Genomic DNA, 72,089 nt, shown 5'->3' with positions numbered 1-72,089 from the left:
CAGCTCAGTGTGCACATAGCCTGTCTTCTATTGAGAGCCATGTCTGCCTACGGCAGCCTTTCTCAACAGCAAGGCTATATTGCTCACTGAGTCTGTACATAGTCAAAGCTTTCCTTAAGTTTGGGTCAGTCACAGTGGTCAGGTATTCTGCCACTGTGTACTCTCTGTTTAGGGCCAAATAGCATTCTAGTTTGTTCTGTTTTTTTGTTAATTCTTTCCAATGTGTCAAGTAATTATCTTTCATGATTTGGTTGGGTCCTGGGGCTCTGTGGGGTGTGTTTGTGTTTGTGAACAGAGCCCCAGGACCAGCTTGCTTATGGGACTCTTCTACAGGTTCATCTCTCTGTAGGTGAGGCTTTGTTATGGAAGGTTTGGGAATCGCTTCCTTTTAGGTGGTTGTAGAATTTGTTGTTCTACGTTGTACACGGAGGATATTTTTGCAGAATTCTGCATGCATAGTCTCAATTTGGTGTTTGTCCCATTTTGTGAATTCTTGGTTGGTGAGTGGACCCCAGAACTCACAACCATAAAGTACAATGGGTTCTATAACTGATTCAAGTATTTTTAGCCAGATCCCAATTGGTATGTTGAATTTGATGTTCCTTTTGATGGCATAGAATGCCCTTCTTGCCTTGTCTCTCAGATCGTTCACAGCGTTGTGGAAGTTACTTGTGGTGCTGATGTTTAGGCCGAGGTCTCTCTCTCTCTCTCTCTCTCTCTCTCTCTCTCTCTCTCTCTCTCTCTCTCTCTCTCTCTCTCTCTCTCTCTCTCTCTCTCTCTCTCTCTCTCTCTCTCTCTCTCTCTCTCTCTCTCTCTCTCTCTCTTGCCAAAGTGCTGGGACTGACTGAGGACCAGGCTTTTATGACAGCCAGTAAATCCTGTGTGATTCTTCCTATAGGAGACTCCCTCCTCAGGGCGACATGGCTTTATGAAGGAGAGACGAGCAGCAGGCGCCACGGGACGTTCACACTAAATAAACATATATGTTTATACACAGCCGCTCAGAGTGGAGGAGCCAGTGGGGCGTGTAACAGTGTTTGGGGACTGCCCCTTGGGGTTTATGACCAATGGGGCTGTAAAGATGTCATGCCCAACAACCAAGTGGACATATTGCGGAGAGAGGGGTAAGAGAATCCAGCCTGTAATGTGAACATGTCATCATATGAGATGCAGCGGGGATCAGTGGAGATTGTATCTGCTCCCTGTCTTTTACTGGCTTCTGTAACAGCCTGGCCCCCTGCCGGATATCACAGCTAAACCTCTGACCCTAGCGTGTCCCTCAGTCTGCCCTGTGTCGGCCTGAGAGGAGGCGGTGGCCATGACACCTCCAGCTCTGCCCCCTTCTTCTAGCCAGCACAGTGTTTCCTTTGTTTAACCCCTGACCTGAGAAAACAAGACGTTTTCCAGAGTTCTGAGGCGGACGAGGGGAAGGGGAAGTGTTTGGTTACAAATTAAATATGTCATGAGCCATAAATCGGTGGTCCCGCTAGCAGCGGTGATACTGAAACGCCATGTGGTACTAGAGCTTTGGCCGTAAAGTTTTAAAGCCTCGCCTCCATCACCTCCTTTCAAAGGAGATCTGGCTGACGGCTGGACACAGGGCAGGATGGATCCCAGCTGTCAGTATAGAGGAGAAGAGATGAGAGGAGATAAGAGGAGAGAAGAAAAGAGGAGAAGAGATGAGAGGAGGAGGAGAGGAGAGAAGAGAAGAGGGGGAACGAGCGAGCGAGAGGAGAGGTGAGGAGAGGAGAAAAGAGGAGAGGAGATGAGAGGAGGAGGAGAGGAAAGAAGAGAAGAGAAGAGAAGCGGAAGCGAGAGAGAGGGACATGTAAGAACAATGACATGGCACAGTGTTTCAGCCTCAGCAGGCAGAGACATGACTGTCTCTCTTCAGTTTGGCTTTTTCTGACAGACAGATGTTTGTACACAGACTGTCGTTGAGTAAGTATATAATCGTCTGGGTTTGATCATGACAGTGACATTGTATTGACATCTAATATAGTCCAGAGAGCAAGGCATTGTTATTTGCCTGACCAACCACACACACAATATATACAATATTGCCTAATAAGTATACAGTATGTACGTCGTGTATGACACAGATTGTGTGTGTGTTTAGTATGTGTGCTGCTGCTGAGTGACGTGGGCCAGGTGTGAGTCGTAACCGGGAGACAGTGACAGTGTAATGTGTTAGTGTGAGTGTGGTGACCCTGAGGGAAACAAGGCCAGGCATTCCTGTGATGTGATTGTATTGCAGTGGGATTGTCCCATCTGGGACCTGGGGGCATTACATGACCAATACAGAGAGACACCACTCCATTACTCCCTGCAGCTGCAGCACAACACCAAGGAAACATACTTGTTCCTTGGACTTCTACTGTTCAAATACTAAAACCTGATTTATCTTACATTGTTTTCATGGAGGCACGTGTGTCTAACTTTCTGTCAAGGCATCTTCCCACAAAATAAATCCTGAAACTCCGGAAAAACTCTTGAATACCTACTGAGTTGCAGACATTTCATGGCTCTTATAAATCTCTTGTCAAGTTTCTTGTCCTCTTTTGTCATGTAAAATGTGTAATCTCATCCTCAGCTCTGTTTACAAATCGTGCCAATATCTTTCTAGAAAACGTCCTTTTAGAATTCCATGCTCCAGAGGTTTTCTCCTTTAAATATGTGTGCTGGATGAAAGTCCAAACAGGATTAGGCTGTAATCCCTCTTGATTGTTTGTGTCTCTTGGCCACTGGGAGAACTAACTCCTCAGGCAGACTGTTGTGGTCCTGCTCTGACTGAGAGGGAGGGAGGGAGGGAGGGAGGGAGGGAGGGAGGGAGGGAGGGAGGGAGGGAGGGGGAGGGAGGGAGGGAGGGAGGGAGGGAGGGAGGGAGGGGAGAGATAGGGGGCTCTGGAGGGGGAAGTGGGCAAGAGAGAGAAAGAGAGAGAGAGCGAGAGAGAGATTGGGCTGGCTGTGGCTGCTGGATAGTAATGAGAGCGAGTAACAAAGTGAATGCATTCATGGACAACTGAAGCTAGCAATTAAAGGAGAGAGGTAGCTACTTAGCTTCAGTCGACCATTCCGGATCTTTTAAATGTAAATACAACCGCTTCCCTCAAAGTGCTCTGTGAGATATATTCCAAATTAAACCCCCTTTGCTAATGAGAGAGCGGTGATATTTCTCCATGAAGAAGAGGTGGCTTGCCTCTCCGCAGACAGTCAGCAACACCACACCAGGGCTCCTGTTGCAGTGTTTTAATCAGGATGAAGGAACAGGGATTATGATATACCAGTGGTCGGAACACTAACCCTCTCTCTGTTTCCCATATGGACACAACCCCGTTTGATCTAGGCTGAGATCTATACTGCTGTGACTCTCTTAATTAGCTGAGTATTGTGTAGACTTCACATTCTACATAGTAATTACATGAGCCAACATGTCACTAAGCACTGTATATGGAATAATAAAAGAGCAACACCGCGACAATGAAAAGCAAGTCTCGGTTACTAAACGCACAGAGGCACTAATAAAATAAAATAAGTATATATCTTCACAGAAAGAAAATGATGGTAATTTTGAAAACAAAGCATTTGGTGTTTGCTGTAAAATCTTCTCTTATTGCCAGTAAATTGCTGTAGCCTTGATCAGATGATATGTGCAGGCTGTCACAGACTCATTGCTTCCTTCTGCTGTTGTTTCACCCCCAGCTATGTGCCTGCCTGCCTGCTTGGGTTTGAAGTCTTCTCCCCGCCTCTCAAAATCCTTACACTATCTAAGCAGAGGGTCAGGTCAGTACACAACACTGCTTCTGATAAGAGAGTCATGAAGCCAGCATCACCCTGCTGCCCACTAACAAACAACAGCTTGATTCACAATATTGTTGTGACTCACTTGGCAGCACACCAATTCAAATGAGCTGTTTATGATATGGGAGATGCAGTAAGAATATGAATAGGAATGAACATGGTATCTGTGTTTAAGGGCTGCCCAATGGCTTGGAGATGAGGCATTTTCTACCGTTTTTAATGATTTCACCATGGCCCAATGAGGAAGTTATAATTAGATTTTTATTTTCATTAGCATTTTGCATCACATCCAATTAGCACCATTTAAGGGGTCACTTCTGACATGCAATGACTAAGTAGGTGCTGCAGTTCCTATTGGATCTCCCCCTTGGTCAGGGCACTGATACATTTGGCTGGAGGGAAGTGAATACATCTCTCTTATGTCGGGGGGGCTTTACTTTGCCCAACGCGCTCTACCGACTCCTTGTGATGGGCCGGGCGCCTGGAAGCTGAATTCGGCCATCAATTGAACTGTGTTTCCTCAGACACATTGGTGCAGCTTCTGGGTTACACCCCCACCCCCCACACACAAAAAAAATCTATGTTTATTGGTCGCGTTCACAGTTTAGCAGATGTTATAGCGGAATGCTTATCTTACTAGCTCCTAACAATGCTGTAAAATGTCAAGCAAGTACACAAATAATCTATCAGTTTTTAATCTATTCGTTTAAGATAGGCAGATGTGGTGGATTTCTCTATGTCGGCCTTCTGCATCTGCAGTGGAAGGTGGCCGAGCTACAGCTGTGTTTGTCAGGCCATGAGACATCCGAAAAATCGGTCTTCTCACGGAAACATTTGTAGCCTCTGAACAGTTTGCTTACAAACTACTATGATGCACTCTAGGGGGAGAGATTCTTACAAACGCGATGGTGTTCTCCGTTTTGCTCTATGACCCCCACAAGTGTCACGGGACACGTCTGAAGGTAACCTATACAAACCAATGGAAGTATGGAGGTACTGTAGTTTTGTGCCCCACCAAAATATGGGGGTAAATATGTGTCAAAAAATATATACAGTACCAGTCATTCAAGGGTTTTTCCTTATTTTTACTATTTTCTACATTGTAGAATAATTGTGAAGACATCAAGCTATGAAATGACACATATGGAATCATGTAGTAACCAAAACAGCTTTAAACAAATCAAGTCTACGGCCGGTCTACTAGCCGCCACCGATCCCTTTTTCCTTTTCTGTTAATTTGGTCTTATTAGTTGCATCTGTTCCTTTTTGTGTTTCTTGACTATTGCCTATTTAAGCTTGTCTGGCCCGCCTAGGTTTGTGTGGGATTGCTATGCTGTTAGTTTGTGGATGTTCATTTGTACTTTATTTTTCCGGACAGTTTTGGGTCCTGTGTATGGGCCGGTCAGTTAATGTGCCTTGTGTTTTGTTTATCCAGACAGTTTTGGGTCCTGTGTATGGGCCGGTCAGTTAATGTGCCTTGTGTTTTGTTTATCCAGACAGTTTTGGGTCCTGTGTATGGGCCGGTCAGTTAATGTGCCTTGTGTTTTGTTTATCCAGACAGTTTTGGGTCCTGTGTATGGGCCGGTCAGTTAATGTGCCTTGTGTTTTGTTTCTTCAGACAGTTTTGGGTCCTGTGTATGGGCTGGTCAGTTAATGCGCCTTGTGTTTTTGGCGTGACCGTTTTTTCCGGTAATAAAAAATATACATTTATTCAAACCTTCTGCTCTCTGCGCCTGACTCCAAACCCACTGTTCTTGAAGAACTCTGACACCTATTTGGTAAAAGACCAAGTCCATATTATGACAAGAACAGCTTAAATAATGCATTTGAGCCTATCAGTTGTGTTGTGACAAGGTAGAGGGGGGTATACAGAAGATAGCCATATTTGGTAAAAGACCAAGTCCATGTGATGGCAAGAACAGTTCAAATAAGCTAAGAGAAATTACAGCCCATCATTACTTTAAGACAAGAAGGTCAGTCAATCCGGAAATTTTCAAGAACTTTCAAAGTTTCTTCAAGTGCAGTTGCAAAAGCCATCAAACGCTATGATGAAACTGTCTCTCATGAGGACGGCCACAGGAAAGGAAGATCCAGAGCTACCTCTGCTGCAGAGGATAAATTCATTAGAGTGAACTGCACCTCAGATTGCAGCCCATACAAATGCTTTACAGAGTTCAAATAACAAACACATTTCAATATCAACTGTTCAGAGGAGACTGTTCAGGCCTTCGTGGTCGAATTGCTGCAAAGAAACCACTACTAAAGTACACCAATAATAAGAAGAGACTTGCTTGGGCCAAGAAACACGAGCAGTGGACATTAGACTGGTGGAAATTTGTCCTTTGGTCTGATGAGTCCAAATTTGAAATTTGTGGTTCCAACCGCCATGTCTTTGTGAGACGCAGAGGTGAGCGGATGATCTCTGCATTTGTTGTTCCCACCGTGAAGCATGGAGAAGGAGGTGAGATGTGGGGATGGTTTGCTGGTGACACTGTCAGTGACTTATTTAGAATTCAAGGCACACTTAACCAGCATGGCTACCACAGCATTCTGCAGTGATAAGCCATCCCATCTGGTTTGACCTTAGTGGGACTATCATTTGTTTTTCAACAGGACAATGACCCAACACACCTCCAGGCTGTGTTAGGGCTATTTGACCAAGAAGGAGAGTAATGGAGAGCTGCATCAGATGACCTGGCCTCCACAATCACCTGACCTCAACCCAATTGAGATGGTTTGGGATGAGTTTGGACCGCAGAGTGAAGGAAAAGCAGCCAAAAATGGCTTAGACTCTTAGAGGTGAACAACCCGAATAGCACTGTAATGGTAATCCAAATGCAATCTTTATGTACAGTATATACACCGGATGAATTTACGGAAGATAGACTAAGAATGATGTGTATAGCAGTAGATATATTAGAGTGAGCAATATCAAGAATCCAGCACATAAATAAATATGCAGTGTCTATGAACTTCATACTTAACGCCAGCTGTTAATCACGTGAGGATAGTTTCAACCCTCCTTGGAAGAAGTAAAATCCTTAATCCCTCTGCCTTCCTGACAGAGGTTTGGTCTGTTCCAGCTCTGCTATGTGTGGAGTGATGCAAGCTCATTGTGTACCAGTGCAACAGCGTGAGGCTCCCAGAGGACTGCACGGAGGCTGAGGCTGTGTGTGTTTGTGCTGGTGCTTATTGTAACCCATGGCAGGAGGTGATGGAGGCATGGCAGTGCAGCGCTACTCTATAACATGATGCCTGCTCTGCTCCTGAGCCTCTAATATGCTATAGTTACACCCCAGTGTGTTACTGTTGACTGATGTCACAGACAAATTCTGACATCGCTAACTCTGACATTACTAACTCTGACATTACTAACTCTACACTGACACCACTAAATCTGACACCGCTAACTCTGACACCACTAATACAGACAGCACAGACAGAGACACTGCCAACGGACACCGTTAACCTTTAGAGGGGTGGTCAGATCCACGGACAGTTAGAAGACTGCTACTCTCTGTCAGTGGTACTATATTTATATTACTCATCTCATTGCTATAGCCTTTAAGAAATGGGCCTCTGTCTAATGGGAAATGTGCTTATCTTTTGCTAGGTTTGATTGATGTTCCCATGTTCATACTGGTCCATTCTGACCTCTTCCTTCAATTGAAACTGGTTATATCCATCTTGACTCCACCCACCAACTACCCCTTGTTACCAAACTTGTTTTATCTTGAGGAGATCCTGCCTTTGTTTCGTCTAGCAGGGATCCATACTGGACCAGGCCATAGGTAGTCACCCCTTCCCTGTGCAGGTCAGTGTGCCCTGGCTTGGCCCCGTAGTGTGAACGGCTTAGCCTCACTGCTGGCTGCAGTAATGCTAGCAGACAGGAAGCAGTTGTTGGCTACCACCAGGTCAGAGCTGGGTTCAGCTGATGACCCAATGCTATCGGGCCGAAGGGCTGAGCGGTGAACAGAACAGCATGCCTGTCTGCTCACAAAGGCCAGCGTGTCTCCTGGGCTTTTGTTGCATGATGGGATATGTTCAGCTGCTTCGTTCCACTGCTTTATAGGAATGCTGCTGCGGGTGTGCCGCCTCCCATTGCCTGAGCAGCCGAGCGAGTAGGGATATCAAAGCTCCGTTGGGGAGGGGGGAGAGGGAGGGATGTGATGCGGAGGGGATAGGGTAGGGCGGGTCATGTCTCAGTGGGCTGAGCAGAGGGTAGTGGGCACATCACATGGCTGATGGCTGATTTACCACTCCATTGGAGAGGTGAGGCCTTGCAGGCCACCTCGCTCTGTCTGCTGCCTGTCCACCTCCCGGCATACACACACACACACACACACACACACACACACACACACACACACACACACACACACACACACACACACACACACACACACACACACACACACACACACACGCACACATACACATACAATACACACACATACACACACACACACACGCACACATACGCACACATACAGATACACACACACACACACACACACACATACACACACACACACACACATACACACACACACACACACACACACACACACACACATACACACACATACATACACAAACATGCACACATCCACACGTACGCATGTGCATACACATCCACACACCGGTGTCTATATACAGAACAGAGACTGTCCTCAGCTACACACACACACACACACACACACACACACACACACACACACACACACACACAAAATTGTATTTTCTCTAACCTGTAACCCTAAACCTTAACCCTTATCATAAACCTAATTCTAACCCTAATTGTAACCCCTAACCTTAACCTAACTCCTAGACCTAACCACTAACCCCTTACCCTAACCCTAATTGTAACCCTGAACCCCACAAGGATAGAAGAACCAACCCCCTCAACCACCACTTACCCAAAACACTTCCTACTCCCTCGTCAGCTTCACTCTGCATGTCTTTTTTTACAGGAACTTCTCACTACCAGGACTACCTTTATAATAGTATTTAACATCATTGTTCTCACCTTTCCCTGCAGTTCAGTTGAGCCATTTACCTGACCAGGCCTCATGGGAAGTACCTGCATTGATCTCGTCAATTCAAGGATGGCTTTTCATTTTCTGCTTTCCCTCTGAATGTTCTTGCAACCAGATGGTTTTTTTGTTGTTGTTTTTTTGTACGCCACATTTTCATCCAGAGCCATTCAGTCTCAGTAAGGACACCACTCTTTACCTCTTTTTTCTTCATTCTTACTTACTGCATCCCCGAAACACACTCACATCTTTGTCTGTTACCGCAGCATTATGATGGAAAATGTGCAGTTCATAAGAGAGGCTAGAGGCTACAAAGTGCTTCCTTCCTGAGAGAGAGCAAGCCCATCAATACAGAGTTCTCTTAAGCACTCTCCCTCTCTTACAAACAGAACAGGAGACCCAAGTCAATAATATTGCATTGTGGGACATAAATGTAACCCCCTTGCCGCCCTATTTTAACCTGTTAATGTGCATTGATTTGTGCTCTTAGAGTCGGGCTTAATGGGCGACCTGCTTTAAGGCTCCTCTCCATCAGAGTAGCAGCTCTGACTGTGCAGTAGGAACCTCTTTAAAACCACCTCTCTGCTGGTTGTCTGGTTTCTCAAGTTCAGGATGAGAGCATGACTCCCCCTATAATCAAACAAAACAAGCTGTTTAGTTGAGGCATTAGTTAGTTCTCTGTGTTAATTAAACACTCACTGTTGTTTGTTTATGCAAGTTTGGAGCCTTGCCCAGTCAAACAATCCCTCATTGGGAACAAACTGGTTGAATCAACGTTGCTTCAATGTAATTTGTCAACGTATTGGTATGATGAATCTATGTTTGAAACATATTTGGATTTGTAAAAAGTCATCAACCAGTAGTGTTATCGTATCATAACTGACGGCAGGTAGCCTAGTGGTGGGGCGGTTAGAGCAGGGGTGGCAGGTAGCCTAGTGGTGGGGCGGTTAGAGCGGGGGTGGCAGGTAGCCCTAGTGGTGGGGCGGTTAGAGCAGGGGTGGCAGGTAGCCTAGTGGTTAGAGCGGGGGTGGCAGGTAGCCTAGTGGTGGGGCGGTTAGAGCAGGGGTGGCAGGTAGCCTAGTGGTTAGAGCGGGGGTGGCAGGTAGCCTAGTGGTGGGGCGGTTAGAGCAGGGGTGGCAGGTAGCCTAGTGGTGGGGCGGTTAGAGCAGGGGTGGCAGGTAGCCTAGTGGTGGGGCGGTTAGAGCGGAGGTGGCAGGTAGCCTAGTGGTTAGAGCGGGGTGGCAGGTAGCCTAGTGGTGGGGCGGTTAGAGCAGGGGTGGCAGGTAGCCTAGTGGTGGGGCGGTTAGAGCAGGGGTGGCAGGTAGCCTAGTGGTGGGGCGGTTAGAGCAGGGGTGGCAGGTAGCCTAGTGGTGGGGCGGTTAGAGCAGGGGTGGCAGGTAGCCTAGTGGTGGGGCGGTTAGAGCAGGGGTGGCAGGTAGCCTAGTGGTGGGGCGGTTAGAGCAGGGGTGGCAGGTAGCCTAGTGGTGGGGCGGTTAGAGCAGGGGTGACAGGTAGCCTAGTGGTGGGGCGGTTAGAGCGGGGTGGCAGGTAGCCTAGTGGTGGGGCGGTTAGAGTAGGGGTGGCAGGTAGCCTAGTGGTTAGAGCGGGGGTGGCAGGTAGCCTAGTGGTGGGGCGGTTAGAGCGGGGGTGGTAGGTAGCCTAGTGGTGGGGCGGTTAGAGCGGGGGTGGTAGGTAGCCTAGTGGTTAGAGCGGGGGTGGCAGGTAGCCTAGTGGTGGGGCGGTTAGAGCAGGGGTGGTAGGTAGCCTAGTGGTGGGGCCGTTAGAGCGGGGTGGCAGGTAGCCTAGTGGTGGGGCGGTTAGAGCGGGGGGTGGCAGGTAGCCTAGTGGTGGGGCGGTTAGAGCGGGGGTGGTAGGTAGCCTAGTGGTGGGGCGGTTAGAGCGGGGGTGGTGGTAGCCTAGTGGTTAGAGCGGGGGTGGCAGGTAGCCTAGTGGTGGGCCGGTTAGAGCGGGGCCGGCAGGTAGCCTAGTGGTGGGGCGGTTAGAGCAGGGGTGGCAGGTAGCCTAGTGGGGGGCCGGTTAGAGCGGGGGCGGCAGGTAGCCTAGTGGTGGGGCGGTTAGAGCGGGGGTGGCAGGTAGCCTAGTGGTGGGCCGTTAGAGCGGGGTGGCAGGTAGCCTAGTGGTGGGGCGGTTAGAGCGGGGCGGCAGGTAGCCTAGTGGTGGGGCGGTTAGAGCGGGGTGGCAGGTAGCCTAGTGGTTAGAGCGGGGTGGCAGGTAGCCTAGTGGTGGGGGCGGTTAGAGCGGGGGTGGCAGGTAGCCTAGTGGTGGGGCGGTTAGAGTAGGGGTGGCAGGTAGCCTAGTGGTTAGAGCGGGGGTGGCAGGTAGCCTAGTGGTGGGGCCGTTAGAGCGGGGGCGGCAGGTAGCCTAGTGGTTAGAGCGGGGGTGGCAGGTAGCCTAGTGGTGGGGCGGTTAGAGCGGGGGTGTCAGGTAGCCTAGTGGTGGGGCGGTTAGAGCGGGGGTGGTAGGTGGCCTAGTGGTGGGGCGGTTAGAGCGGGGGGTGGCAGGTAGCCTAGTGGTGGGGCGGTTAGAGCAGGGGTGGTAGGTAGCCTAGTGGTGGGGCCGTTAGAGCAGGGGTGGCAGGTAGCCTAGTGGTGGGGCGGTTAGAGCGGGGGTGGCAGGTAGCCTAGTGGTGGGGCGGTTAGAGCGGGGGTGGTAGGTAGCCTAGTGGTTAGAGCGGGGGTGGCAGGTAGCCTAGTGGTGGGCCGGTTAGAGCGGGGCGGCAGGTAGTTTAGTGGTGGGGCCGTTAGAGCGGGGGTGGCAGGTAGCCTAGTGGTTAGAGCGGGGTGGCAGGTAGCCTAGTGGTCAGAGCGGGGGCGGCAGGTAGCCTGTGGTCAGGCGTAGCCTAGTGGTGGGGCGTTAGAGCGGGGGTGGCAGGTAGCCTAGTGGTTAGAGCGGGGGTGGCAGGTAGCCTGGTGGTTAGAGCGGGGCGGCAGGTAGCCTAGTGGTCAGGCGGGGGCGGCAGGTAGCCTAGTGGTTAGAGCGGGGGCGGCAGGTAGCCTAGTGGTCAGAGCGGGGGTGGCAGGTAGCCTAGTGGTCAGAGCGGGGGCGGCAGGTAGCCTAGTGGTCAGAGCGGGGCGGCAGGTAGCCTAGTGGTCAGGCGGGGGCGGGGGCGGCAGGTAGCCTAGTGGTGGGGCCGTTAGAGCGGGGGCGGCAGGTAGCCTAGTGGTTAGAGCGGGGGCGGCAGGTAGCCTAGTGGTGGGGCCGTTAGAGCGGGGGCGGCAGGTAGCCTAGTGGTTAGAGCGGGGGCGGCAGGTAGCCTAGTGGTTAGAGCGGGGGTGGCAGGTAGCCTAGTGGTGGGGCCGTTAGAGCGGGGCGGCAGGTAGCCTAGTTGTTAGAGCGGGGGCGGCAGGTAGCCTCGTGGTTAGAGCGGGGGCGGCAGGTAGCCTAGTGGTTAGAGCGGGGGCGGCAGGTAGCCTAGTGGTTAGAGCGGGGGCGGCAGGTAGCCTAGTGGTTAGAGCGGGGCGGCAGGTAGCCTAGTGGTTAGAGCGGGGCGGCAGGTAGCCTAGTGGTTAGAGCGGGGGCGGCAGGTAGCCTAGTGGTTAGGCGGGGCGGCAGGTAGCCTAGTGGTTAGAGCGGGGCGGCAGGTAGCCTAGTGGTTAGAGCGGGGGCGGCAGGTAGCCTAGTGGTTAGAGCGGGGGCGGCAGGTAGCCTAGTGGTTAGAGCGTTGGGCCAGTAACCGAAAGGTTGCCAGATTGAATCCCCGAGCTGACAACGTAAAAAACAGTCGTTCTGCCCCTGAACCAGTAGGCTGTCATTGTAAATAATAATTTGTTCTGAACTGACTTGAATGGTTAAATAAATAAAATAATCAGAGTCTTACAAACATTGAAACTATCACACTTAAGGAAGTCATGAATATCATGGAACAAGTTGATATATGGAGACCTATATATGCTGACCCAGTGAGATATAGGGTACATGACGGAAGCTCAATCAAGCTAGTTGTCAACTGAATGGTTGTTTGATAGTGATGAGGTTGTCTGATAGTGTGTGAAGCAGCATATTCTCAAACTACAACAAAGGGTGTTATTTGTGTGAAGCTGGGTACAACACTAAGAAATGTGAGAGTAACTATGTATACACCCAGAGGGTACAACACTGAGAAATGTGAGGGTAACTATGTATACACCCAGAGGGTACAACACTAAGAAATGTGAGAGTAACTATGTATACACCCAGAGGGTACAACACTGTAAGATATGTGAGGGTAACTATGTATACACCCAGAGGGTACAACACTAAGAAATGTGAGGTTAACTATGTATACACCCAGAGGGGGGCACTAAGAAATGTGAGAGTAACTATGTATACACCCAGAGGGTACAACACTAAGAAATGTGAGAGTAACTATGTATACACCCAGAGGGTACAACACTAAGAAATGTGAGAGTAACTATGTATACACCCAGAGGGTACAACACTAAGAAATGTGAGAGTAACTATGTATACACCCAGAGGGTACAACACTAAGAAATGTGAGAGTAACTATGTATACACCCAGAGGGTACAACACTGAGAAATGTGAGAGTAACTATGTATACACCCAGAGGGTACAACACTGAGAAATGTGAGAGTAACTATGTATACACCCAGAGGGTACAACACTGAGAAATGTGAGAGTAACTATGTATACACCCAGAGGGTACAACACTAAGAAATGTGAGAGTAACTATGTATACACCCAGAGGGTACAACACTGAGAAATGTGGAGTAACTATGTATACACCCAGAGGGTACAACACTAAGAAATGTGAGAGTAACTATGTATACACCCAGAGGGTACAACACTTTAAGATATGTGAGGGTAACTATGTATACACCCAGAGGGTACAACACTAAGAAATGTGAGAGTAACTATGTATACACCCAGAGGGTACAACACTTTAAGATATGTGAGGGTAACTATGTATACACCCAGAGGGTACAACACTGAGAAATGTGAGAGTAACTATGTATACACCCAGAGGGTACAACACTAAGAAATGTGAGTAACTATGTATACACCCAGAGGGTACAACACTTTAAGATATGTGAGGGTAACTATGCATACACCCAGAGGGTACAACACTAAGAAATGTGAGGGTAACTATGTATACACCCAGAGGGTACAACACTAAGAAATGTGAGAGTAACTATGTATACACCCAGAGGGTACAACACTTTAAGATATGTGAGGGTAACTATGCATACAACCAGAGGGTACAACACTAAGAAATGTGAGGGTAACTATGTATACACCCAGAGGGTACAACACTGAGAAATGTGAGGGTAACTATGTATACACCCAGAGGGTACAACACTAAGAACTGTGAGAGTAACTATGCATACACCCAGATGGTACAACACTAAGAAATGTGAGGGTAACTATGTATACACCCAGAGGGTACAACACTAAGAAATGTGAGGGTAACTATGTATACACCCAGAGGGTACAACACTAAGAAATGTGAGAGTAACTATGCATACACCCAGAGTGTACAACACTGAGAAATGTGAGGGTAACTATGTATACACCCAGAGGGTACAACACTAAGAAATGTGAGGGTAACTATGTATACACCCAGAGGTACAACACTTTAAGATATGTGAGGGTAACTATGCATACACCCAGAGGGTACAACACTAAGAAATGTGAGCCTATGTATACACCCAGAGGGTACAACACTAAGAAATGTGAGAGTAACTATGTATACACCCAGAGGGTACAACACTTTAAGAAATGTGAGGGTAACTATGCATACACCCAGAGGTACAACACTAAGAAATGTGAGGGTAACTATGTATACACCCAGAGGGTACAACACTAAGAAATGTGAGGGTAACTATGTATACACCCAGAGGGTACAACACTGAGAAATGTAACTATGAGAGGTAACTATGTAGGTACACTGAGAAATGTGAGGGTAACCCCAGAGGGTACAACACTGAGAAATGTGAGGGTAACTATGTATACACCCAGAGGGTACAACACTGAGAAATGTGAGGGTAACTATGTATACACCCAGAGGTACAACACTGAGAAATGTGAGGGTAACTATGTATACACCCAGAGGGTACAACACTGAGAAATGTGAGGGTAACTATGTATACACCCAGAGGGTACAACACTGAGAAATGTGAGGGTAACTATGTATACACCCAGAGGGTACAACACTGAGAAATGTGAGGGTAACTATGTATACACCCAGAGGGTACAACACTGAGAAATGTGAGGGTAACTATGTATACACCCAGAGGGTACAACACTGAGAAATGTGAGGGTAACTATGTATACACCCAGAGGGTACAACACTGAGAAATGTGAAACTATGTATACACCCAGAGGGTACAACACTGAGAAATGTGAGGGTAACTATGTATACACCCAGAGGGTACAACACTGAGAAATGGTTACAACACTGAGAAATGTGATAACTATGTATACACCCAGAGGGTACAACACTGAGAAATGTGAGGGTAACTATGTATACACCCAGAGGGTACAACACTGAGAAATGTGAGGGTAACTATGTATACACCCAGAGGGTACAACACTGAGAAATGTGAGGGTAACTATGTATACACCCAGAGGGTACAACACTGAGAAATGTGAGGGTAACTATGCATACACCCAGAGGGTACAACACTGAGTTAAATAACACTGAGGTGAGGGTAACTATGCATACACCCAGAGGGTACAACACTGAGAAATGTGAGGGTAACTATGTATACACCCAGAGGGTACAACACTGAAAATGTGAGGTAACTATGATACACCCAGAGGTTACAACACTGAGAAATGTGGGAACTATGTATACACCCAGACCAACACTGAGAAATGTGAGGGTAACTATGTATACACCCAGAGGGTACAACACTGAGAAATGTGAGGGTAACTATGTATACACCCAGAGGGTACAACACTGAGAAATGTGAAGGTAACTATGCATACACCCAGAGGTTACAACACTGAGAAATGTGAGGGTAACTATGTATACACCCAGAGGGTACAACACTGAAGAAATGTGAGGGTAACTATGTATACACCCAGAGGGTACAACACTAAGAAATGTGAGGGTAACTATGTATACACCCAGAGGGTACAACACTGAGAAATGTGAGGGTAACTATGTATACACCCAGAGGGTACAACACTAAGAACTGTGAGAGTAACTATGCATACACCCAGATGGTACAACACTAAGAAATGTGAGGGTAACTATGCATACACCCAGAGTGTACAACACTGAGAAATGTGAGGGTAACTATGTATACACCCAGAGGGTACACCACTGAGAAATGTGAGGGTAACTATGCATACACCCAGAGGGTACAACACTAAGAAATGTGAGAGTAACTATGCATACACCCAGATGGTACAACACTAAGAAATGTGAGGGTAACTATGTATACACCCAGAGGGTACAACACTGAGAAATGTGAGGGTAACAATGCATACACCCAGAGGGTACAACACTGACAAATGTGAGGGTAACTATGTATACACCCAGAGGGTACAACACTAAGAAATGTGAAGGTAACTATGCATACACCCAGAGGGTACAACACTAAGAAATGTGAAGGTAACTATGCATACACCCAGAGGGTACAACACTAAGAAATGTGAGGTAACTATGCATACACCCAGAGGGTACAACACTAAGAAATGTGAAGGTAACTATGCATACACCCAGAGGGTACAACACTAAGAAATGTGAGGGTAACTATGTATACACCCAGAGGGTACAACACTGAGAAATGTGAGGTAAACTATGTATACACCCAGAGGGTACAACACTGAGAAATGTGAGGGTAACTATGTATACACCCAGAGGGTACAACACTAAGAAATGTGAGGGTAACTATGCATACACCCAGAGGGTACAACACTGAGAAATGTGAGGGTAACAATGCATACACCCAGAGGGTACAACACTGACAAATGTGAGGGTAACTATGTATACACCCAGAGGGTACAACACTGACAAATGTGAGGGTAACTATGTATACACCCAGAGGGTACAACACCAAGAAATGTGAGGTAAACTATGTATACACCCAGAGGGTACAACACTGAGAAATGTGAGAGTAACTATGCATACACCCAGAGGGTACAACACTAATAAATGTGAGGTTAACTATGTATACACCCAGAGTGTACAACACTGAGAAATGTGAGAGTAACTATGTATACACCCAGAGGTTATAACACTAATAAATGTGAGGTTAACTATGTATACACCCAGAGGGTACAACACTAAGAAATGTGAGGGTAACTATGTATACACCCAGAGGGTACAACACTAAGAAATGTGAGGGTAACTATGTATACACCCAGAGGGTACAACACTGACAAATGTGAGGTAAACTATGTATACACCCAGAGGGTACAACACTGAGAAATGTGAGGGTAACTATGTATACACCCAGAGGGTACAACACTGAGAAATGTGAGGTAAACTATGTATACACCCAGAGGGTACAACACTGAGAAATGTGAGGTAAACTATGTATACACCCAGAGGGTACAACACTGAGAAATGTGAGGGTAACTATGTATACACCCAGAGGGTACAACACTGAGAAATGTGAGGGTAACTATGTATACCCCCAGAGGGTACAACACTGAGAAATGTGAGGGTAACTATGTATACACCCAGAGGGTACACCACTGACAAATGTGAGGGTAACTATGCATACACCCAGAGGGTACAACACTGACAAATGTGAGGGTAACTATGTATACACCCAGAGGGTACAACACTGAGAAATGTGAGGGTAACTATGCATGACAACTTCTTCATTCTTCCAAAGATTTCAACATTGCAAATATCCACTAAATGAAATATAGAGAGGATTTTTTCAGTGGCTTAGAGCGTTGGGCCAGTAACCGGGCCAGTAACCGAAAGGTTGCTAGATTGAATCCCTGAGCTGACAATGTAAAAATCTGTTGTTCTGCCCCTGAACAAGGCAGTTAACCCACTGTTAACCCTAGGCTGTCATTGTAAATAAGAATTTGTTCTTAACTGACTTGCCTGGTAAAATTTTTAATGAATTGTTTACATTCCTGTTGGCCATAGTATCAGATCATGCTCTCATCCACTAACAGCCATTCCTGAAATGGCATGACTTGAGCTCGGAGAACCTTAAGGGATAAGTCATCATCACTGATAAAGTTGTTCCTGTCATGATCTGTTTGCATAGGTTCAGCATATGCATTCAACAGCCTGGCTGGCAAATGGCCTGTTTCCCCCTCATAGTCCATATCTGACCCATCACTATCACAATCACTGAGGACAGCATCTTTCTCGTTTTGAGGGATAACGGCAATGTTGCATGCCTTGTCTGGGCAGTCACCTCGATCCAACATATCCAGAACTTGACTCAAAGTGAAACTAAAAGAAAGAACAGAGTAGAAAGTTACGCAGGACAAGACCTATGTATGTGTATATCTATGTCTATACCTGGATGCATTGTGTTATCCCGCCGGTCACTATTGTTGCCGTCAACATGTTTATACATTCTATGACCACACTGAACAAAGTTGTGTAATTGCAAATGCATATATCAATACTAGACACCTTAAAGATGAAGTGCACCAAAACTCTTTGTCCTAACTTTATGTTAACATACTTTACTAACCTTTTGTTTGGGAGCTTTGATGCAGCCATCCTCTTCTCATGGTGCAACCAGGAAGTAAACAGCTCTGTGACAATTTACACTAAACATGTGACACTGCACATATTTCATTATGACCCTTTATTATTTCAATATTTGCTGGAAATGCATTGATACATTGTTCAGTCAAATATTTAGAGCCTAACAACTGAAAATGTTTTTTACAGTCACTATTGTGACTGATGGGGGTTAATGTGGTTGTCGGGGCTTCCAATCAGGATACTGCATGTGCTGTGTTATCATTAGATGCAGAGAAAGCCTTTGACCACTTAGAATGGGAATATTCATGGCTTGTTCTTGAACATTTTGGTTTTAGGGCTAGATTTATACATATGATCTGCACCACGTATGTGAATCCTTCTTCTGTTATATCTACAGGCACTACCCATTCTAATCCATTTACCGTACAACCAGGATGTAAACAAGGTTGTCCTGCCTTCCCTATGCTATCTGCTCTCTCTCTTGAACCACTGGCACAAAGCATACGTCAAAATTCGGCTTCCTCACATATCAAAATGAAACAAACTGAACAAGCAATTTCTCTGTATGCAGATGACATACTGCTCTACGTCACAAACGCTCAGAAATCCCTTCAGCTAATAATGTTTATTTTCACAGCATTCAGCTCATGGTCTGGTTACAAGACCAACTGGTCTACATCAGCTCTACTACCTCTTAACTCAGCTATGGGAAGTGTTCAACTACCACCCATGATCCCAGTGAAGAAACAAATCACCTACTTAATAATTACCATATCCCCTCTACTACTTGCAGGAAGAACTACTTTCAAAATATCCAAAAATACATAAAAAGATGGTCCGCTATGGCCGGTTCTTTGCATGCTAGAATCTCAATTATTAAAATGAACGTCCCCACTCGTATCAATTTTATGAGTTCCATGTTACCACTGCCTCCTCCTATAGACTATTTTTCTAAACTTGACTCTGTCATAACGAAGTTAATTTTGGGGAGAAAGAGGCAATGGATTAAATATGTAACACTACAGAGAACAAAAGCATCAGGTGGACTTGCAGTTCCAAATCAAAAATGTTCACCTGTCATTCCAAATGAATTCCCTGAAGACCTGGTTAATCCCAGAGGCTTCTGTTCCTTGGCGTGCTGTACAAGAGTCAATAGTTTAACCAATTAGATTACAAGATGTATTCTTTTCTGGATTGACTCCTAAGAAATATACTGTAGCACACTCAGCACATGTGTGGAAAACTGCAGAGAAGCATATGAGATCTAATCTTAAACGACATTCATGCTTTCCAACATGGCGCAATAAATCATTCTTACTGTGTAAGAAACCATTTATGTCAGATTCTTGGTCTAAGAAGGGTATTCATACTTTCAAAGACGTATTCAATGTGAATGGAGCCAGTGTTTTAATGTCGCAAGTTCATCATATTGTCTTTACCTTCAACTCCGCCTATCCAGGCGATCCTATGGGGTCCCTTGGGGAGCAGATTTAGCAGTACACCCATTGGTCAAACTTCTGTCGGACAGATGCTCCTCAAAAGGAGTTGTTTCTGATATCTATAGTCAATTAATTCTAGCAGCACAAAAACTATTAACTCTATCCACTGTATGGGAAAATCATTTTACACTTGCTGACAAACAAATAGAATAGAATATTCTAGGATGGACATTTTTCGTTGGCATCACCTTCATTAAAAGAATCACACACACATACATTCTAACATCAGACACATTTAAACCAGTCAGTCCATCATGTTGCAAACACTAACAACATAGAAGACATTAATACATTCACTCACAAAAATCCCAACATATACCGATACAATTGACTTTGCATTTAGTAGTCCAACAGCACAGGGAACGAATGAATGTTTGAACACGTTGTTCTTGGCCATGGGCCTTCTGAAGCGTCGGCCAGAGGGAAGCCTCTCCAACTGAGTGTGTAGAGGGTGGGAGGGGTCGCCAATGACAGCCAGTGGCTTCTTTTTGGTTGCCTTGTGGAACAGAATGCGCAAATGTGTCTGTCGTCGACCAATTACTTTCTGGCTGTGTTTACTATTCTGTCCAGTTTGCTTTTGCTCCTCACGCTCAGATTACCAGACTGTCATATTGAAGGTGAGGATGCTCTCCACCAAGCTGCTCCTCTCCAGAACATAATGGCTGACCCCAAAACCCATTTCATTTCCTGATTAAGAACCGGCGTATGCTTGCTTTACAAATAATACAGCCTGCATTCTCTGTAAAACTCAGCTTGTTATCAATTTGTGTACCTAGGTATTTAAAACACTCAACCAAATCGGGAGACAGTAAGGAAAAGTATTTTTGGATCATCCTGAAACTCCAATCACCAATTAATTTATTTTAAAAATGTTCCATAGAACTTCTCTAACATCTCAAAAAGATATCACATGGGTATTAGTCCATCGCCATTATGTGAGTTCTGCACCACAGTGTGTTGTGGAAATGCCCGGGGGGGTTGAATTCTGGGGGAAAGTCAACGATGTCATCTCTGTACTTAGATAAAATAATGGCATTAGATCCAATAGTGATGTTGCTTTGTGATGACTCTGATTGGCACTCAGAACACCAACAGAGAGTGTGTTTGGCTGGAACCACAGCTGCTAAGAAAATTATAGTGCAAAGGTGGATTCCACCTCATCAGCTACCATTGCAACAATGGCTGCTCACATTTAGAAAATGGTACTTATTGAGCTCGCCATGGCCAGGATCCACAAGGACAAGGTGTCCACTCTCCACAGCCAGGATCCACAAGGACAAGGTGTCCACTCTCCACAGCCAGGATCCACAAGGCCAAGGTGTCCACTCTCCACAGCCAGGATCCACAAGGCCAAGGTGTCCACTCTCCACAGCCAGGATCCACAAGGCCAAGGTGTCCACTCTCCACGGCCAGGATCCACAAGGCCAAGGTGTCCACTCTCCACGGCCAGGATCCACAAGGCCAAGGTGTCCACTCTCCACGGCCAGGATCCACAAGGCCAAGGTGTCCACTCTCCATGGCCAGGATCCACAAGGCCAAGGTGTCCACTCTCCATGGCCAGGATCCACAAGGCCAAGGTGTCCACTCTCCATGGTCAGGATCCACAAGGCCTAGGTGTCCACTCTCCATGGCCAGGATCCACAAGGCCAAGGTGTCCACTCTCCATGGCCAGGATCCACAAGGCCAAGGTGTCCACTCTCCATGGTCAGGATCCACAAGGCCAAGGTGTCCACTCTCCATGGTCAGGATCCACAAGGCCAAGGTGTCCACTCTCCATGGCCAGGATCCACAAGGCCAAGGTGTACACTCTCCATGGTCAGGATCCACAAGGCCAAGGTGTCCACTCTCCATGGCCAGGATCCACAAGGCCAAGGTGTCCACTCTCCATTGCCAGGATCCACAAGGCCAAGGTATACACTCTCCATGGTCAGGATCCACAAGGCCAAGGTGTCCACTCTCCATGGTCAGGATCCACAAGGCCTAGGTGTCCACTCTCCATGGCCAGGATCCACAAGGCCAAGGTGTCCACTCTCCATGGTCAGGATCCACAAGGCCAAGGTGTCCACTCTCCATGGCCAGGATCCACAAGGCCAAGGTGTCCACTCTCCATGGCCAGGATCCACAAGGCCAAGGTGTCCACTCTCCATGGTCAGGATCCACAAGGCCTAGATGTCCACTCTCCATGGCCAGGATCCACAAGGCCAAGGTGTCCACTCTCCATGGCCAGGATCCACAAGGCCAAGGTGTCCACTCTCCATGGCCAGGATCCACAAGGCCAAGGTGTCCACTCTCCATGGCCAGGATCCACAAGGCCTAGGTGTCCACTCTCCATGGCCAGGATCCACAAGGCCAAGGTGTCCACTCTCCATGGCCAGGATCCACAAGGCCAAGGTGTCCACTCTCCATGGCCAGGATCCACAAGGCCTAGGTGTCCACTCTCCATGGCCAGGATCCACAAGGCCAAGGTGTCCACTCTCCATGGCCAGGATCCACAAGGCCAAGGTGTCCACTCTCCATGGCCAGGATCCACAAGGCCAAGGTGTCCACTCTCCATGGCCAGGATCCACAAGGCCAAGGTGTCCACTCTCCATGGCCAGGATCCACAAGGCCTAGGTGTCCACTCTCCATGGCCAGGATCCACAAGGCCAAGGTGTCCACTCTCCATGGTCAGGATCCACAAGGCCAAGGTGTCCACTCTCCATGGCCAGGATCCACAAGGCCAAGGTGTCCACTCTCCATGGCCAGGATCCACAAGGCCAAGGTGTCCACACTCCATGGTCAGGATCCACAAGGCCTAGATGTCCACTCTCCATGGCCAGGATCCACAAGGCCAAGGTGTCCACTCTCCATGGCCAGGATCCACAAGGCCAAGGTGTCCACTCTCCATGGCCAGGATCCACAAGGCCAAGGTGTCCACTCTCCATGGCCAGGATCCACAAGGCCTAGGTGTCCACTCTCCATGGCCAGGATCCACAAGGCCAAGGTGTCCACTCTCCATGGCCAGGATCCACAAGGCCAAGGTGTCCACTCTCCATGGCCAGGATCCACAAGGCCTAGGTGTCCACTCTCCATGGCCAGGATCCACAAGGCCAAGGTGTCCACTCTCCATGGTCAGGATCCACAAGGCCAAGGTGTCCACTCTCCATGGCCAGGATCCACAAGGCCAAGGTGTACACTCTCCATGGTCAGGATCCACAAGGCCAAGGTGTCCACTCTCCATGGTCAGGATCCACAAGGCCTAGGTGTCCACTCTCCATGGCCAGGATCCACAAGGCCAAGGTGTCCACTCTCCATGGTCAGGATCCACAAGGCCAAGGTGTCCACTCTCCATGGCCAGGATCCACAAGGCCAAGGTGTCCACTCTCCATGGCCAGGATCCACAAGGCCAAGGTGTCCACTCTCCATGGCCAGGATCCACAAGGCGTCCACTCTCCATGGCCAGGATCCACAAGGCGTCCACTCTCCATTGCCAGGATCCACAAGGCGTCCACTCTCCATGGCCAGGATCCACAAGGCGTCCACTCTCCATGGCCAGGATCCACAAGGCGTCCACTCTCCATGGCCAGGATCCACAAGGCCAAGGTGTCCACGCTGGACACATGGAAAAAAGCAGCAGCGGACATTTCTGAACTCTTTACCAATGGGCTTTTACATCCATGAGTGTGTATCAATAAATGGTCACTATTTTTGAGACTATATGATGTATTGTTCAGTAGATTTACTAAGTAATATTAATGTATTTGTTTTTATGTCATGATCATGATTATTTTACATGCTATCAGAAAAAAATATATATAAATGTATTGTGTGAATCCTATGAATTTAAATAAAAACTTGATGTAAAAAAAATCTGAAAATAATCACTGAAGTGGAGATCTCCAAGCGAAACCGAAATAACTATATACATTTAAAAGTCGTATGTTTAAACACACATTGACAGTTTGTACATTCAATTTACTTGGCATGGTTTAATTCTGTATATTGTTGTGTGTTTAGAATCACATGAGGAATGTAATCTCCCACCCCAGCCAATACTACCTCCAAGTTATGGTAGTATGGTAGCCTCCAATGCTGATTACTAATCCCTTTGTCTCCCTTGTCCCTAAACCCTAGCCACTGATCAAGCGCCTTGCCCTTTGATTTAATGGGAGGATCTTTTACAGTATTATTGTAACTGATCTGTTCAAATCTATATGTTCACGAAGTGACACAGGGGAACCCAAGAGCAGACTCAGATGAGGAAACAGGGATAAATGAACCAACATATTTGTTTACACAGGGAGATATGTAGTGCAGATCCAGGGAAGCTCGGATGAGTTGTAGAAAAACCAGATGTGGAGACTGAGGTTGGAGTCAGTTAAGTAGAACAGGGTAAACAGGTCCTGAGGGGAATCCAAGGTAGTGGTGGTGAGTAAAATCCAGAGCAAGGTAGTTGGGTGGTGAGATGTGGAACACGAGACAGAGAGGTAAACTGCGATGAGAGGATAAATGGTGTCAGGGAGGGAAACAGGCACAGCAGAGTAACAGGATCTTGAATAATCATAAATGGCTAGAATCATGAACTGACTGAGCAGAGATTATGATCTGTGAGAGTGGAAGTGGCAGAACTGAGTATTTGTAGAGGTCTTGATTATGGAACGAGTTGCAGCTGGTAGGGATCTGCTCTGACTCCAGCACACCTGTCTCCAACCACACAATCACACAGAGAGGGAGAGGGTGAGAGAGAGAGTGTAAAGGGGGAGTAAGTTCAGGTCAAGAAGACACTGGATGAACACCAGAGGGCGGAGCAGGAGCAGATGTGACACTACAAGTGTGTGGCTAGTGGGAAGATAGCGTCAACCCAGATGGAAGAAACCACTAAGAAACAAACGGCTCAAACGCCCTGCAAGTCACCAAGTATTGGTGGTGAGGGGAAATGGCATATTAAAACACTATGCAAGTCACCAAGTGGTGAGGGGAAATGGCATATTAAAACACTACGCAAGTCACCAAGTGGTGAGGGGAAATGGCATATTAAAACACTATGCAAGTCACCAAGTGTGGGGATGGTAAAACAGCAAACTAAAATGCTGCGCTAGTGACTATAGAGAAGAGAACCCTTCTAAACATACGCAAACATTTTATTCTCATACTTGATCTATAAACAGTGCATTCAGAAAGTATTGAGACCCATTGACTTTACATAGTTGAATGTGCTGACAACAAAATCACACAAAAATTATCAATGGAAATCAAATTTGTCAACCCATGGAGGTCTGGATTTGGAGTCACACTCAAAATTAAAGTGGAAAACCACACTACAGGCTGATCCAACTTTGATGTAATGTCCTTAAAACAAGTCAAAATGAGGCTCAGTAGTGTGTGTGGCCTCCACGTGCCTGTATGACCTCCCTACAACGCCTGGGCATGCTCCTGATGAGGTGGCGGATGGTCTCCTGAGGGATCTCCTCCCAGACCTGGACTAAAGCATCCGCCAACTCCTGGACAGTCTGTGGTGCAATGTGGCGTTGGTGGATGGAGTGAGACATGATGTCCCAGATGTGCTCAATTGGATTCAGGTCTGGGGAACAGGCAGGCCAGTCCATAGCATCAAATACAATTTAGCAGATTAACACTGGAGTGATAAATGAGCAGATGATGATGTGCAAGTAGAGATACTGGTGTGCAAAAGAACAGAAAAGTAATTAAAATAAAAACAGTATGGGGATGAGGTAGGTAGATTGGGTGGCTATTTACAGATGGACTATGTACAGCTGCAGTGATCGGTTAGCTGCTCAGATAGTTGATGTTTAAAGTTGGTGAGGGAAATAAAAGTCTCCAACTTCAACGATTTTTGCAATTCGTTCCAGTCACAGGCAGCAGAGAACTGGAAGGAAAGGCGGCCAAATGAGGTGTTGGCTTTGGGGATGATCAGTGAGATATACCTGCTGGAACGTGTGCTACGGGTGGGTGTTCTTATCGTGACCAGTGAACTGAGAATAGGTACATATGATACATATGTAATACAAAATTACAGATATCTCAGATCTCAAAGCTGGGGGGAAAGACATCCTGGACGGAGTGAAGAGGGCAATGCACTGGTAAACTCACACCATATTTGTATAACTTCAAATTAGGTCTTGGTGTGTTGCAGGTCAAGTATGTTTTTTTGTGTTCTGTAAAGAACCCTGACAAACAGCCTCATGTCAACGATGAATATGAAAGTTCTAGTTCATATAGTTCTAGTCGGACTTGCATAAAGACTCTTTCCCTTCAGTTGTACTGTAGCTGTAAACCTAGTCCCCTTCATCGCTCCTCTCCGCTACTGTGAGCACTGCATATGTTTTGGGTTTAGTCTGATTCCAAACCGATTCCAAACCATTGCGAGGTAAGCGAACACTCGTCTCTTTCTCTCTGTCAACATGTAAGTGTTAAGCGAAGCAGAGCGCTAGCTGGTATTCCTGTCTGGTATCCTGTCTGACATGAAAGCTTGCTCACTGGGACTGGGGAGCTCACAGAGGAACAATTCCCGCCGGACCCTCCCTCTGGCAGATGGAAGGAGAGGAACGAGAGCACCTTGAAGGATGGGAGTGTCGCTGCCACTGCCGTGCCGAGCCTGATCAACCGCATCCCCCTTCTCCTCCAGATGAAACGAGCGTAGGGCTGTCTCAAATCTCCGGCAGTCTGGGAATCTGAGCGACGTGGAGAGAGCACCTGGCTTTTCAAGGGAAACAACCATTTTAGATGTGACAGAACAATTGTCAGAATCAGTCTAATAGTGAGATAATCCCACAGTCATCACTCATAAAGCCTCCGAAATGTCTTTAGGGCATATTGGAGGGAGGACTACATTTAGGCGGTAGATGTTGGAGAAAGAAGCTTCTGCATTTTTCATCATTGCTGAAATAAAAGTGATCAGATCATTTTTTGGAACAATCCTGGCATATAAGATTTTAAGTTAGATTTAGCACTTTAGATTTGTAAATATTTGTTGACGAATTCAAGGAGAAATGTTATGATGATAAAGCATTCATTTAATGGGTTTATAATCAACCTGTCTTACACTAAGTACAGTCCAGTCCATGGAGGGGATGTGGGGCCACACAGAGCTCTTAATCTCTCCTGCAGTCAATGAGTGATGTGTTGTTCCTGTTCGTGTCTTATCACTCAAAGGAGCTCAGTGGAGTTTTGTTGCTCAGCCAGCCACCTTCCCTGACCTGTCACTCATTTATTTGACAGCTGCTGGGAAGACCCCCTCCCCCCCTCCCCGCTCCCCAGTCCCCCGCCCATCCCTGTCCCATGATGCAGAGTAGGTTCATTTTCATGTGTCAGCCCCCCTTTGGCATGACAGCTCCCTGTCCGCCTGTCTCATTAGAACAGCTTGGCCTGGGAGCAGTAGAGCAGGGAGCCCAGCCCAGGCCTCAGACATCAGCCTTGCTCACCAAGGTGTTAACGCAGTCATCCCACTACTTCACATCATCAGGCTAGGTCCAGATCCATGTATCAATCACACCCACTATGCTATCTACACTCTTCATTCACTTCATTCTATACACATTCTGTACATTCTATACACAACTTGTCCATTCACTTTTCTTCACTGTGCTGCACAGTTTCCCTTCAACAGTTCAATAGAAGTATTTATTTTGTTACTCGGGGATCGGCATACCCACTTATTACCTCATGGGAGAGCTTGTTATGGAAAAGGCTTGGATGTTTACTATTCTATTCTACATACGTACAGTACGTATTAAATATGGCCTTGAAGGTAAAAAAATAAATAAACACCATCAGCTACCATTTCAGATTTTAAGTTCTGTATTGTTTGTCCTTGAATGTTAATTGTAAAATGTGGAAAGACATCCATTAGTGTTGGCCATGTTTGAAGTTTTTGATGTGAGACTTAGATGTGAGACGTGGATAGTTCAATTATAATTGCGAGAGGAATTAGTATCATTATAATTTGGCTGCTTTGTATTCCACCCTTAATGAATGTAACATCCCAATCTCGGAAGAGCAGTGGTTTTGTGAGTTTATAATGAACTGTGAAAAGCGTCTGAATATTTATGACGATGTAAGACCCGGGGCAAGATGTACACAAGCTCCCCTGATGAGTGTGAAGTTGATCAGATCATTTCCTTCGAAGTGCAGGCCTCATTTGGTTCATTGTCTGAGAGTGGGACATTGTAAAAACAGATAAGTGGCGGAGCATGGGGCTGAATACTGCTGTCCACGGACCAAAGCAGGATTGTTAGTTTAAGTCTGGTTTACTGTATCAGTGTTGATATTCTTTTATAGATGCAATTATGAGGCTCAATACATTTAGGGCAATTTTTGTAAATTCATTTTTTTATTCTATTGTAGAAATATAAGGTCAACAAGCTATCTTTAAATGTCTTAAAGAAATTGTGTGGTTGGATGGTATAGAAGCATTGAGAGAGGGATATGTTGACGTGGAGTCTGTCTGTCTTGGTCCCTCTTCTCCCCAACCCCTCTGACTGCCAGTGCTTGGTTAACTTGTCCTTGTGTACAGGCAGTATATAGGGCAGCAAGAGGCTCTAACTGATGCGCCCTCAAATTGAAATATGTCAATTTTTACCAACAATGGCTCCCTGGAGGAGAATGTGAATGTTATGTACATCCTACAATCCAGGGACCACATGAAAATGCAATCAGAACGCTATGATCGGGGCCAGGGAAGGGGAGGATAGATTGTTTGGTTGAGCAGCGGAGAGAGTGGTGCTGGTGGGTTGAGTCAGTCAGTGTGGCAGGCAGCTGTGCTGGCTTCATTTCCCCTGCCAGCAGGTGTCCTCCCTGGGTATAATAGGCTTTACATGTGTAATTAGCACATGGCACTGTGGCACTGCTGCCTGGCCCTGTTACTGAGCTGGAGATGTGAGAGAGCTGGAGCAGAAGGTGGACTTTTACAGGCACCTCAAACTGGTCTCTCTCTCATTTTGTATATTTCTCTCTCTTTCTCTCTCTTCCTCTCTCTCTCCCTTTCTGTCACTCTCACATCCATGGCTGGGTGACTGTAATGTTTGCTGAGCCAGCCTTGCTGTAGTGAGAGCAGGTGCAGACAAAGGACAAGTCCTCCTGGACAAAGAAAAGGGAAAATGCCCTCCTGACTCAGAGAGAGCGATCAGTACAGTATATGGAATGGGGGAATAGGACATGTATGGAGTTAACAGCTTGCTGTGTGGGCCCTCAAATGCTTTAAAAAAAACTCTCATGGAACCTGTAATTACCAGGGCTGTGTTAATCAGGAATGAAACGGAGGAGAAGCACTGAGCTAATTGGGGCCGACGTGCTCTGTAATTAGAGTAATAGTCACACATTGAGATTTTATGAATGAATGACTTTGCCAGGTTGTTACGGGGCTTCATTCAATTCCAGGAGCTACCAGCAGTTTATTTGCATGCGTTTATATAAAGGAGACAATATGTTTCTGGTCATTTTTTTTGTCCAAACAGCAGATTTTTACTCCAGGCCTCCTGACTAGCCCTGTGTTAATTAGGGATGTCCAAGGCGAGGGGAGAAGGGGCGGTGGGGGGTGTCCAGTTATTTCTCCAGTTTTTTTGCCCCAAAGCGTTTTCACCCGTCCGCTGCCTAGTGCTGCCCAGCTTGGGGGAAAAGTGGAGCTGCATTGTTGCAGTGAGAGTAAGAGAGCTTGGCTCATTGGGTTGGTATGGGGCTGTGCTCTAATTTTACCATTTGGCTTTCAGAGGCTGTTTGACCTATGATTGATGCAGGATCAGCCTTGAATTCCACAGTGAGATCACCACAGACAAATACACATATAAACAGAAATAGCCTATTTCTAAACATTAATTTACGATTGTCTTCTCTTCCTTTCGCAGATGAGATGACTATAAAATATAATCTCTAATTCTCTCTTGCTTTCTTTTATAACAGACCATGCGTGATGTTGTTTATTGTTTACAACAATAAAGACCAGACCATGTGTGATGTTGTTTATTGTTTACAACAATAAAGACCAGACCATGCGTGATGTTGTTTATTGTTTACAACAATAAAGACCAGACCATGCGTGATGTTGTTTACAACAATAAAGACCAGACCATGCGTGATGTTGTTTATTGTTTACAACAATAAAGACCAGACCATGTGTGATGTTTTTTATTGTTTACAACAATAAAGACCAGACCATGCGTGATGTTGTTTACAACAATAAAGACCAGACCATGCGTGATGTTGTTTACTGTTTACAACAATAAAGACCAGACCATGTGTGATGTTGTTTATTGTTTACAACAATAAAGACCAGACTATGCGTGATGTTGTTTACAACAATAAAGACCAGACCATGCGTGATGTTGTTTACAACAATAAAGACCAGACCATGCGTGATGTTGTTTACAACAATAAAGACCAGACCATGCGTGATGTTGTTTACAACAATAAAGACCAGACCATGCGTGATGTTGTTTACAACAATAAAGACCAGACCATGCGTGATGTTGTTTACAACAATAAAGACCAGACCATGCGTGATGTTGTTTACAACAATAAAGACCAGACCATGCGTGATGTTGTTTACAACAATAAAGACCAGACCATGCGTGATGTTGTTTACAACAATAAAGACCAGACCATGCGTGATGTTGTTTACAACAATAAAGACCAGACCATGCGTGATGTTGTTTACAACAATAAAGACCAGACCATGCGTGATGTTGTTTACAACAATAAAGACCAGACCATGCGTGATGTTGTTTACAACAATAAAGACCAGACCATGCGTGATGTTGTTTACAACAATAAAGACCAGACCATGCGTGATGTTGTTTACAACAATAAAGACCAGACCATGCGTGATGTTGTTTACAACAATAAAGACCAGACCATGCGTGATGTTGTTTACAACAATAAAGACCAGACCATGCGTGATGTTGTTTACAACAATAAACAAACGCCTTCAAAGAACTTTACGGTTTCGTCAAAGCAATTTTGTGACTTTTATTTTAAGAGGTTTTTTTAAAGAGGGATTGTTGTTGAAACATTAATTCTGAAGGTACTCTCTTAGAAAAAAGGGTTCTAAATGAGGTCTTTGGCTGTCCCCATAGGAGAACCCTTTTTTGTTCCAGGTTGAACCCTTTTTGGTTCCAGGTAGAACCTTTTGGGTTCCATGCAGAACCCTCTGTGGAAAGCGGTTTACATGGAACCCAAAACGGTTCTGCCTGGAACCAAAAAGGGCATTTCAAAGGGTTATCCTATGGGGACCACTCAAAGAACCCCTTTAGGTTCTAGATAGAACCTTGTGTGAGTGTAGCAGCTAGCTGAAGATCCCCATTAGTTGGGTGTATTAGTGGTGGTGTTAGTGGTGATGGTCAGCCTGCTCAGAGCAGAGTGTGTGGATGAGTGTGTGTACACCTCTGCTGTCTGACTGCTGTATGGGTGAGCCCCTGCTGAGAGGGGAAAGGCCACTCCAATGATTTATGAAGCATCTCCGTCTGGAAGTCCAGTAGCTGTCGCTGATGCCCGCACTCCTTCCCCTCCTCCCTTCTCTCCTCCTCCTCCTTCTCCTCTCCTCCTCCATCCCACTTCTCTCCTCCTCTTCCCCCTTCTATCCTCCTCCACCCCCTCCTCACTTCCTCCTCCCCCTCTCTTCCCCCCATCTCTCTCTCTCCCCCCCTTCTCTCTTCCTCCCCCTTCTCTCTTCCTCCTCCCCCCTTCTCTCCTCCTCCCCCCCTTCTCTCCTCCTCCTCTCCTCTCCTCTCCTCCCCTCTCATCACCTCGTTTGTCATGGCACGCTGCATTGCGCCGCTGTCCCCCATAAACCCACTTCAAAGGGCGTCAGACAGATCGAGTTCCGCCCATGTCCTCCCTGCTCCTCTGTCCAGTGATGGAGCCAGATAGGAGCTTCCGCCCTAACCCTAACCCTGTAATCAGAATCACATTGGCTCATTGATCTCTGGAGGACAGGCTGTAGGCTGGTAGGCAGGCTATGCATTGTGGTTGTGAAAGTGGACACACCAAAGGACTTCCACTGGGATGACTCAGTGTCCTTCTACAGGGGCCAAGAAGGCCCAAGGATCTGTGTGTGTGCATGTGTGTGTGTGTGTGTGTGTGTGTGCTCTAATAGGCAATCTAACTGATAGAACCAGATCAGTTATATTGAACTAGAGATCAGTTATATTGAACTGATCTGGTGCTTTACTGTAAACAGTGTAGATATTTAGATCAGAATAGACCATAAAGCAGGAATGATGTGTGACAGTAAAGAGATGGACATCATGTTTCCTGTGGCCCTGAGGAAAATCACCACCTCCTCTGGTGCTTTTATGTGTTGTCTTTCTGTCAGTGTCATCTTCAAAGTCTGCCTAATGGTCTGGTCTCCACCACCCTTCGACTCCCCACCTCTAGAACCTCTACCCCTCGACTCCCCACCTCTAGAACATCTACCCCTCGACTCCCCACCTCTAGAACCTCTACCCCTCGACTGCCCACCTCTAGAACCTCTACCCCTCGACTCCCCACCTCTAGAACCTCTACCCCTCGACTCCCCACCTCTAGAACATCTACGCCTCGACTCCCCACCTCTAGAACATCTACCCCTCGACTCCCCACCTCTAGAACCTCTACCCCTCGACCCCCACCTCTAGAACCTCTACCCCTCGACTCCCCACCTCTAGAACATCTACCCCTCGACTCCCCACCTCTAGAACCTCTACCACTCGACTCCCCACCTCTAGAACATCTACCCCTTGACTCCCCACCTCTAGAACATCTACCCCTCGACTCCCCACCTCTAGAACCTCTACCACTCGACTCCCCACCTCTAGAACATCTACCCCTTGACTCCCCACCTCTAGAACATCTACCCCTCGACTCCCCACCTCTAGAACCTCTACCCCTCGACTCCCCACCTCTAGAACCTCTACCACTCGACTCCCCACCTCTAGAACATCTACCCCTCGACTCCCCACCTCTAGAACATCTACCCCTCGACTCCCCACCTCTAGAACCTCTACCCCTCGACTCCCCACCTCTAGAACCTCTACCCCTCTACTCCCCACCTCTAGAACCCAGTGTCCACCTCCCCTCTACCCCTCTACTCCTCACCTCTACTCCCCACCTCTAGAACCCTGTCTCCACCTCCCCTCTACCCCTCTACTCCTCACCTCTACTCCCCACCTCTAGAACCCAGTGTCCACCTCCCCTCTACCCCTCTACTCCTCACCTCTACTCCCCACCTCTAGAACCCCGTCTCCACCTCCCCTCTACCCCCTCTACTCTCCCTCTTTAACCCTCTTCTCCCCTCCACCCTTCTACCCCACTTCTTCCCCCTCTTCTTCTCCTTCTAGCCCTCTTCTCCCTCTTCTCCCTCTCCTCCCCTTTACCCCTCTTCTCCCCTATCTACCCCTCTTCTCCCCCCCTCTACCCCTCTCTACTCTCTACTCCCCCCTCTCCCCCTCTCTACTCCTCTACACCCAGATCTTCCACCCGTGAACAAAACAACAGGAACCCATTCTCTCTCTTCTCTCCACATCCACAGAGAACCACACCATTCAACTCCACATACAGTAATGGACAGAGAGAGCACCCCCATTCATACCTCTCTATGTACTATATAGTGGTAATTGCGGAGCTTGTTTTTCTGTATAGGCTGTGGCTCTCAGCGGTCAACATCCTCTATCAGTCGTCTCTTTTCAGACCCCATTATGACTTTCATCTTGGCTCCGTCATTTAGCAGAGTGGCCACTGCTTTTTACACTTCCCTTATGTTATAGCTGTACTCAGGCTGGGGTCTACTCCCTCTCTGTGACATCTCTCCCCTCTGAGTGCTGTGTATCCTGCGGTATTCAGGGGAACTTTTCGCTCCGTGCGTCTCTCTCTGTTGGTTTAGCAGCGTATCTGTGCCACCTGCTCCTGAAGTAGCCCCTTAATGATCAGATCAAAGCCAGTGAAAAGGTGCTAAGTGTCTGGGAGCTGCAGCAGCCAGAGCCAACCTTTGATCCAGCAGTGTTTCAGCTACCTGACTGCCCGGCTCTAAATTAAATATAGACATCAGGGGGAGACCTCTCTTTGATTCATTTTTTGTTTGGTAAAATGTTCAATTTCTCCTTCCAATGTATTGTTTGGTTTTAGACAGAGAGCCCAGGATTATTGTTTTGATGAGAGCACTGCCAATGGGAAGCTTAGAGGGAGCTGTAGCATGCTGCTAACCGGATACCAGTGACTCCTGCTGCGGTACCTGTAAAGGTCTCTTCTGTTATTGGACCACATATATAGGCTCATTAAGTGTTACCTGTAATAAGGCCTTCGCTGTGTCCTTCACCCTGTTTGATGTTCGATTTATTTGATGATTTCTCTGATCTGAGTAAACAAGCACCCACACCCCCTTTCTGTATTCCAGCCCTCAGTCATTTCTTCCTTTCGGAAATAGAGCCTGAGTTAACACTGTCCCCATGTACTCAGACACAAGCCAGCGCTGGCCTGGCACCTCTGTCTTGCATTAGACCAGAGCCTGTTTATGAGTGAGGCTGGCTGGGCTGAAAGAGTCAAGGTCTTGTGTCACCACTCACCAGATGTTATATGGGGCAGAGGCACTGTAGAGGCAGGAGGCAGTAAGAGGGGCTTAAAGGCCTGGTCGGCGGAGGCTAAGACTCAGGCTAGAGCAGAGGTTGGAGCAGAGGATGGTGATGGGGCTGGGTCGGAGGATGGGGCTGGGGTTGGGGAAGAGAATGGGGTTGAGGAAGAGGATGGGGCTGAGGCAGAGGCTGGGGCTGGGGCTGGGTTAGAGGATTGTGCGGAGGCAGAGGCTGGGGCTGGGTTAGAGGATGGGGCTGAGGCAGAGGCTGGGGCTGGGACTGGGTTAGAGGATAGGGCTGAGGCAGAGGCTGGGGCTGGGGCTGGGTTAGAGGATGGGGCCGGGGATAGAGCAGAGGATGGTGCAGAGGATGATGCTGGGGCAGAGGATGGTGCTGGGGCAGAGGATGGTGCTGGGGCAGAGGATGGGGCTGGGGCAGAGGCTGGGGCTGGGGCTGGGGCTGGGTTAGAGGATGGGGCTGAGGCAGAGGCTGGGGCTGGGGCTGGGTTAGAGGATGGGGCTGAGGCAGAGGCTGGGGCTGGGTTAGAGGATGGGACTGAGGCAGAGGCTAGGGCTGGGGCTGGGTTAGAGGATGGGGCTGAGGCAGAGGCTGGGGTTGGGGCTGGGTTAGAGGATGGGGCTGAGGCAGAGGCGGGGGCTGGGGCTGGGTTAGAGGATGGGGCTGGGGATAGAGCAGAGGATGGTGCAGAGGATGATGCTGGGGCAGAGGATGGGGCTGGGGCTGGGTTAGAGGATGGGGCTGGGGATAGAGCAGAGGATGGTGCAGAGGATGATGCTGGGGCAGAGGATAGTGCTGGGGCAGAGGATGGGGCTGGGGCAGAGGATGAGAATTGAGGCAGAGGATGGGGAAGGGGCTGGGGATGGGGCTAGAGCAGAGGATGGGGCTGGGACAGAGGATGGGGCTGGGGATAGAGCAGAGGATAGGGCTGGGAAAGAGGATGAGAATTGGGGCAGAGGATGGGGAAGGGGCTGGGGCTAGAGCAGAGGATGGGACTGGGGCATAGGATGGGGCTGGGGCAGAGGATGGGGCTGGGGCTAGAGCAGAGGATGGGGCTGGGGATAGAGCAGAGAATGGGGCTAGGTGAGGATGGGGATGGGGCTAGGGCTAGAGCAGAGGATGGAGCAGGGGATGTGGCTGGGGAAGAGGATGGGGCTGGGGATAGAGCAGAGGATGGGGCTGGGAAAGAGGATGAGAATTGGGGCAGAGGATGGGGAAGGGGCTGGGGCTAGAGCAGAGGATGGGGCTGGGTTAGAGGATGGGGCTGAGGCTGGGGCTGGGGCTGGGTTAGAGGATGGGACTGAGGCAGAGGCTGGGGCTGGGGCTGGGTTAGAGGATGGGGCTGAGGCAGAGGCTGGGGTTGGGGCTGGGTTAGAGGATGGGGCTGAGGCAGAGGCGGGGGCTGGGGCTGGGTTAGAGGATGGGGCTGGGGATAGAGCAGAGGATAGGGCTGGGCAAGAGGATGAGAATTGGGGCAGAGGATGGGGAAGGGGCTAGAGCAGAGGATGGGACTGGGGCAGAGGATGGGGCTGGGGCAGAGGATGGGGCTGGGGCTAGAGCAGAGGATGGGGCTGGGGATAGAGCAGAGAATGGGGCTAGGTGAGGATGGGGATGGGGATAGGGCTAGAGCAGAGGATGGAGCAGGGGATGGGGCTGGGGAAGAGGATGGGGCTGGGGATAGAGCAGAGGATGGGGCTGGGAAAGAGGATGATGCTGGGGCAGAGGATAGTGCTGGGACAGAGGATGGTGCTGGGGCAGAGGATGGGGCTGGGGCAGAGGATGGGGCTGGGGCTTGGGCTGGAGCAGAGGATGGGCTGGGGATGGGGCAGAGGATTGGGCTTGGGCTTGGGCTGGAGCAGAGGATGGGGCTGGGGAAGAGGATGAGAATTGGGGCAGAGGATGGGGAAGGGGCTGGGGCTAGAGCAGAGGATGGGGCTGGGGCAGAGGATGGGGCTGGGGATAGAGCAGAGGATGGGGCTGGGAAAGAGGATGAGAATTGAGGCAGAGGATGGGGAAGGGGCTGGGGATGGGGCTAGAGCAGAGGATGGGGCTGGGACAGAGGATGGGGCTGGGGATAGAGCAGAGGATAGGGCTGGGAAAGAGGATGAGAATTGGGGCAGAGGATGGGGAAGGGGCTGGGGCTAGAGCAGAGGATGGGACTGGGGCAGAGGATGGGGCTGGGGCAGAGGATGGGGCTGGGGCTAGAGCAGAGGATGGGGCTGGGGATAGAGCAGAGAATGGGGCTAGGTGAGGATGGGGATGGGGCTAGGGCTAGAGCAGAGGATGGAGCAGGGGATGGGACTGGGGAAGAGGATGGGGCTGGGGATAGAGCAGAGGATGGGGCTGGGAAAGAGGATGAGAATTGGGGCAGAGGATGGGGAATGGGCTGGGGCTAGAGCAGAGGATGGGGCTGGGTTAGAGGATGGGGCTGAGGCAGAGGCTGGGGCTGGGGCTGGGGCTGGGTTAGAGGATGGGACTGAGGCAGAGGCTGGGGCTGGGGCTGGGTTAGAGGATGGGGCTGAGGCAGAGGCTGGGGTTGGGGCTGGGTTAGAGGATGGGGCTGGGGAGGGGCAGAGGATGGTGCAGAGGATGATGCTGGGGCAGAGGATGGGGCTGGGACTGGGTTAGAGGATGGGGCTGGGGATAGAGCAGAGGATGGTGCAGAGGATGATGCTGGGGCAGAGGATAGTGCTGGGGCAGAGGATGGTGCTGGGGCAGAGGATGGGGCTGGGGAAGAGGATGGGGCTGGGGCTTGGGCTGGAGCAGAGGATGGGGCTGGGGAAGAGGATGAGAATTGGGGCAGAGGATGGGGAAGGGGCTGGGGCTAGAGCAGAGGATGGGGCTGGGGCAGAGGATGGGGCTGGGGATAGAGCAGAGGATGGGGCTGGGAAAGAGGATGAGAATTGAGGCAGAGGATGGGGAAGGGGCTGGGGCTAGAGCAGAGGATGGGGCTGGGGCAGAGGATGGGGAAGGGGCTGGGGCTAGAGCAGAGGATGGGACTGGGGCAGAGGAAGGGGCTGGGGCAGAGGATGGGGCTGGGGATAGAGCAGAGGATGGGGCTGGGGATAGAGCAGAGAATGGGGCTAGGTGAGGATGGGGATGGGGCTGGGGCTAGAGCAGAGGATAGAGCAGGGGATGGGGCTGGGGAAGAGGATGGGGCTGGGGATAGAGCAGAGGATGGGGCTGGGAAAGAGGATGAGAATTGGGGCAGAGGATGGGGAAGGGGCTGGGGCTAGAGCAGAGGATGGGACTGGGGCAGAGGATGGGGCTGGGGAAGAGGATGGGGCTGGGACTAGAGCAGAGGATGGGGCTGGGGATAGAGCAGAGAATGGGGCTAGGTGAGGATGGGGATGGGGCTGGGGCTAGAGCAGAGGATGGAGCAGGGGATGGGGCTGGGGCAGAGGATGGGGCTGGGGATAGAGCAGAGGATGGGGCTGGGGATAGAACAGAGGATGGGGCTAGCTGAGGATGGGGATGGGGAAGAGGATGGAGATGGGGCTGGGGCAAAGGATGGGGGTGTGTTGGGGCAGAGGATGGGGCTGGAGCAGGGGCTAGTGCTGGTGCTGGGCGAGCTGCCATCAGGTGCTATGTTCTGGGTGCCCTTTTATGGGCCTGGCCACTAATGAAATTGGGGTTGTGGGATCACTATGGAACATCAGAGGCCACTCCACCCTGGAGGCCCCCCGCTCCCACCCCCCACCCCACGTCCGCCCACGCAGACACAGGAATGTCATAAAGCTTTAAGAGACTTCCCCTCTTTCATTATTCAATTCCGCCTTGCTCCACTCACCTCCTCGCCCTTCTACTTTTATCACGCGATCCTGGAATGATTTGCTTTAATTTGTTGTTATGTTGCAGGTGGGTTTTAGTGGCATTTGGGCATCTCTCTCTCTCTCTCTCTCTCTCTCCTCTCTCTCTCTCTCTCTCTCTCTCTCTCTCTCTCTCTCTCTCTCTCTCTCTCTCTGGCCAGTGAGGAAGGTGAGAGAGAGTTATTGTTTGGAGGCAGTGTTGGTCAGATGAAGTGTTTGATGTGTGTCCTGATGACCCTGTTGAAAATGGTTGCTGTCCATTAGGAGTGTGTGAGAGCCGGGGGCGGAGGCAGGTCTGAGAGGACAGACAAACAGACAGTCAGACAGACAGCCGGCCCACAGTTTGGGAGCTCGGTTGCAGTCCTCAGCTCTCTTTCACAGTCACATATGGGATAGATAAAGTAGGTGTTTCTGTGGTAAGCTGTGATGTTGACACTTCAGAGGCCTGCTGGTGTAAAGTTGCTACAGAGAGGATCCTGACACTCGCGATCCCTAAAGAACCCCCCGTCTATCCACCCCTCTGCCCCTCCACCCTCCTCTCAGCCTGTTCTTACTTTCTGCAGCCCCAAAGAGATGACCCTTCTCTCTGGGCTTCCTGTGTCCCTCTCTCCTGCCTATACCATCCTCATCCCCCCCACAGTGCCTTTGAACTCCTGCATATCTCACATGCCTCCCTGCTCCCTGACTTTTCAGCACCACGTACCACAAAAGCTTAACTTCCATGTAAATCAGCAGGCGAAAATATACTTCCTGAACCAGGTGCATACACTTAGCTGACTCGCACAATGGTGTTAAAGAACAGGCACGTGGGATTTAAAAGTATGTGTGTTTGCTGTCTGTTTCGACATGGGAGCACAGTAACAGACTCAGAGACCCCACCAGGCATCAGACAATCTGACTGGATTACTTCCTTCAGCCCTCTTGCAGTCTTATGTCGGGCGTACACTACACGACATTCAAAATCCAAACATCGCTGAGCCTCTCACATTAAACAACTGTCCTTCCTGTAGTTTTTTGTCTTGCCAATGTAATGGTGCGTTACCTAAACTATGTAGCACAGACAAGGGTTAAACAGAAAGGAAAACCCTGCAGACTGCTGCTCCTGCTCCCAGGTGATATTTATAAACAACATGTTGACCCTCAGGTCTTCATCAGGCATCCAGGCAAGGAGTCACACACTACTCTTGGTCGTGAGGACTCTCGAATACCACGTCGTCTCGCGTACTAAGAAAATGCTCATCCAGAGGCGGTGCTCCTAGTGGCCGTTGTAATCAAAACTTAAATCGTTTTTACCTCATTTCCACCAGCATTTCAAGACTGTTGGAAAAGGATTCCAAGAGTGTGTAAAGCTGTCCTCAGGCAAAGGGTTGCTACTTTGAATAATCTCAAATATAAAATACATTTCTATTTGTTAAACACTTGTTTGGTTACAACATGATTCCATATGTGTTATTTCATAGTTGTTATGTTTTCACAATTACTCTACAATGTAGAAAATAGTAAAAATGAAGAAAAACCCTTGACTGAGTAGGTGTGTCCAAACATTTGACTGGTAATGTACAGTTGAAGTTGGAAGTTAACATTCACTTATGTAGGAGTCATTAAAACTCATTTTTCAACTACTGTTCACAAACTATAGTTTTGGCAAGTCGGTTAGGACATCTACTTTGTACATGACACAAGTATTTTTTCCAAGTATTATTTACAGACAGATTATTCCACTTGTAATTCACTGTATCTCAATTCCAGTGGGTCAGAGGTTTACATACACTAAATTACAGAAAATGATGTCATGGCTTTAGAAGCTTCTGATAGGCTAATTGAAATCATTTGAGTCAATTGGAGGTGGGCCTGTGGATGTATTTCAAGGCCAACCTTCAAACTCGGTGCCTCTTCGCTTGACATGTTAAAATAAAAATAAATCAGCCAAGCCCTCAGAGAAAAATTGTAGCCTTCCACAAGTCTGGTTCATCCTTGGGAGTCATTTCCAAATGCCTGAAGGTACCACGTTCATCTGAACAAACAATAGTACGCAAGTATAAACACCATGGGACCACTCAGCCGTCATACCACTCAGGAAGGAGACGGGTTCTGTCTCCTAGAGATGAACGTACTTTGGTGCGAAATTGTGCAAATAAATCCAAGAACAACAGCAAAGGACCTTGTGAAAATGCTGGTGTCACGAGTCCGACCGAGGGTGGTTCCCCTTCGCGGGCGGGTGGCGCTCGGCGGTCGTCGTCACCGGCCTATTAGCTGCCACTGATTGTCTTTCCTCCCCCTCCTTGTATGTTTATTGGTAGCACCTGTGTATGTTTGATTAGTTTGTCTTTATTAGACAGCCGGCCCGCCTGGTTGTTGTGCGGGATTATTTCAATGTAACCTTCGGCTCTGTTGTAGAGGTACGTGTTAGTGCCTGGTCGTGATTTTTTCCGTTGTACATTTTGATTCCCTGTGTTTGGGAACGTAACTATTGTGGGCACCCTGTGTTGCGTTGGTGCTATTAAAGACGCACAGCATTGCACTCTCTGTCTCCTGCGTTTGACTCCACACCCATGACACCCGGAGCATTACAGCTGGAGGAAACTGGTATTAAAGTATCTATAAAGACAGTAAAATGAGTCCTATATCGACATAATCTGGAAGGCAGCTCAGCAAGGAAAAAGCCACTGCTCCAAAACCACCATAAAAAAGCCAGTCTAAGGATTTCAACTGCACATAGGGACAAAGATCATACTTTTTGGAGACATGTCCTCTGGTCTGATGAAACAAAAATTGAACTGTTTGGCCATAATGACCATTGTTATGTTTGGAGAAAAAAGGGGGAGGCTTGCAAGCCAAAGACACCATCCCAACCATGAAGCACAGGGGTGGTAGCATCATGTTGTGGGGGTGCTTTGCTGCAGGAGGGACTGGTGCACTTCACAAAATAAATGGCATCATGAGGAAGGAAAATTATGTGGATATGTTGAAACAACATCTCAAGACATCAGTCAGGAAGTTAAAAAGGGTGAGGCTTGCAAGCCAAAGAACACCATCAGTCAGGAAGTTAAAGCTTGGTCGCAAATGGGTCTTCCAAATGGACAATGACCTCAAGCATACTTCCAAAGTTGTGGCAAAATGGCTTAAGGACAACAAAGGCAAGGTATTGGAGTGGCCGTCACAAAGCCCTGATCTCAATCCTATAGAAAATGTGTCGGCAGAACTGAAAAATTGTGTGTGAGCAAGGAGGCCTACAAACCTGACTCAGTTACACCAGCTCTGTCAGGAGGAATGGGCCAAAATTCACCCAACTTATTGTGGGAAGCTTGTGGAAGGCTACCCAAAACATTTGAACCAAGTTAAACACTTTAAAGGCAATGCTACCAAATACTAATTGAGTGTATGTAAAATTCTAATCAACTGGGAATGTGATGAAATAAATAAAAGCTGAAATAAGTCACTCTCTACTACTATTCTGACATTTAACATTTTTAAAATAAAGTGATGATCCTAACTGACCTAGGACAGAGAGCTTTTATTAGGGTTAAATGTCAGGAATTGTGAAACACTGAGTTTGAATCTATGTGAACTTTAGACTGACTAAACTATACTAGAATACTAGAATAACTTCTAAACTTCAGACTGAACTATACAGAATGCTAGTACCCCCTGTATAACTGTTATGACTCCTAAGGGGAAAGTTATCTAAAAGTAACAATGTAATCAGATTATGTTACTGAGTTTGGGTAATCCCAACCAGAAGCCATAGATTTCAGGAAACATCCCCACTGAGCTAAAAGGTAGAGATGCCGCTCTCAAGGAGTGGGACACTAACCAGTACTCTTAATAGAAATCCCGCTACATCCTCCGACGAACCATCAAACAGGCAAAGCGTCAATACAGGATTAAGATTAAATCCTACTACACCGGCTCTGACACTCATTGGATGAGGCATGGTTTACAAACTATTACCGATGACAAAGTGAAGCCCAGATGCGAGCTGCCAGTGACACAAGCCCACCAGACTAGCTAAATTACTTATATGCACGCTTCGAGGCAAGCAACACTGAAGCTTGCATGAGAGCACCAGCTGTTCCTGGCAATTGTGTGATCACGCTCGCTGTAGCCGATGTGAGGAAGACCTTTTAACAGGTCAACATTCACAAGGCCACAGGTCTAGATGGATTAGCAGGATGTGTACTCAGAGCATGCGCTGACCAGCTGGCAAGTGTCTTCACTGACATTTTAAACTTTCTCTGACCAAGTCTGTAATACCTACATGTTTCATTTCATAGTCCCTGTGCCCAAGAATGCCAAGGTAACCTGCCTAAATGATTACCGACCCATAGCACTCATGTCTGTAGCCATGAAGTACTTTGAAAAGCTGGTCATGGCTCACATCAACACGATCATCCCAGAAACCCTAGACCCACTCCAAACCATATATCGCCCCAACAGATTAACAGATTACGCAATCTCTATTGCACTCCACATTGCCCTTTCCCACCCTTTCACACCTACATACTGTAAGAAGCCTGTTCTTTGACGACAGCTCAGCGTTCAACACCATAGTGCCCTCAAAGCTCATCACTAAGCTAAGGACCCTGGGACTAAACTGGACCTGGACTTCTTGACGAGCTTGATGCTGATCACGACAATGATGAGACGGAGATGATCGTGGATTTCAGGAAACAGCAGAGGGAGCACACCCCTATCCACATCGACAGGAACGCAGTAGAGAAGGTGAAAAGTTTCAAATTCCTCTGTGTACACATCACTGACAATCTGAAATGGTCCACCCACCCAGACAGTGTGATGAAGAAGGCGCAACAGCGCATCTTGAACCTCAGGAGGCTGAATAAATTTGTCTTGTCCCGTAAGACCCTCACAAACTTTTACAGATGCACAATTGAGAGCATCTTGTCGGGCTCAATCACTGCCTGGTACGGCAACTGCACCGTCAGCAACCGCAGGGCTCTCCAGAGGGTGGTGAGGTCTGCCCAACTCATCACCAGGGGCACACTGCCTGCCCATATTAACTCAATTACCTCAACTAACCTGTATATAGCCTCGTTATTGTTATTTCTTGTGTTACTTTTTTTTTTACACCTGTTGTAATCGTTTCATGTGATGAATAACATTCAATGTTAATTTGACCTCCTACCACCATCCCCATCTGCACCATCATTGGCCTGTGTATGTTTGCATAGGGGGTTGGGGCGTAGTGGTCGCTACATAGAGGGGGCAGCTTGGAAGTCAGTCGGCAGTGCAGGGGCGATCATGCACGAACAGGCAGAGAGCTTGTGGTCATTATCAGAGAAAAGTCTCCATTCTGCCACACCAATTAGTTTGACCCAGAAGGAATGTCTGGAGACTGGGGATAGGCACCATTCCACCCAGGGCTGCTCAGATATGGTCAGACACACATGAGGAAGTACCCTCTCTTACACTCACACACATAAGGCGCACATGCTCATGCACACGCAAGCAAACACACACACACACACACACACACACACATGCACACACACACACTCTCTGACTCTCTCTACCCGCTCTGATTCTCTCTACCCTCTCTGACTCTCTCTACCCTCTCTGACTCTCTCCATCCACTGTGACTCTCCTTCTAGCCACTATCTCTGTGTCGCTGGCAGCCATCCTGGCTGAGGCTCCTCAGCGATTTGTTAAAGTAATGATGTAAGCCATTAGGGACAGCAGGCTTTAGTGTTTAATGTGTGGCCAGGTGGTCCAGCTGCCAGCTTCACACATTAAACGGCTCCTCTTCCACTTCCACAGCCTCTGAGTAATGAGGTGCATTTAAAACCTGCCTTACCTGCATGGCTGATACCTGAACATGGCCAGGTTCAAATGAACAGCTTTCATGTTTACCTCCCCCCCATTCCACAGATTATGTCAGTCTTGCATGCCACACACACACACAAACACACACACACACACACACACACACACACACACACACACACACACACACACACACACACACTGAGGGAGCGGTGGGCAGAGGCAGCTTGTCAGGCCAGGTGTGCCCCTGCCAGTATTGTGTGACTGTGTGTAATGAAAGCAGGATGCGTGCCATGTCACACACACTAAGACACCACAGCAGACAGGCCTCGGCCTTCTCTCAAATCCACCTCAGATATGGCAGCATTCAGTATACACACAGTAAACAAGCTCCAAACAAGCCAGGTTGTAGAGGCATCCTCAGGCAAAATGTCCCTTCAGACAATCTTCAGTTAGGCCAGAACCAGGCATGGCCCAAATGTTGACAAGTTTGCAGGTTTCTGTATGTTTCTTTATAATTGTCTTGTGTTATCACTCTTTGCAGTCAGAGACGATCAGAGACGATTACTGATGGGTAGGCAGCACTGCTGCAAAATATACTGTATGTTGGCTCTTAGATGACAATCACCTCACTCTCTCCCAATCCGCTAGTGGATACAGTTACTATTAGAAGTTAGTTACATTAGAATTATCGACAGTGAGAATGAATGGTGCTTGTCAAGAAACATTTGAAGCCTGGAAAAAAATACTTGACTCTAAAAAAGATTCTCAGCTAAAGCCCAACACATACAAATAAACAATATACACAGAGTGTACAAAACATTAAGAACCCCTGCTCTTTCCATGACAGACTGACCAGCTGAATCCAGGTGAAAGCTATGATCCCTGGTTTAGGTCACTTGTTAAATCCCCTTCAATCAGTGTCGATGAAGGGGAGGAGGCGGCTTAAAGAACATTGGGAACACCTTCCTCTGTGGCACACAAACACAATCCACGTCTCAATTGTATCAAGGCTTAGAAATATTTGTTCACGCTGTTTCCTCCCCTTCATCTGAAGTGGATTTTAACAAGTGACATTAGTACAGGATCATAGCTTTCACCTGGATTCATTCCTAATGTTCTGTGCCCTCAGTCTATACGGACTACAGGTTTATAAAGAAAGCTTTTGAAGTCTGTTACATACAGTTTCTATTATTTATTAACCTATTTTTTCAGGACATTGGCATACATTTGCAAGCACTCATTTTGTAATTGTCTTATATTTTTATATTGAATATGCATTATCTCATTATTAGGTCATGAGCTAATCTCATCTCCACACCCTTAGCTGCTTGTAGCTGGGGTGATGACCCCCCAGTTTGATTTCATGCGTGCATGGCATAGATATGTCATTAACAGATATGATTTGAATATTCATTTGGCTGTTTTAGCTGAAGAGAACAAGTGTTCACACATGGCGAGGCTGGCGGTGTTGTGGACTGCCTGGGGCCCTGTCCCGGAGCGCAACGGCCCATCTGAGCACGTCCCAGCGGAGCCCAGAGCAGCCCGCACGCCCCGCAGGCCCCGCACGCCAACCACCACACTACACCCTGCCTGGTTTTAATGCCCTCGGGGCTCCACACACAGAGAGAGGAGGAGATCACACTTCACCACAGAAAGGAGAGGAGATGAAAGGACAGGAGAAGAGAAGAGAAATGAAGAGGAGAGGAGAGGAGAGAAGAGAAGAGAAGAAAATACGAGAGGAAAGGATTAGTCAACACACTCATCTCTGGAACCCAGTAGGCAGAAAAGATGTGGTGTGGTGGGAAGGAGAAGGATACAGAGACAAGCAGCAACTAGCCATCTCTTCTCCAGTTTACTGGGCTGAATTGTGAGGATGTATCATATAGCCAAAATATGATTTTTGTGGTGTCGTTAGGCTCTTCTTTTCAAATGTTTTACTTTATTACACTTGTTCCTTTGTAAATGTATTTTCTGACCGAAGTGGCTGTGTTGAGATGGGTTGCCTGTAGTCAAGGCAGGTTGTATAGTGTTGTGGTGTGGAATGAGATGAGATGCTGCTTGGGTACTCTTACCCATCACCCTCTCACTCCTTTACACCTCCTGTCCTGTCCAAATCACCCAAACCACCTGTCTCCCCCTGTCTCCCCCTACTTCCCCCTGTCTCCCCCTACCTCCCACTGCCACCCCTGTCTCCCCCTGTCTCCCCCTACCTCCCCCTGCCTCCTTCTGTCTCCCCTACCTCCCCCTGCCTCCCTCTGTCTCCCCCTACCTCCCACTGCTACCCCTGTCTCCCCCTGTCTCCCCCTACCTCCCCCTGCCTCCCCCTGTCTCCCCTACCTCCCCTACCTCCCTCTGTCTCCCCCTACCTCCCCCTGCCTTCCCCTACCTCCCCCTGCCTCCCCCTGTCTCCCCCCTACCTCCCCCTGTCTCCCCCTACCTCCCACTGCCTCCCCTGTCTCCCCCTACCTCCCCTGCCTCCCCTACCTCCCCCTGTCTCCCCCTACCTCCCACTGCCACCCCTGTCTCCCCTACCTCCCCCTGCCTCCCCCTGTCTGCCCCTACCTCCTCCTGTCTCCCCCTACCTCTCACTGCCACCCCTGTCTCCCCCTGTCTCCCCTACCACCCCCTGCCTCCCCCTGTCTTCCCCTACCTCCCCCTGTCTCCCCCTACCTCCCACTGCCACCCCTGTCTCCCCCTACCTCCCCTGCCTCCCCCTGTCTGCCCCTACCTCCCCCTGTCTCCCCTGTCTCCCCCTACCTCCCCTGTCTCCCCTGTCTCCCCCTACCTCCCCTGTCTCCCCCTGTCTCCCCCTACCACCCCCTGCCTCCCCTGTCTCCCCTACCTCCCCCTGTCTCCCCCTACCTCCCACTGCCACCCCTGTCTCCCCCTACCTCCCCTGCCTCCCCCTGTCTGCCCCTACCTCCCCTGCCTCCCCCTGTCTGCCCCTACCTCCCCTGTCTCCCCCTGTCTCCCCCTACCTCCCCCTGCCTCCCCCTGTCTGCCCCTACCTCCCCCTGTCTCCCCCTGTCTGCCCCTACCTCCCCCTGTCTCCCCCTACCTCCCACTGCCACCCCTGTCTCCCCTGTCTCCCCCTGTCTCCCCCTGTCTGCCCCTACCTCCCCCTGTCTCCCCCTGTCTCCCCCTACCACCCCCCTGCCTCCCCTGTCTCCCCCTACCTCCCCCTGTCTCCCCCTACCTCCCACTGCCACCCCTGTCTCCCCCTACCTCCCCCTGCCTCCCCCTGTCTGCCCCTACCTCCCCCTGTCTCCCCCTGTCTCCCCCTACCTCCCCCTGCCTCCCCTGTCTGCCCCTACCTCCCCCTGCCTCCCCTGTCTGCCCCTACCTCCCCTGTCTCCCCCTACCTCCCACTGCCACCCCTGTCTCCCCTGTCTCCCCCTACCACCCCCTGCCTCCCCTGTCTCCCCCTACCTCCCCTGTCTCCCCCTACCTCCCACTGCCACCCCTGTCTCCCCCTGTCTGCCCTGGTCACCCCCTGCCTCCCCTTTCTCCCTCTGTCTGCCCCGGTCTCTTCCTGTCTCCCCCTGTCTGCCTCGGTCTCCCCCTGTCTCCCCCTACCTCCCACTGCCTCCCCTGTCTCCCCCTACCTCCCCTGCCTCCCCTACCTCCCCTGTCTCCCCCTACCTCCCACTGCCTCCCCTGTCTCCCCCTACCTCCCCTGCCTCCCCTACCTCCCCCTGTCTCCCCCTACCTCCCACTGCCACCCCTGTCTCCCTACCTCCCCCTGCCTCCCCCTGTCTGCCCCTACCTCCTCCTGTCTCCCCTACCTCTCACTGCCACCCCTGTCTCCCCTGTCTCCCCCTACCACCCCTGCCTCCCCCTGTCTCCCCTACCTCCCCCTGTCTCCCCCTACCTCCCACTGCCACCCCTGTCTCCCCCTACCTCCCCTGCCTCCCCCTGTCTGCCCCTACCTCCCCTGTCTCCCCCTACCTCCCACTGCCACCCCTGTCTCCCCTGTCTCCCCCTACCACCCCCTGCCTCCCCCTGTCTCCCCTGCCTCCCCCTGTCTCCCCCTACCTCCCACTGCCACCCCTGTCTCCCCCTGTCTGCCCTGGTCACCCCCTGCCTCCCCCTTTCTCCCTCTGTCTGCCCCGGTCTCTTCCTGTCTCCCCCTGTCTGCCTCGGTCTCCCCCTGTCTGCCTCGGTCTCCCCCTGTCTGCCTTGGTTTCCCCGGTCTCCCCCTGTCTGCCCCTACCTCCCCTGCCTCCCCTGTCTGCCCCCTACCTCCCCCTGTCTCCCCCTGTCTCCCCCTACCTCCCCTGCCTCCCCCTGTCTGCCCCTACCTCCCCTGTCTCCCCCTGTCTGCCCCTACCTCCCCTGTCTCCCCCTACCTCCCACTGCCACCCCTGTCTCCCCCTGTCTCCCCCTGTCTCCCCCTGTCTGCCCCCTACCTCCCCCTGTCTCCCCCTGTCTCCCCTACCACCCCCTGCCTCCCCCTGTCTCCCCCTACCTCCCCCTGTCTCCCCCTACCTCCCACTGCCACCCCTGTCTCCCCCTACCTCCCCCTGCCTCCCCTGTCTGCCCCTACCTCCCCCTGTCTCCCCCTGTCTCCCCCTACCTCCCCCTGCCTCCCCCTGTCTGCCCCTACCTCCCCCTGCCTCCCCTGTCTGCCCCTACCTCCCCTGTCTCCCCCTACCTCCCACTGCCACCCCTGTCTCCCCTGTCTCCCCCTACCACCCCCTGCCTCCCCTGTCTCCCCCTACCTCCCCTGTCTCCCCCTACCTCCCACTGCCACCCCTGTCTCCCCTGTCTGCCCTGGTCACCCCCTGCCTCCCCCTTTCTCCCTCTGTCTGCCCCGGTCTCTTCCTGTCTCCCCCTGTCTGCCTCGGTCTCCCCCTGTCTCCCCCTACCTCCCACTGCCTCCCCTGTCTCCCCTACCTCCCCCTGCCTCCCCTACCTCCCCTGTCTCCCCCTACCTCCCACTGCCTCCCCTGTCTCCCCCTACCTCCCCCTGCCTCCCCTACCTCCCCCTGTCTCCCCCTACCTCCCACTGCCACCCCTGTCTCCCCTACCTCCCCCCCTGCCTCCCCCTGTCTGCCCCTACCTCCTCCTGTCTCCCCCTACCTCTCACTGCCACCCCTGTCTCCCCTGTCTCCCCCTACCACCCCCTGCCTCCCCTGTCTCCCCCTACCTCCCCCTGTCTCCCCCTACCTCCCACTGCCACCCCTGTCTCCCCCTACCTCCCCCTGCCTCCCCCTGTCTGCCCCTACCTCCCCCTGTCTCCCCTACCTCCCACTGCCACCCCTGTCTCCCCCTGTCTCCCCCTACCACCCCTGCCTCCCCTGTCTCCCCCTGCCTCCCCTGTCTCCCCCTACCTCCCACTGCCACCCCTGTCTCCCCCTGTCTGCCCTGGTCACCCCCTGCCTCCCCCTTTCTCCCTCTGTCTGCCCCGGTCTCTTCCTGTCTCCCCCTGTCTGCCTCGGTCTCCCCCTGTCTGCCTCGGTCTCCCCCTGTCTGCCTTGGTTTCCCCCGGTCTCCCCCTGTCTGCCCCGGTCTCCCCCTGTCTGCCTTGGTTTCCCTGGTCTCCCCCTGTCTGCTTCGGTCTCCCCCTGTCTGCCTCGGTCTCCCCCTGTCTGCCCCGGTCTCCCCCTGTCTGCCTTGGTTTCCCCGGTCTCCCCCTGTCTGCCTTGGTTTCCCCCGGTCTCCCCCTGTCTGCCCCGGTCTCCCCCTGTCTGCCTTGGTTTCCCCGGTCTCCCCCTGTCTGCTTCGGTCTCCCCCTGTCTGCCTCGGTCTCCCCCTGTCTGCCCTGGTTTCCCCCTGCCACCCCTGTCTCCCCCTGTCTGCCCTGGTCACCTCGTGCCTTCCCCTGTCTCCCTCTGTCTCCCTCTGTCTGCCCCGGTCTCTTCCTGTCTCCCCCTGTCTGCCCCGGTCTCCCCTGTCTGCCTTGGTCTCCCCCGGTCTCCCCCTATCTTCCTCGGTCTCCCCCTGTCTCTGTGAGGAGGGCTGTTACAGATATGCATCCAGGACATTTGAGCGTATTGCATTTCATTAGTTTGATTTGAGCAGACATCACTAAGCTGCTGAGGGCTCTGTGCTGACAGCTAATTACACGAATCAGCCTTGTCCACTGATAGAGAACAATGGGCTGGGATGAGCCCCTCCGCCTCGCCTCCCCTCGCCAGGGGGCCTCAGTCACTGGCCTCCCTGCAATGCCATGTTAGCAGTTGTGTTTCTAAATATTACCCCACTATGTAAACCACAAATTGTGTTAAAGTGTTTATAAATGTGTGACAGTAACTGTATTTTTTTGGGAGAGATTGTGGAACAGGAGTAAGAGATAGAGATATTGCTGATAATCTGCAGGTATCATCCTAACCTACAGCAGCTACAGCCTAGACTGTGTGTGTGTGTGTGTGTGTGTGTGTGTGTGTGTGTGTGTGTGTGTGTGTGTGTGTGTGTGTGTGTGTGTGTGTGTGTGTGTGTGTGTGTGTGTGTGTGTGTGTGTGTGTGTGTGTGTGTGCCCGCACAGATCTGTCCGCCTCCATAACTCCTTCCGTCTTTAAATCGTCAACATTAAAACATCCCACTCACTCATGTGAACAGTTTCCCCCTTAAAAGAGAATTAAATGGATTAGTGCAAACGTCAGTTTAATGTGGCCGTGCGTTCCCCCTGCTACATTCAAACAGCACATCACAGTAGGACCAGTGGATTAGCCCAGTCCCTGGTCCCGCCTTGATCAGCCTAATCTTTTGTTATTATTCTTCATCATTTTCTTATTACATTTTCTTCTTCTGGAGAGTAAAATGCAAAGATGGATTCTTAGTGGAATCTTCTGCGCTGTTTTTAACACTGCAACATGAAACTCGAACAGTGTCTGTAGCAGTGCTCTATTCCTGTGGTGAAAGCTGAGTGTACCGTAAACACAACACAATTCCAAAACCACTCGCAATTACTTCTGTCTTGTTTGCAATCATCCCTGTGGCCCGTGGCCAGGTGCACTGACACACACCATTATTTTTGAAGTGAAAATCATCAGCTTTTTGTGCCATTTTCAGGTCAGGCCTTTAGGTCATTTCCCCTTGCAGATTCTACCAGTCTGTTTTCTGGTTCCATGATGGAAAGTAATGCTTGAGAGGCCTGTCCTGCTGTATGCGGGTGTGTGTATGTGTGTCTACGTGTGACCGTGTCAGGTCTGCTCAGTGACAGGGTTTGTGGCCTGCCTTGCCTGTGGAGAGCGTGGAGCCCTAGCCAGCCCTGTGGTCCTGGGGGTCACTGAGGTGGCCCTGTGTTGAGTGACAGGGCACTGGGGTTTGTTAGTGAGATTTGTCCTGATCTGGATCTCCTGTCGGGGAAACTATGACCCACGCGTCAGTTTGCACCCCGGTCACGTCCCGACTGTGGCTGACAGGTGAGCTGCACAGTGGCGGCCGAATATCCTAATTGTACCCCCCAGTCCTTTTATTCTGTGGGGGTGCGGAGAGGGCGGCTGGCCGACCGGGCCCTGGTGCTGTTAGATGTCCCTGTATAGCCTGGCGGCCAGGCCCAGAGCAGGGCTCCTCAGCTGGGGAGGTAAATCCAACGTGAGGGCTTGTCTCTCTTACGGCTGGTTCTCTGTTCTGTGTGGTGCTGATGGACAGTCAGTCTGCCCAAAGAAACATGTTGACATGCTGTAGTCTGATCAGTGCTCACACTGTTTCTGTCCTACGAATGTCATGGTCTACTTAAATACTTTACTCACAGAGACACGCGCACCTGCACGCATGCTCACACACACAAACCACAGTCTCTCACACACTAAGAATGCTGTTCAATGACTATAGCTCAGCCTTCAATACCATAGTACCCTCCAAGCTCACCATTAAGCTCGGGGCCCTGGGTCTGAACCTCGTCTTGTGCAACTGGGTCATGGACTTCCTGACGGGCCGTCCCCAAATAACACCTCCACTTCGCTGATCCTCAACACAGGGACCCCACAAGGGTGCGTGCTCAGCACCCTCCTGTAATCCCTGTTCACCCACGACTGTGTGGCCACACACGCCTCCAACTCAATCAAGTTTGCAGATGATACAACAGCAGTAGGCCTGATTACCAACAATGACGAGACAGCCTACAGGGAGGAGGTGAGGGCCCTGGTGGAGTGGTGGCAGGAGAATAACCTTTACCTCAACGTCAACAAAACAAAGGAGATGATCGTGGATTTCAGGAAACAGCAGAGGGAGCACCCCCCTATCCACATCCACGGGAACGCAGTAGAGAAGGTGAAAAGTTCCTCAGCGTACACATCACTGACGATCTGAAATAGTCCACCCACACAGACAGCCACACAGACAGTGTGGTGAAGAAGGCGCAACAGCGCCTCTTGAACCTCAGGAGGCTGAATAAATTTGTCTTGTCCCGTAAGACCCTCACAAACTTTTACAGATGCACAATTGAGAGCATCTTGTCAGGCTGTATCACCGCCTGGTACGGCAACTGTACAGTCCGCTACCGCAGGGCTCTCCAGAGGGTGGTGAGGTCTGCCCAACTCATCACCAGGGGCATGCTGTCTGCCCTTCAGGACATCTACAGCACCCAATGTCACAGGAAGGCCTAAAAGATCATCAAGGACATCAACCACCCGAGCCACGGCTTGTTCACCCCGTTATCATCCAGAAGGCGAGATCAGTACAGATGCATCAAAATTGGGGCCGAGAGACTGAAAAACAGCTTCTTTCTCAAGGCCATCAGACTGTTAAATAGCCATCACTAGCCAGCTACCACCCGGTTACTCAACCCTGCACCTTAGAAGCTGCTGCCCTATATTCATAGACATGGAATCACTGGTCATTTTAATAACGGAACACTAGTCACTTTAATAGTGTTTACATACTGCTTTACTCATCTCATATGTCTATACTGTATTCTATTCTATTGTATGTTAGTCTATGCCACTCCGACATTGCTTGTCCTAATATTAATATATTTCTTAATTCCATTCTTTTACATTTAGATTTGTGTGTATTGTTGTGAATTGTTAGATATTACTGCACTGTTGGAGCTAGGAACACAACCATTTCACTACACCTGCAATAAAATCTGCTAAATATGTTTATGTGACCAATACAATTTGATTTGATTTGACTAAATCAGATTGCTTTTACATAAATCCAAGGAGCAGGCAGACATGTATACATTTCATATCTACCATAGTCTTTGGGGAATTCAAGTCTTTCAACATAGGGGGCTGTGGAATTGTCAAATGATTCCATGCTTTGATCCCCCAGAGTATTTTGTATGTAAATGCATTGAAGGCAATGTAATGTATGCTGTATATTTTTGAGTTGCTTGGTGTTACATGATAAATTGAACATAATTCATGTCATAAATAAACTCCCCATAGCAAGGCAACGTTGTTGAAAGATTAACACATTTTAGCACCATGTAAGCTGTCTCATAAGATGATTTGAAGAGTGAAAACAGGCCCCCACCCCCCCTCAAAAAACGCTGTATATAGAGAACAACACACAACTCTTTGGAAAAACAACCGTTTCTTAGAATGAATCATGCTGTTCATTTGTTTGAGATGAGCTTACAGTAATGAACTTCCCATGTCTGTGTGTGGGGGGGGGGCAGCAGCTGTGCAGGGCTGGTGCTCTTTCCTGGGGGCAGATGCCTGCAGTGCTGCCTCCATGATCCCAGCTCTGTTCCTGCACCAGCCCCAGTAGTCTGCTCCACGCCCCAGGGGAGGACCACACACACTCTGACACATTTGTACACAAACAGTCTCTCACACTAATGTACAGTACTCACACACACACACACACACACACACACACACACACACACACACACACACCTGGTGGGCTCACACCTTAATTAGGCAGACTTGAAACCCACAGTAGAATCGCCTAGCTCACCGTACACTGAGAGATGGTAGACTCACATCCACAGCTTCATACAAACAGACACACGGAGTCACATAGACATACACACAGACATACACACAGACACACATACACAGACACACAGACATACACACAGACATACACACAGACATACACACAGACATACACACAGACATACACACAGACATACACATAGACATACACACAGACATACACACAGACACACAGACATACACACAGACATACACACAGACACACAGACATACACACAGACATACACACAGACATACACACAGACATACACACAGACACACAGACATACACACAGACACACAGACATACACACAGACATACACACAGACATACACACAGACATACACACAGACACACAGACATACACACAGACATACACACAGACATACACACAGACATACACACAGACACACAGACATACACACAGACACACAGACATACACACAGACATACACACAGACATACACACAGACATACACAGACATACACATAGACATACACACAGACATACACACAGACACACAGACATACACACAGACATACACACAGACATACACACACCCACAGTAGAATCGCCTAGCTCACCTTACACTGAGAGATGGTAGACTCACATCCACAGCTTCATACAAACAGACACACAGAGTCACATAGACATACACACAGACATACACACAGACACACATACACAGACACACAGACATACACACAGACATACACACAGACATACACACACAGACACACATACACACAGACACGCACACACAGACTTATATTCTGGAGAGGAACTGGGAGGAAGAGGAGCTAGCTGAAGACAGAGAGAGAAAGAGAGAGAGGGGGAGAGAAGAGAAAGAGAAAGCAGATCCAGGCAGTCGTTTGAGGAAGAGCTCCTCCTTTCCTCCACTTGCTGTTTTACCTCTGTCGCTCCAATCATCCTTTCCCTCTCTTCTCCCTGCCTTCTCTCCGCTCTTCATGTTACTGACACCACACTGTCACCTAGAGGCCAAATACAGTACTCCACCCAGACAGTCATGTTGGTGTACTGTCTATAAATAAATAGTCTGTAATTAATTGCTTTGAGAATGTTGTTTGACATTCATACTTTTCTCTGTAGTGCCCTCCTCCTCATTGTGATGTTGTGCAGGTAAATAGACATGCTTGTTTGAAGGATAAATTAATAACACTCAGCAGGGATAAAGTCAGTGTTTTATATCATATATAGTCCCAGTGCTGCTGTTTTATATCATATACAGTCCCAGTGCTGCTGTTTTATATCATATACAGTCCCAGTGCTGCTGTTTTATATCATATACAGTCCCAGTGCTGCTGTTTTATATCATATATAGTCCCAGTGCTGCTGTTTTATATCATATATAGTCCCAGTGCTGCTGTTTTATATCATATATAGTCCCAGTGCTGCTGTTTTATATCATATACAGTCCCAGTGCTGCTGTTTTATATCATATATAGTCCCAGTGCTGCTGTTTTATATCATATACAGTCCCAGTGCTGCTGTTTTATATCATATACAGTCCCAGTGCTGCTGTTTTATATCATATATAGTCCCAGTGCTGCTGTTTTATATCATATACAGTCCCAGTGTTGCTGTTTTATATCATATATAGTCCCAGTGCTGCTGTTTTATATCATATACAGTCCCAGTGCTGCTGTTTTATATCATATACAGTCCCAGTGCTGCTGTTTTATATCATATATAGTCCCAGTGCTGCTGTTTTATATCATATACAGTCCCAGTGCTGCTGTTTTATACCATATACAGTCCAAGTGCTGCTGTTTTATATCATATATAGTCCCAGTGCTGCTGTTTTGTAGCATACACAGTCCCAGTGCTGCTGTTTTGTAGCATACACAGTCCCAGTGCTGCTGTTTTGTATCATACACAGTCCCAGTGCTGCTGTTTTGTATCATACACAGTCCCAGTGCTGCTGTTTTGTAGCATACACAGTCCCAGTGCTGCTGTTTTGTATCATACACAGTCCCAGTGCTGCTGTTTTGTAGCATACACAGTCCCAGTGCTGCTGTTTTGTAGCATACACAGTCCCAGTGCTGCTGTTTTATATCATACACAGTCCCAGTGCTGCTGTTTTGTAGCATACACAGTCCCAGTGCTGCTGTTTTGTAGCATACACAGTCCCAGTGCTGCTGTTTTGTAGCATACACAGTCCCAGTGCTGCTGTTTTGTATCATACACAGTCCCAGTGCTGCTGTTTTGTATCATACACAGTCCCAGTGCTGCTGTTTTATATCATACACAGTCCCAGTGCTGCTGTTTTGTATCATACACAGTCCCAGTGCTGCTGTTTTATATCATACACAGTCCCAGTGCTGCTGTTTTATATCATATATAGTCCCAGTGCTGCTGTTTTGTAGCATACACAGTCCCAGTGCTGCTGTTTTATATCATACACAGTCCCAGTGCTGCTGTTTTATATCATATATAGTCCCAGTGCTGCTGTTTTAGCATACACAGTCCCAGTGCTGCTGTTTTATATCATACACAGTCCCAGTGCTGCTGTTTTATATCATACACAGTCCCAGTGCTGCTGTTTTATATCATACACAGTCCCAGTGCTGCTGTTTTATATCATACACAGTCCCAGTGCTGCTGTTTTGTATCATACACAGTCCCAGTGCTGCTGTTTTGTATCATACACAGTCCCAGTGCTGCTGTTTTATATCATACACAGTCCCAGTGCTGCTGTTTTGTATCATACACAGTCCCAGTGCTGCTGTTTTGTATCATACACAGTCCCAGTGCTGCTGTTTTGTATCATACACAGTCCCAGTGCTGCTGTTTTGTATCATACACAGTCCCAGTGCTGCTGTTTTGTAGCATACACAGTCCCAGTGCTGCTGTTTTATATCATACACAGTCCCAGTGCTGCTGTTTTATATCATACACAGTCCCAGTGCTGCTGTTTTGTATCATACACAGTCCCAGTGCTGCTGTTTTATATCATACACAGTCCCAGTGCTGCTGTTTTGTATCATACACAGTCCCAGTGCTGCTGTTTTGTATCATACACAGTCCCAGTGCTGCTGTTTTGTATCATACACAGTCCCAGTGCTGCTGTTTTGTAGCATACACAGTCCCAGTGCTGCTGTTTTATATCATACACAGTCCCAGTGCTGCTGTTTTATATCATACACAGTCCCAGTGCTGCTGTTTTGTAGCATACACAGTCCCAGTGCTGCTGTTTTATAGCATACACAGTCCCAGTGCTGCTGTTTTGTAGCATACACAGTCCCAGTGCTGCTGTTTTGTATCATACACAGTCCCAGTGCTGCTGTTTTGTAGCATACACAGTCCCAGTGCTGCTGTTTTGTATCATACACAGTCCCAGTGCTGCTGTTTTGTATCATACACAGTCCCAGTGCTGCTGTTTTGTATCATACACAGTCCCAGTGCTGCTGTTTTATATCATACACAGTCCCAGTGCTGCTGTTTTATATCATACACAGTCCCAGTGCTGCTGTTTTGTAGCATACACAGTCCCAGTGCTGCTGTTTTGTAGCATACACAGTCCCAGTGCTGCTGTTTTGTATCATACACAGTCCCAGTGCTGCTGTTTTGTATCATACACAGTCCCAGTGCTGCTGTTTTGTATCATACACAGTCCCAGTGCTGCTGTTTTATATCATACACAGTCCCAGTGCTGCTGTTTTATATCATACACAGTCCCAGTGCTGCTGTTTTGTAGCATACACAGTCCCAGTGCTGCTGTTTTATATCATACACAGTCCCAGTGCTGCTGTTTTATATCATACACAGTCCCAGTGCTGCTGTTTTGTAGCATACACAGTCCCAGTGCTGCTGTTTTGTATCATACACAGTCCCAGTGCTGCTGTTTTATATCATACACAGTCCCAGTGCTGCTGTTTTGTATCATACACAGTCCCAGTGCTGCTGTTTTATATCATACACAGTCCCAGTGCTGCTGTTTTGTATCATACACAGTCCCAGTGCTGCTGTTTTATATCATACACAGTCCCAGTGCTGCTGTTTTGTAGCATACACAGTCCCAGTGCTGCTGTTTTGTAGCATACACAGTCCCAGTGCTGCTGTTTTGTATCATACACAGTCCCAGTGCTGCTGTTTTATATCATACACAGTCCCAGTGCTGCTGTTTTGTAGCATACACAGTCCCAGTGCTGCTGTTTTGTAGCATACACAGTCCCAGTGCTGCTGTTTTGTAGCATACACAGTCCCAGTGCTGCTGTTTTGTAGCATACACAGTCCCAGTGCTGCTGTTTTGTATCATACACAGTCCCAGTGCTGCTGTTTTGTATCATACACAGTCCCAGTGCTGCTGTTTTATATCATACACAGTCCCAGTGCTGCTGTTTTATATCATACACAGTCCCAGTGCTGCTGTTTTATGTTTCCCAGTGCTGCTGTTTTGTATACACAGTCCCAGTGCTGCTGTTTTATATCATACACAGTCCCAGTGCTGCTGTTTTATATCATACACAGTCCCAGTGCTGCTGTTTTGTAGCATACACAGTCCCAGTGCTGCTGTTTTGTATCATACACAGTCCCAGTGCTGCTGTTTTATATCATACACAGTCCCAGTGCTGCTGTTTTGTATCATACACAGTCCCAGTGCTGCTGTTTTATATCATACACAGTCCCAGTGCTGCTGTTTTGTATCATACACAGTCCCAGTGCTGCTGTTTTATATCATACACAGTCCCAGTGCTGCTGTTTTGTAGCATACACAGTCCCAGTGCTGCTGTTTTGTAGCATACACAGTCCCAGTGCTGCTGTTTTGTATCATACACAGTCCCAGTGCTGCTGTTTTATATCATACACAGTCCCAGTGCTGCTGTTTTGTAGCATACACAGTCCCAGTGCTGCTGTTTTGTAGCATACACAGTCCCAGTGCTGCTGTTTTGTAGCATACACAGTCCCAGTGCTGCTGTTTTGTAGCATACACAGTCCCAGTGCTGCTGTTTTGTATCATACACAGTCCCAGTGCTGCTGTTTTGTAGCATACACAGTCCCAGTGCTGCTGTTTTGTAGCATACACAGTCCCAGTGCTGCTGTTTTGTAGCATACACAGTCCCAGTGCTGCTGTTTTGTATCATACACAGTCCCAGTGCTGCTGTTTTGTAGCATACACAGTCCCAGTGCTGCTGTTTTGTAGCATACACAGTCCCAGTGCTGCTGTTTTATATCATACACAGTCCCAGTGCTGCTGTTTTATATCATACACAGTCCCAGTGCTGCTGTTTTGTATCATACACAGTCCCAGTGCTGCTGTTTTATATCATACACAGTCCCAGTGCTGCTGTTTTGTATCATACACAGTCCCAGTGCTGCTGTTTTATATCATACACAGTCCCAGTGCTGCTGTTTTGTATCATACACAGTCCCAGTGCTGCTGTTTTATATCATACACAGTCCCAGTGCTGCTGTTTTGTATCATACACAGTCCCAGTGCTGCTGTTTTATATCATACACAGTCCCAGTGCTGCTGTTTTGTAGCATACACAGTCCCAGTGCTGCTGTTTTGTAGCATACACAGTCCCAGTGCTGCTGTTTTGTATCATACACAGTCCCAGTGCTGCTGTTTTATATCATACACAGTCCCAGTGCTGCTGTTTTGTAGCATACACAGTCCCAGTGCTGCTGTTTTGTAGCATACACAGTCCCAGTGCTGCTGTTTTGTAGCATACACAGTCCCAGTGCTGCTGTTTTGTAGCATACACAGTCCCAGTGCTGCTGTTTTGTATCATACACAGTCCCAGTGCTGCTGTTTTGTAGCATACACAGTCCCAGTGCTGCTGTTTTGTAGCATACACAGTCCCAGTGCTGCTGTTTTGTAGCATACACAGTCCCAGTGCTGCTGTTTTGTATCATACACAGTCCCAGTGCTGCTGTTTTGTAGCATACACAGTCCCAGTGCTGCTGTTTTGTAGCATACACAGTCCCAGTGCTGCTGTGCTACTGACACATCATCCTACTCTGCTGCATGGACTCTGGGCTGCTGTATATTATGGACAGTATCCTGGCATGCTGTTAAGAATATCTGTGTGGACTGATAGTTCTATACACTCACTCTGCTACCTTGGAGTGTACTAAACAGTGTACTAAACAGTGTACTAAACAGTGTACTAAACAGTGTACTTCCCAGCCTCAGAGTGGAAGCAGGCTGGCTGTTTCTGGCTAACTGTTTGTATCTGGCTGAGAATTGCGGGTGCCTGGGCGCGTGTGTGCCCAGCTGGGGCAGCCCTGTTCAGAATCCAGTGATTTCCGATAGGTCTCCTCTTCAGCTGTGCATGGCCTGCGGCTCCTCCTCCTCCTCCTCCTTCTCTCCTCCTCTTCACTCAATCAATCGACTGCCGCAGCTGCCCGGCTACCACAACACACTGTTGGGGGAAGCAGATTACTGGAGAAGTGTGTGAACGTGTGTGTGAATATCTGATGGCAGAAGACATCCTCACTGGGTTTATTTGTGTCGGCTGGACCTCTATGGTTCGCCCTGTACTCTGAGGAGGGAGAGACCAGTGCCATGGGCATGTTTTATATACTAGCAATCAAATATGATTTATACTGTAAATAAATGTATATCCATGTACAGTACCAGTCAAAGGTTTGGACCAATCTACTCATTCAAGGGTTTGTCTTTATATTTTTAGTAAAATAAGAAAAATAAGGAAAAAAACTTGAATTCGTAGGTGTGGCCAAACTTCAAATAAGAATACACGCTTTCATACATTTATACCTTCATAAGCATGTGATTCATAGACACTTTCCACTAAATTCCCTTTACGTGATAATAGCAACCTTGTTTCTATAGTTACCGCCCGTAATGGGTATCCTGGGGTAAAGTATAGAATTTTGACAGTTATCAACCGCAATGTGTTTCCCGGGGTAACATGTAATCTCTTAAATGTGTAGGCCTTTTGTTTCAGCTACCACCCGCTATGGGTTTCATTAGGTCAAATGAACAGGTTGGAATGGAGTGGATGGAATGGTATCAAACTCAAGGAAACCAGGTGTTCGATGTGTCAAAGACATTCCATTCATTCCGTCCCAGCCATTACTATGAGCCTGTGCTCCCCAATCAAGGTACCACCAGCCGCTTGTAGTAAAATGCAGCATTCATGAACATGCAGAAATAACCAGGCCTTGAATCTTGAGCCTTGTTACAGTCTATGGCCCGTAACAGGTTAGCTGAGATGTGTGTGTGTCGGGATCATAAAGGTAAAGGCTGCTTTTCTGTCTTTGTCCTTGGTCATGGCTGTGGCTTCCATTTGTATTTTAGTCTGCAATACATCCGTTCTGTGCCGTTGTGCAGTGTGTGTGAGGTCTAAGCTATAGAATCTCCCCATAGAGGGAGATGCAGACAGGGGGATGCGGACAGGGAGGTGGACACAGGAAGGTGGTGGACACAGAGAGATGGAGACAGGGAGGTGAAGACAGGGTGGTGGAGACAGGGAGGTGGAGATAGGGTGGTGGAGACAGGGAGGTGGAGACAGGGAGGTGGAGACAGGGAGGTAAAGACAGGGTGGTGGAGACAGGGAGGTGGAGACAGGGAGAGGTAAAGACAGGGTGGTGGAGACAGGGAGGTGGAGACAGGGTGGTGGAGACAGGAAGGTGGAGACAGGGAGGTGAGACAGGGAGGTGAGACAGGGAGGTGGAGACAGGGAGGTAAAGACAGGGTGGTGGAGACAGGGAGGTGGAGACAGGGAGGTAGAGACAGGGAGGTGGAGACAGGGTGGTGGAGATAGGGAGGTGGAGACAGGGTGGTGGAGACAGGGATGTGGAGACAGGAAGGTGGAGACAGGGAGGTGGAGACAGGGTGGTGGAGACAGGGAGGTGGAGACAGGGTGGTGGAGACAGGGAGGTGGAGACAGGGTGGTGGAGACAGGGTGGTGGAGACAGGGAGGTGGAGACAGGGTGGTGGAGACAGGAAGATGGAGACAGGGAGGTGGAGACAGGGATGTGGAGACAGGAAGGTGGAGACAGGGAGGTGAGACAGGGAGGTGGAGACAGGGAGGTAAAGACAGGGTGGTGGAGACAGGGAGGTGGAGACAGGGAGGTAGAGACAGGGAGGTGGAGACAGGGTGGTGGACACAGGAAGGTGGTGGACACAGAGATGGAGACAGGGAAGTGGACACAGGAAGGTGGTGGACACAGAGAGATGGAGACAGGGAGGTAGAGACAGGTGGTGGAGACAGGGAGGTGGAGACAGGGTGGTGGAGACAGGGAGGTGGAGACAGGGAGGTGGAGACAGGGAGGTAAAGACAGGGTGGTGGAGACAGGGAGGTGGAGACAGGGAGGTAAAGACAGGGTGGTGGAGACAGGGAGGTGGAGACAGGGTGGTGGAGACAGGGAGGTAGAGACAGGGAGGTGGAGACAGGGTGGTGGAGACAGGAAGGTGGTGGACACAGAGAGATGGAGACAGGGAGGTGGACACAGGAAGGTGGTGGACACAGAGAGATGGAGACAGGGAGGTAGAGACAGGGTGGTGGAGACAGGGAGCTGGAGACAGGGTTGTGGAGACAGGGAGGTGGAGACAGGGAGGTAGAGAGACACAGGGAGGTGGAGACAGGGTGGTGTAGACAGGAGGTAGAGACAGGGAGGTGGAGACAGGGTGGTGGAGACAGGGTGGTGGAGACAGGGAGGTGAAGACAGGGTGGTGGAGACAGGGAGGTGGAGACAGGGTGGTGGAGACAGGGAGGTGGAGACAGGGTGGTGGAGACAGGGTGGTGGAGACAGGGAGGTGGAGACAGGGTGGTGGAGACAGGAAGATGGAGACAGGGAGGTGGAGACAGGAAGGTGGAGACAGGGATGTGGAGACAGGAAGGTGGAACAGGAAGGTGAGACAGGGAGAGTGGGGGATGGTGGAGACAGGTAGGTGGGAGACAGGGGAGACAGGAAGATGGAGACAGGGAGGTGGAGGCAGGGAGGTGTAGAACAGGAAGATGGAGACAGGGAGGTGGAGACAGGGAGGTGTAGACAGGAAGATGGAGACAGGGAGGTGGAGACAGGGAGGTGGAGACAGGAGGTGGAGACAGGAGGTGGGGACAGGGAGGTAGAGACAGGGAGGTAGAGACAGGGAGGTGGAGACAGGGAGGTGGAGACAGGGAGGTGGAGACAGGGGTATAGTCAGGAAGATGGAGACAGGGAGGTGGAGACAGGGTGGTGGAGACAGGGAGGTGGAGACAGGGAGGTGGAGACAGGGTGGTGGAGACAGGAAGATGGAGACAGGGGGAGGTGGAGACAGGGTGGTGGAGACAGGGAGGTGGAGACAGGGTGGTGGATGTGGACAGGGAAGGTGGAGACAGGAAAGGTGGGAGACAGGGACAGGGTGGGAGACAGGGTGGTGGAGACAGGGTGGTGGAGACAGGAGGTGGAGACAGGGAGGAGACAGGGATGTGGAGACAGGAAGGCGGTGGAGACAGGGAGGTGGACAGGAAGGTGGAACAGGGAGGTGGAGACAGGGAGGTGGAGACAGGGAGGTGAACACAGGGGAACAGGAGACAGGGAGGTGGAGACAGGGGAGTGGTGGAGACAGGGTGGTAGAGACAGGGAGGTGGAGGACAGGGTGGTGGAGACAAGGAGGTGGAGACAGGGTGGTGGAGACAGGGATGTGGAAACAGGAAGGTGGAGACAGGGAGTGGTGGAGACAGGGATGTGTGAGACAGGGAGGTGGAGACAGGAGGTGGAGACAGGGAGTGAGGTAAGACAGGAGGTGGTGGAGGGACAGGGAGGTGGAGACAGGAGGTGGAGACAGGGAGGTGGAGACAGGGGTGATGTGGAGACAGGAGGTGGAGACAGGGTGGTGGAGACAGGGAGGTGGAGACAGGGAGGACAGGGAGTGGAGACAGGGAGTAGGAGGTGGAGACAGGGTGGTGGAGACAGGAAGGTGGTGACAGGGAGGTGGAGAGACAGGGAGACACAGGAAGGTGGTGGACAGGAGGGAGATGGAGACAGGGAGGTGGAGACAGGAGGTGGTGGGATGTGAGACAGGAAAGGAGGGGAGGTGGAGACAGGGGGTGGAGACAGGGAGGTGGAGACAGGAGGTGGAGACAGGGAGGTGGAGACAGGGTGGTGGAGACAGGGAGGTGGAGACAGGGTGGTGGAGACAGGGAGGTGGAGACAGGAGGTGGAGACAGGAGGTGGAGGACAGGGGAGGTGGACAGGGAGGTGGTGAGACAGGGAGGTGGAGACAGGGAGGTGGAGACAGGGTGGTGGAGACAGGGAGGTGGAGACAGGGAGGTGGAGACAGGGAGGTGGAGACAGGAGGAGACAGGAGAGAGGAGACAGGGTGGTGGAGACAGGGAGGTGGAGACAGGAAAGGTGAGGGAGGAGACAGGGTGGTGGAGACAGGAGGTGGAGACAGGGTGGTGGAGACAGGGAGGTGGAGACAGGGTGGTGGAGACAGGGAGGTGGAGACAGGGTGGTGGACAGACAGGGATGGGGGAGGGATGTGGGAGACAGGAAGGTGGAGACAGGGAGGTGAGACAGGGAGGTGGAGACAGGGAGGTGAAAGACAGGGTGGTGGAGACAGGGAGGTGGAGACAGGGAGGTAGAGACAGGGAGGTGGAGACAGGGTGGTGGACACAGGAAGGTGATGGACACAGGGAGATGGAGACAGGGAAGTGGACACAGGAAGGTGGAGGACACAGAGATGGAGACAGGGAGAGACAGGAGTGGTGGAGACAGGGAGGTGGAGACAGGGTGGAGACAGGGAGGTGGAGACAGGGTGGGTGGAGACAGGGAGGTGGAGACAGGGTGGTGGAGACAGGGAGGTGGAACAGGGAGGTGGAAAGACAGGGTGGTGGAGACAGGGAGGTGGAGACAGGGTGGTGGAGACAGGGAGGTAGAGACAGGGAGGTGGAGACAGGGTGGTGGAGACAGGAAGGTGGTGGACACAGGAGATGGAGACAGGGAGGTGGACACAGGAAGGTGGAGACAGGGAGGTGGAGACAGGGAGGTGGAGACAGGGGTGGTGAGACAGGGAGCTGGAGACAGGGTTGTGGAGACAGGGAGGTGGAGACAGGAGGTAGAGACAGGAGGTGGAGACAGGGTGGTGGACACAGGAAGGTGGTGGAGACAGGGAGATGGAGACAGGGTGGTGGAGACAGGGGTGGTGGAGACAGGGAGAGGTGAAGACAGGGAGGTGGAGACAGGGAGACAGGGTGGTGGGGAGAGACAGGGAGGTGGAGACAGGGTGGTGGAGACAGGGAGGGTGGAGACAGGGAGGTGGAGACAGGAAGTGGAGACAGGGAGAGACAGGAGGGTGGGACAGGAGGTGGAGACAGGGAGGTGGAGACAGGAAGTAGAGACAGGGAGGTGGAGACAGGGAGGTGGAGACAGGAGGTGGTGAGACAGGGAGACAGGGAGACAGGAGGAAGAGGGAGACAGGAGGTGGAGACAGGGAGGTGTAGACAGGAAGATGGAGACATGGGAGGCAGGTGGTGGAGACAGGGAGGATGGAGACAGGGAGGTGGAGACAGGGAGGTGGACAGGGTGGTGGAGACAGGGAGGTGAGACAGGGTTGTGGAGACAGGGAGGTGGAGACAGGGTGGTGGAGACAGGGAGGTGGAGACAGGGAGGTGGAGACAGGGAGAGACAGGAGGTATAGTCAGGAAGATGGAGACAGGGAGGTGGAGACAGGGAGGTGGAGACAGGGAGGTGGAGACAGGGAGGTGGAGACAGGGTGGTGGAGACAGGGAGGTGGAGACAGGGTGGAAGATGGAGACAGGGAGGTGGGGAGACAGGGTGGTGAGAGTGGGACAGGAAGGTGGAGACAGGGAGGTGGAGACAGGGAAGATGGAGTGGAGACAGGGAGAGAGGTGGGAGGTGTAGAAAGGAAGATGGTGGAGACAGGGAGGTGGGGAGGTGAGACAGGAGGGACAGGGAGGTGGAGACAGGGAGGTGGAGACAGGAAGATGGAGACAGGGAGGTGGAGACAGGGAGTGTGGAGAGACAGGGAGGTGGAGACAGGGAAGGTGGAACACAGGGAAAGGTGAGACAGGAAGGAGGAGAGAGGGAGACAGGGAGGTGGAGACAGGGGGGTGGAGACAGGGAGGTGGAGGGAAGATGGAACAGGGAGGTGGGTGGAGACAGGAAGATGGAGACAGGAGGAGACAGGAGGTGGAGACAGGGAGGTGGATAGGAAGATGGAGACGCAGGGACAGGAAGATGGAGACAGGGAGGTGGAGACAGGGAGGTGGAGACAGAGGTGGAGACAGGAAGATGGAGACAGGGAGGTGGAGACAGGGAGAGGTAGAAAGGAAGATGGAGACAGGGAGGTGGAGACAGGGAGGTGTAGAAAGGAAGATGGAGTCAGGGAGGTGGAGACAGGGTGGTGGAGACAGGGTGGTGGAACAGGGAGGTGGAGTCAGGGAGGTGGAGACAGGGAGGTGGAGACAGGTAGGTGGAGACAGGGTGGTGGTGGCAGGGAGGTGGAGACAGGGTGGTAGAGACAGGGTGGTGGAAACAGGGAGGTGGAGACAGGAAGATGGAGACAGGGAGGTGGAGACAGGAGGTGAGTCAGGAAGATGGAGACAGGAGGTGGAGACAGGAAGGTGGAGACAGGGAGGTGGAGACAGGGAGGTGGAGACAGGGAGATGGTGGAGACAGGGGAGACAGGGAGGGAGACAGGAAGATGGAGGAGGTGGAGACAGGGAGGTGGAGACAGGAGGTGGAGACAGGAGGTGGAGACAGGGAGGTGGAGACAGGAAATCAGGAAGATGGAGACAGGGAGGTGGAGACAGGGAGAGAGACAGGAAGATGAGACAGATGGAGACAGGGAGGTGGAGACAGGAGGGTGGAGGGAAGATGGAGACAGGAGGTAGAGACAGGGAGGTGGAGAGAAGATGGAGACAGGGAGGTGGAGACAGGAGGTGGAGACAGGGAAGGTGGAGACAGGATGGAGGTGGAGACAGGAGGTGGAGACAGGAGGTGGACATGATGAGACAGGGAGATGGAGACAGGAGAGACAGGGAAGACGACAGGAAGGTGGAGACAGGAGGTGGAGACAGGGAGGACATGGAGACAGGAGATGGGACGGACAGGGAGGTAGAGACAGGAAGATGGAGACAGGGAGGTGGAGACAGGAAGAGGTGGAGACAGGAACAGAGGGGAGACAGGGAGGTGGAGACAGGGAGGTGGAGACAGGGAAGATGGAGACAGGGAGATGGAGACAGGAGGTGGGAGACAGGAGGAAGATGGAGACAGGAGGTGGAGACAGGAGGTGGAGACAGGAGGGAGACAGGGATGGAGACAGGGAGGTGGAGACAGGGAGGTGGAGACAGGAGGTGGAGACAGGGAGGTGGAGACAGGAAGATGGAGACAGGGAGGTGGAGACAGGAGGTGGAGACAGGAAGATGGAGACAGGGAGGTGGAGACAGGGAGGTGGAGACAGGAAGATGGAGACAGGGAGGTGGAGACAGGGAGGTGGAGACAGGGATGGAGACAGGAAGGTGGAGACAGGAGGTGGAGACAGGGAGATGGAGACAGGAGGTGGAGACAGGGAGGTGGAGACAGGAGGTGGAGACAGGAGGTGGAGACAGGAGGTGGAGACAGGGAGGATGGAGACAGGGAGGTGGAGACAGGGTGGTGGAGACAGGGAGGTGGAGACAGGAAGGGGAGGTGGAGACAGGGAGGTGGAGACAGGAGGTATGGAGACAGGGAGGTGGAGACAGGAGGTGGAGACAGGGAGGTGGAGACAGGGAGATGGAGACAGGGAGGTGGAGACAGGGAGGTGGAGACAGGAAGATGGAGACAGGGAGGTGGAGACAGGGAGGTGGAGACAGGGAGGTGGAGACAGGAAGATGGAGACAGGGAGGTGGAGACAGGAGGTGGAGACAGGAAGATGGAGACAGGGAGGTGGAGACAGGGAGGTGGAGACAGGGAGGTGGAGTCAGGAAGGTGGAGACAGGAGGTGGAGACAGGAAGATGGAGACAGGAAGGTGGAGACAGGGAGGTGGAGACAGGGAGGTGGAGACAGGAAGATGGAGACAGGAGGTGGAGACAGGGAGGTATAGACAGGAAGATGGAGACAGGGAGGTGGAGACAGGAGGTGGAACAGGGAGGTGGAGACAGGGAGGTGGAGACAGGAGGTGGAGACAGGGAAGATGGAGTCAGGAAGATGGAGACAGGGAGGTGGAGACAGGGAAGATGGAGACAGGGTGGTGGAAACAGGGAGGTGGAGTCAGGGAGGTGGAGACAGGGAGGTGGAGACAGGGAGGTGGAGACAGGGTGGTGGTGGCAGGGAGGTGGAGACAGGGTGGTAGAGACAGGGTGGTGGAAACAGGGAGGTGGAGTCAGGAAGATTGAGACAGGGAGGTGGAGACAGGGAGGTGTAGACAGGAAGATGGAGACAGGGAGGTGGAGACAGGAAGATGGAGACAGGGAGGTGGAGACAGGGAGGTGGAGACAGGAAGATGGAGAAAGGGAGGTGGAGACAGGGAGGTGGAGACAGGAGGTGGAGACAGGAAGATGGAGACAGGAGGTGGAGACAGGGAGGTGGAGACAGGGAGGTATAGACAGGAAGATGGAGACAGGGAGGTGGAGACAGGGAGGTGGAGACAGGAAGATGGAGACAGGGAGGTGGAGACAGGGAGGTGGAGACAGGAAGATGGAGACAGGGAGGTGGAGACAGGGAGGTGGAGACAGGAAGATGGAGACAGGGAGGTAGAGACAGGGAGGTGGAGACAGGCAAGTGGAGACAGGAAGATGGAGACAGGGAGGTATAGCCAGGAAGATGGAGACAGGGAGGTGGAGACAGGGAGGTGGAGACAGGGAGGTGGAGACAGGGAGGTGGAGACAGGGTGGTGGAGACAGGGAGGTATAGACAGGAAGATGGAGACAGGGTGGTGGAGACAGGGAGGTATAGACAGGAAGATGGAGACAGGGAGGTAGAGACAGGGAGGTTGAGACAGGGAGGTTGAGACAGGGAGGTGGAGACAGGGAGGTGGAGACAGGAAGATGGAGACAGGGAGGTGGAGACAGGGAGGTGGAGACAGGAAGATGGAGACAGGGAGGTAGAGACAGGAAGATGGAGACAGGGAGGTGGAGACAGGAAGATGGTGACAGGGAGGTGGAGACAGGGAGAGGTAGAAAGGAAGATGGAGACAGGGAGGTGGAGACAGGGAGGTGTAGAAAGGAAGATGGAGACAGGGAGGTGGAGACAGGGTGGTGGAGACAGGGTGGTGGAAACAGGGAGGTGGAGTCAGGGAGGTGGAGACAGGGAGGTGGAGACAGGTAGGTGGAGACAGGGTGGTAGAGACAGGGAGGTGGAAACAGGGAGGTGGAGTCAGGAAGATTGAGACAGGGAGGTGGAGACAGGGAGGTGACAGGAAGATGGAGACAGGGAGGTGGAGACAGGGAGGTGGAGACAGGAAGATGGAGACAGGGAGGTGGAGACAGGGAGGTGGAGACAGGAAGATGGAGACAGGGAGGTGGAGACAGGGTGGTGGAGACAGGGTGGTGGAAACAGGGAGGTGGAGACAGGGAGGTGGAGACAGGGAGGTGGAGACAGGGAGGTGGAGTCAGGAACATGGAGGTGGACAGGAGGTGGAGACAGGGAGGTGGAGACAGGGAAGATGGAGACAGGAAGATGGAGACAGGGAGGTGGAGACAGGAAGATGGAGACAGGAAGGTGGAGACAGGGAGGTGGAGACAGGAAGATGGAGACAGGGAGGTGGAGACAGGGAGGTGGAGACAGGAAGATGGAGACAGGGGAGGTGGAGACAGGGAGGTGGAGACAGGAAGATGGAGACAGGGAGAGACAGGAGGTGGAGACAGGGAGGTGGAGACAGGAAGATGGAGACAGGGAGGTGGAGACAGGAAGTGGAGACAGGGAGGTGGAGACAGGAGGTGGAGACAGGAGGATGGAGACAGGGAGGTGGAGACAGGGAGGTGGAGACAGGAAGATGGAGACAGGGAGGTGGAGACAGGAAGGTGGAGACAGGGAGGTGGAGACAGGGAGGTGGAGACAGGGAAGTGGAGACAGGGAGGATGGAGACAGGAGGTAGACAGGAGGATGGAGACAGGGAGGTGGAGACAGGAAGTGGAGACAGGGTGGTGGAGACAGGAGGTGGAGACAGGAAGGTGGAGACAGGGAGGTGGAGACAGGAGATGGAGACAGGGTGGTGGAGACAGGAGGTGGAGACAGGGAGGTGGAGACAGGGAGGTGGAGACAGGGAGGTGGAGACAGGGAGGTGGAGACAGGGGAGGTGGAGACAGGAAGATGGAGACAGGAGGTGGAGACAGGGAGGTGGAGACAGGAAGATGGAGACAGGGAGGTGGAGACAGGGAGGTGGAGAAGGAAGATGGAGACAGGGAGGTGGAGACAGGGAGGTGGAGACAGGAAGATGGAGACAGGAGGTGGAGACAGGAAGATGGAGACAGGAGGTGGAGACAGGGAGGTGGAGACAGGAAGATGGAGACAGGAGGTGGAGACAGGGAGGTGGAGACAGGAAGATGGAGACAGGGAGGTGGAGACAGGGAGGTGGAGACAGGAAGATGGAGACAGGGAGGTGGAGACAGGAGGTGAAGATGACAGGGTGGTGGAGACAGGGGAGGTGGAGACAGGGAAGATGGAGACAGGGAGGTGGAGACAGGGAGGTGGAACAGGAAGATGGAGACAGGGAGGTGGAGACAGGGAGGTGGAGACAGGAAGATGGAGACAGGAGGTGGAGACAGGAGGTGGAGACAGGGAGATGGAGACAGGAGGTGGAGACAGGAGGTGGAGACAGGGGTGGAGACAGGGAGACAGGGAAGTGGAGACAGGAGGTGGAGACAGGGAAGATGGAGACAGGGAGGTGGAGACAGGAGGTGGAGACAGGGAAGTGGAGACAGGGAGGTGGAGACAGGAAGATGGAGACAGGGAGGTGGAGACAGGAGGTGGAGACAGGAAGATGGAGACAGGGAGGTGGAGACAGGGAGGTGGAGACAGGAAGATGGAGACAGGGAGGTGGAGACAGGGAGGTGGAGACAGGGAGGTGGAGACAGGGAGGTGGAGACAGGAAGATGGAGACAGGGAGGTGGAGACAGGAGGTGGAGAACAGGAAGACGTGGAGACAGGAAGACGGAGACAGGAAAGTGGAGACAGGGAGGTGGAGACAGGAAGACAGGAGACAGGAAGTGGAGACAGGGGAGGTGGAGACAGGAAGATGGAGACAGGGAGGTGGAGACAGGGAGGTGGAGACAGGAAGATGGAGACAGGGAGGGTGGGAGACAGGGAGGTGGAGACAGGGAAGATGGAGACAGGAGGTGGAGACAGGGAGGTGGAGACAGGAAGATGGAGACAGGGAGGTGGAGACAGGGAGGTGGAGACAGGGAGGTGGAGACAGGAGGTGGAGACAGGAAGATGGAGACAGGGAGGTGGAGACAGGGAGGTGGAGACAGGAAAGATGGAGACAGGGAGGTGGAGACAGGGAGGTGGAGACAGGAAGATGGAGACAGGGAGGTGGAGACAGGGAGGTGGAGACAGGAAGATGGAGACAGGAGGTGGAGACAGGAGGTGGAGACAGGAAGATGGAGACAGGAGGTGGAGACAGGGAGTGGAGACAGGAAGATGGAGGGAGGTGACAGGGAGGTGGAGACAGGGAGATGGAGACAGGAGGTGGAGACAGGGAAGGTGGAGACAGGGAGGTGGAGACAGGAAGGTGGAGACAGGGAGATGGAGACAGGGAGGTGGAGACAGGGAGGTGGAGACAGGGAGGTGGAGACAGGAAGATGGAGACAGGGAGGTGGAGACAGGAAGGTGGAGACAGGAAGATGGAGACAGGAGGTGGAGACAGGGAGGTGGAGACAGGAGGATGGAGACAGGAGGTGGAGACAGGGAAGTGGAGACAGGGAGGTGGAGACAGGAGGTGGAGACAGGAAGATGGAGACAGGGAGGTGGAGACAGGGAGGTGGAGACAGGAAGATGGAGACAGGGAGGTGGAGACAGGGAGGTGGAGACAGGAGGATGGAGACAGGAGGTGGAGACAGGGAGGTGGAGACAGGAAGATGGAGACAGGAAGGTGGAGACAGGGAGGTGGAGACAGGAAGATGGAGACAGGGAGGTGGAGACAGGAGGTGGAGACA

This window comes from Oncorhynchus tshawytscha, linkage group LG04 (assembly GCF_018296145.1).
Source record: "Oncorhynchus tshawytscha isolate Ot180627B linkage group LG04, Otsh_v2.0, whole genome shotgun sequence".
NCBI classification, from domain to species: domain Eukaryota; kingdom Metazoa; phylum Chordata; class Actinopteri; order Salmoniformes; family Salmonidae; genus Oncorhynchus; species Oncorhynchus tshawytscha.
Note: the sequence above shows the minus strand (reverse complement) of the source record.